Source organism: Ornithodoros turicata, chromosome 3, assembly GCF_037126465.1.
Source record: "Ornithodoros turicata isolate Travis chromosome 3, ASM3712646v1, whole genome shotgun sequence".
Taxonomy (NCBI): Eukaryota; Metazoa; Arthropoda; class Arachnida; order Ixodida; family Argasidae; genus Ornithodoros; species Ornithodoros turicata.
In genome coordinates this window covers 74784521-74856609 of record NC_088203.1, presented here as the reverse complement: position 1 = coordinate 74856609, position 72089 = coordinate 74784521, and the positions used below count along the sequence as shown (strand labels likewise).

General features: G+C 45.8%; 2 protein-coding genes and 1 long non-coding RNA gene across 3 annotated transcripts; 1 reads left to right on the top strand and 2 right to left on the bottom strand.

The window, feature by feature from the left end:
* The first annotated feature begins 13263 nt into the window (after nucleotides 1–13263).
* Nucleotides 13264–15486, top strand: LOC135387344 (uncharacterized). Its single transcript, XR_010421060.1, has 2 exons — nucleotides 13264–13856; nucleotides 13977–15486. It is a non-coding gene; the product is annotated as an uncharacterized LOC135387344 (long non-coding RNA).
* A 3177-nt stretch (nucleotides 15487–18663) lies between these two features.
* On the bottom strand, nucleotides 18664–19439 carry LOC135389673 (uncharacterized). Its single transcript, XM_064619706.1, has 2 exons — nucleotides 18831–19439; nucleotides 18664–18714 (listed from the first exon to the last, which is right to left on the bottom strand). The coding sequence occupies exons 1-2, from the start codon at nucleotides 19437–19439 to the stop codon at nucleotides 18664–18666; spliced, it is 660 nt and encodes a 219-aa protein (XP_064475776.1).
* Nucleotides 19440–36317: 16878 nt separating this feature from the next.
* Nucleotides 36318–37358, bottom strand: LOC135389672 (uncharacterized). Its single transcript, XM_064619705.1, has one exon. It carries the CDS (start codon nucleotides 37356–37358, stop codon nucleotides 36318–36320), a length of 1041 nt encoding a protein of 346 aa, XP_064475775.1.
* Nucleotides 37359–72089: the final 34731 nt, after the last annotated feature.

Below are 72089 nucleotides of genomic sequence, written 5' to 3'. Positions count from 1 at the left end.
GGAGAATGGAGGGACCACAGAGGGCTTGTTAATAAACAGCTGTTTAAAGCGTGTGTGCTTGACGCAAGTCGAGGCTGGATTTTGGGGTTGACTATGTATTCTAAGTGCGTACGACGTACCGAGGTAAGAACGCCGTCTTTTCAAGGAGCATTCCTTTGATTCAACGTATAGACTCTGTACTGGAGACGTTCGGAAGGCGCCAAGCACGAGCCTGAGCCCCTGGTGATGGACAGGGTCCAGGGCTTTCAACACCGACTCGCGAGCAGAGCCGTAGACAAAGGACCCATAATCAAGTTTCGAGCGAATACATGCAGTATACACTTTGTGCAGTGTCTCCTGGTCTGCACCCCAAGATCTGTGAGAAATTATTTTTAGAATGTTTAATGATTTGACACACTTTATCTTTAGGTTTTGGACATGAGCCTTGAAGGTCAGCTTCGAGTCGAAAGTGATGCCAAGAAATTTGGCTTCTGGTTGAACAAGGATATCTCGTCGGTTAAGCTGCAGTGTAGGTGGTGAAAAGAGTCCTCTAATCCTAGAGAAATGGACACACACAGTTTTCTCAGCTGAAAATTTAAATCCATTTGATGAAGACCACTTGGCCATATTATTGATGGCTACCTGCATCTGTCGTTCGCATATTGACAGGTTCGCGGAGCAACAAGATATTTGAATGTCATCCACGTACAAGGAGAAAGATATGGAGCGTGGGATGACATTGGTCACAGAGTTGATTTTCACAATAAATAAGACAACACTGAGAACGGATCCCTGCGGGACACCATTCTCTTGTACGAAGGGGCGGGATAGAGTGGTTCCCAATCGCACTCTAAAGGATCTGTGCTGGAGGAAGTTTGAAATGCATCTAAGGAGTCTGCCCTCCACGCCAAAGGAGTAAAGATCCTGCAGAATACCGTGTCGCCACGCAGTGTCATACGCTTTCTCTAAATCAAAGAAAACGGATAGGCTATGTTGTCTTCTGACGAAGGCTTCACGGATTGTGGTTTCTAGCCGAACAAGGTGATCCATAGTGGAGCACCCCGTTCGAAAACCACATTGAAATTCAGAAAGGCAATTATTTTCTTCCAAATGATGAACCAGCCGGTTATTGACCATTCGCTCAAATGTCTTCCCAATACAACTCGTAAGGGCGATAGGTCTGTAACTGACTGGATTCGATGCTTCCTTTCTTGGCTTGAGAAGGGGAATGACAGTCGCAGTCTTCCATAATAATGGTAATGTTCCCTCTGCCCAAACGCGGTTAAAGAAAAGGAGCAACAATTTTTTTGAGTCATCGGACAAGTGCCACAGCATAAAGTAGGTTACTCTGTCTGAGCCCGGGGCAGTGGCTTTAGCAGCGAATAGGGATCGCTGAAGCTCCACCATCGTGAACCGCTGATTGTACACGTACTCATCACCACCACTCATTGGAATTTTTCGTTTCTCAGTGTTTCTTTTTACTCTAAGAAATTCGGGACTGTAATGGGATGAATCAGAGATGCGTTCAAAATGTTGTCCGAGCGCATCCGCCTGTTCTTGTAGGCTTCCGCACACCTGCCCGTTGACTTCTAAAAGAGGGATTGTATAACTGCGGTGTTCTCCTCTGATTTTGCGAAGTCTGTCCCACACTACTTTGGAGGGGGTACTGTGAGATAGAGAAGACACGAAGTTGTGCCAAGATGACCGCTTTGCTTGTTTCCGCGTCCATCTGGCCTTGGCTCTCGCCTTTTTAAACAAAAGAAGATTTTGTGATGTGGGGTACCTCCGAAATGTACCCCACGCACGATTTTGAAGTTTACGAGTTTCCTTGCACTCGCTGTTCCACCATGGCTTCGGTCGTTTCGGTAGACGACCGGAAGTCTGGGGAATGGATTGTGTTGCTGCATCGAGGATGACGTTGGTAATTACATTGTTGACCTCTTCAATCGTCATCCTCTCCACAGGGATTAACGACAGGTCACATTTTTTAGAGAAAGCATTCCAGTCAGCATGTTGGAGCTTCCTTCTAGGGCGGCATGCTGTCAGACTATTGACTGCACACATATACTTCAGGACCACTGGAAAGTGATCACTCCCAAGTGGGTTTTCTTCCACACTCCATTCTATATTTTGATATAGAGATGGACTGCAAAGCGATAAATCTAAGACCGAAAAAGACTGACTTGAACAGTGGACGTACGTAGGTGCTCCTGTATTTAAAAGACAGATGGAGGTTGATAACAAGACCCTTTCCAACATTTTCCCTCGGCCGTCGGTTCTTGCACTGCCCCAAAGCGGATTGTGGGCGTTAAAGTCGCCTAAGAGTATAAATGGAGTTGGAAGTTGGCTGATTAAGTGTTCTATATCCCTCTGTGCAAAACTTCCTGATGGTGGCAAATAGACCGAGCAGATAGTGACAATTCTGTCCAGACACATCTGCACGGCTACGGCTTCCAAGTCTGTAACTAAGTGGACTTCTTTGGACGGAACAGTTCCTCGTGTGACGACAGCCACGCCACCAGATGCGCGAGTGGCGTCTGTTCGATCTCTTCGAAATACATTGTGTCTACGAATTGGATTTGGTGTGTGTGTGTTTAAGTATGTTTCTTGGAGGCAGAAACATGCTGCATTGTACTTGTCGAAGAGATCGTTAATGTCGTCTAAGTTAGAAAGTAAACCACGGCAGTTCCACTGGAGGAAGTGGTTCATAACGGTCACACTAAAAAGGAGGAAAAGAAAGCGCAGCACTTGGTGACAACGACTAGAAAGGACTTGTACCATTTAGGGGGGTTGGACCCTTCGCGGGGGTTGTTTCTGTTGCTCATTCCCTTTGAAACCCCTTCCTCGTCCTTTTTCTCGTTTTTCCTTCCGTTGTGAAGGAATGCTGGGGAGGCTCGACGATGACTTCTGCGACATGCAGTCATCATCATCGACCTCCATACTTTGGGTGCCTCTTTGGGAAGGGGTTTTTACGACCCCGTCCCAAACTGATTGTGTGCCATCGACCTTAGAGGAGGCCATGGCTGTTTCTTTGTGGCCAGTTGAACGGCTGGCCTCCGTAACTGCAGGAGTCACCTGAGTGTCTCCAGCCTCCTGTTGGGGAGTGTAGGGTGGGAACTCAGAGACCTGCGAGCAGGTTTGAGTTTCCACAGATTTCCTTGGTGGTGCCACTCCCCTGCGCACCACTTCGGAGAAAGATCCTTTCATTTGAAATTCGTATTGTGTCTTTGCAGCTCTGTAAGGAATGTTTTGTACGGTTTTGATCTTTATGATTTCTTTTTCTTCTTTCCAACGTGGACACGATCGAGAGTACACCGGGTGGTTGCCCTGGCAGTTGGCACAACGGTACTCATTGCTGCAAGTCTCTGGCGAATGGTCTTTGCCAGAGCACTTTGGGCAGGTGGAGTGTCCGCGGCAGACAAGCGAACTGTGCCCAAAATGCTGGCACTTGAAACAACGTCTTGGGTTTGGAATGTATGGTCTGACATTGCAACTGAGGTAACCAGCCTTTATATTAGAAGGTAACGCATGTAGTTGAAAAGAAAGAATAATGTGCTTGGTTGGGATTTCCTTACCATCCCTCCTCATAATGATCCGTTTTGCAGAGACCACGCCCTGCTAACTCAGTCCATCTTCAATCTCAGATTCTGTGCATTCGATGAGTTCATCTTCTGATATTACACCTTTGGTTATGTTCAGTGTGCGGTGTACGTTAACATTTACAGGTATGTTCCCGATGTTTGACAGTGTCTGTAGTGCCGTGCTTTGATGTTTGTTCTGTACTTCGACCTGGATATCCCCTGCATTCAGTTTTCTTGCGTTGTAAGATTTACCGATTACTTTTTCGAGTTCCTTCGCCACAACAAAAGGAGAAATTTTAGCAAGTGGCTTTCCCTCTTCCTTAGACTGAATTATTAGGAACTTCGGAAACCAAGGGTCTGGAGACAGATCAAGCAGATTCGGTTCAGGTCTCTCGGTGCGGCTCCGTTTTAGGCGCCGATCAGTTTTTTTAGAGTGGTGGTTATCCATGTCAGAAGATATTATTGTTCAGTGCAGCAGGCGTGTCGCCCACCAGTAGTAGGTACTGGACTCTCACAGTGCACAACGCTCAACTGGCCTGAACACGATTTAATTAGCAATTAGAGCTAATTGGGACCCCCCGCATTAATCAGCACCCTCCAGGGAGCCACCACACTAATTGGGGAAAGTCTAACTCGTGTCCAGACCAGCTGAGCGTTGTGCACTATGAGAGTCCATAAAAAAGAAAAAAAATAGATAGAGAGATAGTGGAGAGAAGGAGTTTAGTTGAAGATCAACGACGCCATCTTGAAGAAAGCGGCCCGGAAAGGCCGCTGACCGTCGCTGGGCGATGGAGCACAGAAGCAGGTTGCAAAGCATCGCAGCTATGACCACCAGTTCCGGACATCCTGTGACGTCATCACGGCATGTCTGGGCAAGTTAGGACAGCTCTGGGCATGCAAGGAGAAAAACACTCGTAATACAGAGGCTGGAAAAGCAAGAGTACGCAAACCATCAATAGCTAACAACAAAAAAAAATTAGTTACACAACAAATGAGCCCACCAGAACAGGAGCGCAGAACCATGCGACTGCTCCATCCGAGAGGCAGGCAGAAACTGACTCGTAATGGTTTTTGTCCTGTATAAACCCCGCAGCTGCACCCCCTAGCGGTTACTTTCTCAACTAATCTCACAACAAAATTATTAAGAATCACGCCAACGCTACTCCCGGTCCCAAGGCAGAAGATGATAGAAAATGGCGGGAATGCCCGGACAACAGCAACCAGCACCCGACGTGCACGGGCACGAAAATCGCAAACAAAGCGGGAACAAAGTTGGCGAAAGCATTAGTTACACAACAAATCACCTCACCACAGTAGGAGCGCAGACCGATGCGACTGCTCTCGTCGACAGCCAGGGATCAAGTGACGACGGAGCGAACGACCGCACGTCTTCTCCCAACGAGAGCCAGAGGTGGACTGACGTAAGCGCCACTCTACGGGTGCTACGCATGCGCGCGCTCGTAGCGCCCTCTGCGCGCTCCTACCGCCACCTGCGAGAGGCTAAGAGAGAAGAGCATTCCTGCGCCCCCTGCTGGCCGTTCTCATTGGTCGTGAGGCTAAGTGAGAAGAGCATTCCTGCGCCCCCTGCTGGCAGTTCTCATTGGTCCAGACATCATCCTATTGTCTCAGGGCTACACTGTTTTTTTCCACTAATGCTCCTTTGGTCAATCTGCAGTGAAGCCACGGTATGACGTCATCATGCACCTGCGTGGCTCAAGGACGCGTGCGCTCTAGACAGGGGACCTATTATTTATTGAATCACTATCCCAAGATTATTTCCTTTATTCTTCTATAACGATTGCATAGGACCTTCCATAGGATCCTAACATGTAACTCCATCAACGGCTAATAAGAGGACTAGGCACTCAACAAATCAACGCGCGCAGAACTCAGGGCAGCACTATCGTCAAGACGACAATGTTCCTTGTCAAAAAAGAAAAAAATACAAAGCGTTAACACAGGAAAGCATGCATATCGGGGCATGTCAGGACACGTCAGGACAAATTCGCAGGACTGTTGGGCAACAGAGGAAAACGAACACTTGAACAGAGTGAAAAGACGCTCACCATCATTTTTCCCGTTCACAGCATTCCCTCATTGTAAATCCGCTCGTCACAAAATCCACCTGCATCGTCGAACACCATTCACCAGTGACGAACCACAGATCCGCACCCCATCAGAGGCAGACAGAACCCCACCTAAGCTACGCTCTTCCACTGACGGCCAACGCCAGGATCATAATTACCGTGTCTACACCCGCCAGTGTCCAAGAGAGAAGTGAATCCTTGCGCCCCCTGCAGGCCAGTCTCATTGGTCGTGACGGCATCCTATTGTCTCAGGGCTAACCTGTTTTTTTCCACTAATGCTCCTCTAGACAAGGTCAACCTGCAGTGAAGCCACGGTATGACGTCATCTTGCAGGTGCGTGGCTCAAGAACGCGCACGCTCTAGACATGGGACCTGTTATTTATTGAATCACTATCCCAAGATTATTTCCTTTATTCTTCTATAACGATTGCATAGGGAACTATTGCAGAAGAGCACCATAGAAAAGAGGAGATTATAGCATTTCATTCCCAAAGTCTTACTGTACAGGGAAAAAATGGTGCAGCAAGACATGTTCATCCCACCCGAGAGCCAGGTAGATAATTGAATAATGATGCTTTGTTCCTCCTGAATAAAGTCACACACCTGTCCCCCTCGCGGTTACTCTCTGAACTAAATGAATCGCAAAAGTATTAAGAATAGCACTATTCCCATTCAAGGCAGCACTATCGTCAAGAATATGCCTTGTACAAAAGGAAAAAAACTACATGCAGAAGGAAAGCATGTCAGAACAAGCCCAGGCATGTTAGCACATGTTTGTCAGACAAGGGGGGAAAAAGCGAAAAGAAACAAAGATGGAAACCAGCATCAAACTATTTCTTCTTATTCAAAAACAGTGCTCATCATAAATCTGCCCAGGACAATACACACTATTTTTCTATTGCCACACTTTTTTCCAGTAACGGTCAATGCATTGCTACAGACTGCGTGACGTCATCACATCCTGTCTGAAGAAGAAGACACCGGCAAAGACTCCTATTATTTTTTTAATCGCAAGATTATTTCCTTTGTCCTACTCTTAATGACATTGATTCTCTCATTAAAATTCAACAAAAAAGCACCCCGCATATTATCGATTTTCACCCCAAAGGCTCATCATGGTCATTAGAATTACAGTAAACTGCCACTGCTCTTTTAAAATAATAAGTGAGACCACTCAACATCACCTCCAGGCTTATGTAATACATGACCCTTTCTATGCTCATACATTCGTTGTCTGAGGCTACACCTGCGAGCAAAAAGGCGCGAAAGCACAAGACAGAACGCCTTTACGGGAACACGATAGCATTCCTATACTATATTAATGATTATTGCATTGCAGTTTAGAAAAACTACAACTAAACTATAATTTTAGGAGCCCAACTTTCTATGGAAACTATAATTGCCCTATTACTTGGATCGCTACTAATGAAGCGCTCCAATTTTTTCTCTCTTCCCATTTCAGCCTTGTCATGCAGGGAAGCAGACTCATATCCAAAATAATTAATTTACACTGAGGGTGCCGTGCTTCAGGAATTCCTATCCTGCGCTCAGATGCAAGCATTTCTTCACGGATACCTTTAACAGCTGACTTCCTCAACATATCGAACACCCAACAAAATCAAACAAACAATCAGAGAAACCCTCTTCTCAGCTGCACCATGCGACTTTCTTCTGCGTAAAATCGGTGATTTGAAGAAGAGAGCAGCGAAAAATTGCGCGCGCTTGTGCTCGACCTGAAGCGTATGCCAATAAACCAAGAAAAAGGCACTCATGTCTGGTATCTGATAGTGCCACATACACAGACGCATTGTCGCAAAGAAAGCACAGGACACGGATACACAAATTTCCTTAGGTGAGCAGGGAAATGGCTTAAGACCACAGGTCACGACACATCGCCACGCGGCTAGCACAACATGACACCAACAAGATACTAGCAGCGGGAAGAACTGCAACACTGCTAAACAAGTCCAGACATGCCACGATGGCGTCACAAATCAGGAAAAAAAAAAAGCACACGCACGCACGCACAGAGGACAACGCATTAAACACACGGAGCGCTCAGGAATAATCGTAGCGTCACCGCACATGGCTACGAAGCTAAACGTCTGACACAAGACGACGACAACAAGATATTAGCGAAGGGTAAAAATTGCAACACTACCGAACAAGTCCAGACATGCGACATCGCATACAAAACACTGCTCATCGGGGAAAAGGCCTAAGCCTGCGGCGGATCATCATAGAGCGTACACAACTTCATTTTTTCTATTTTGCGTAAACTAAACCCGGTCTGCTTGGAAAACGACGTACAAATTTTCTTAAGGAGCAGAGAAATATTTCTACTCCGTGCTCAGATACCAGCATTTCTGCTCAAAAACCTGCAAAATTAAACACTGCTTACTTCGTCAAGATATCGAACAAAATCAAACAAACAACCCCACTTCCACTGGTAGAACACTATTCAGCTTTTACGCAGGAGGCTTTCTTCTACATAAAAAGTAGAGAAAATAAGAAAAGAGCAGCGAAATATTACACGCACTTTTGCTCGCATAGCTATAAGAGAAAAAAATAAATAAAATAACGACGCACACGCTAATAAACTGTGACAAAGACACCCATTTCTGCTATCAGGTAATTATTGCATAATGCTAAATACTCATTTGCATTGGCCCTGCGTGAAGAAACCACAGGACAGGGATACACAATCTATCTTAAGCGAGCACGGAAAGTCACTTCTACTCGAACAGCTTAATACCATAAAGTCTGAATTTTTGCAAAGAAAATAAAGCCTGAACAGCGCTACGAAGGTGACAGACACATACTAACAAACAAACAAACACTTCTTCGAGTCTGTATTATCTTTTAAAAAATAACGAAAGCACACATAAAAAAAATCAAATCCGCTAGGTAGCCTACCAGACGTTGTGCCTTAAAGTTGGCTGCACGTAATGTGCGGAAGCATGCTGTGAAGCCAACTTGCGGTTTTGCTGGATGCACATGAAGTCCGATTCCAATTGGAAATCGCGCTAAGGACGTGCCAAACGTGGAATTTTCGCAAGATTAATCCCAATACCTGGAATCCTGTTCATTTTAGCGGGAATGCTGGCGCTTGTGCTCCATTATTCGAAATTTTCGAATATTCGAATTTCTCGATTATCAAATTTTCGAATACGAATAGGGTTCGAATATCAACAATATTCGAACAATATTCGAAATTTCGAATATTCGCACACCTCTAGTGAATACTGACACTCAACGATATATAACAAAAAACAAACAAATTCCATTCTCATGAACTCTCCTCTGCCGAGCGGCTTTCTCCTGCTCTACCTGGATGCTGACTTTTTCCCCCCTCACCTACATTCTGAGTAAAAACAGTGACAGAAGAAAAGAACCGCGAAAAATTACACGCATTTGTGTCACAGGACAGGGATACACAAATTTCCTTAAGTGAGCAGGGAAAAGGCTTAAGTCGGTACCGCTCAGGAATAATCGGAGAATCACCGCGTATCGCTACGCGGCTAGCGCTTGAACAGCGCTACGAACGTGACAGATACATACTAACAAACAAACAAACAACAGCAGGACCGGCGTCGGGCACTCATAAAATACCCTGGCCAAAACAAAGACTTCGCCAGGTTCGCGAGGCAATTCCATTAAAAACGCTCGTCCTATCCTACAGATAGCAATGCAAACGCGACTGCCCTTATTTTTAAACCACTATTTCACGCAATAGTACATAAATGTATCACTCGTGCCACACGAAAAGGCAAACACTTACTTGTCAAGTGGGGTCCCAGCGCGTGCGCGCGCGCACACACACAGGCACACACTAACATTTTCACACTCACAAACACAAAGTCTATTTTCACAACCACATAAATCCATATTATTCCTCAGGTCAATAATTATCCTGCCATCGTCAAAAGACGGCACAGACATGTATGCTTACGCAAGACAATCGGTCCTCGTTCCGGATGTAATAGGATATCGTCACTCGGCCGGCGCGAACCAATAAAGAAAGAAAGGAATGCATGTTCGCTATACGAAGAAAACGGTGCCGTGCTTCTACGCAGCGATCATTATACAGACGCGTAAATGTGAACATCATTCGCTACACACTGTAGCTCTCATCATTTTTAAACCAAACCGTGTTCATAGGTCTTCACTAAATAGGTGAGCCGATAATGACTCCAAATAAAATAAAATAAAATAATCATTCCAGCATCGCTGGCTGCAAGCTTGGGTACCCAACAGAGCAGCGCGCTCCTATCAACACGCCTTGGGCTGACCTTACACACCCGAAGCCTTTTCTGAATGCATTCTGCCGGCGCTGGAATAAAAGATTTATCGCGAGGGTACTACGATGTCAGCTCTGTTGCTGTTTAAGTGATAAAACAGTGCGCTTACTCGGGCAATCGCGCGCGTCCAAACCGCGAGAACGGGTCCGCGTTGCGCTCGCGCCGCGGGGAATCGCACGCGTCGCGAGTCCAAACCGCGAGACCGGGCCCGCGCGCGCGCTTCGCGGTTCGGGCGCACTGTTTTATCACTTAAACAGCAACACAGCTGACATCGTAGTACCCTCGCGATAAATCTTTTATAGATCTACCTAGCCGATTTGATTTTTTTTTATGTGTGCTTTCGTTATTTTTTAAAAGATAATACAGACTCGAAGAAGTGTTTGTTTGTTTGTTAGTATGTGTCTGTCACCTTCGTAGCGCTGTTCAGGCTTTATTTTCTTTGCAAAAATTCAGACTTTATGGTATTAAGCTGTTCGAGTAGAAGTGACTTTCCGTGCTCGCTTAAGATAGATTGTGTATCCCTGTCCTGTGGTTTCTTCACGCAGGGCCAATGCAAATGAGTATTTAGCATTATGCAATAATTATCTGATAGCAGAAATGGGTGTCTTTGTCACAGTTTATTAGCGTGTGCGTCGTTATTTTATTAATTTTTTTCTCTTATAGCTATGCGAGCAAAAGTGCGTGTAATATTTCGCTGCTCTTTTCTAATTTTCTCTACTTTTTATGTAGAAGAAAGCCTCCTGCGTAAAAGCTGAATAGTGTTCTACCAGTGGAAGTGGGGTTGTTTGTTTGATTTTGTTGGGTGTTCGATATCTTAACGAAGTAAGCAGAGCTTAATTTTGCAGGTTTTTGAGCAGAAATGCTGGTGTCTGAGCACGGAGTACAAATTTCTATATTTCTCTGCTCCCTAAGAAAATTTGTACGTCGTTTTCCAAGCAGACCGCGTTTAGTTTACGCAAAATAGAAAAATGAAGTTGTGTATGCTCTATGATGATCCGCCGCAGGCTTAGGCCTTTTCCCCGATGAGCAGTGTTTTGTATGCGATGTCGGCATGTCTGGACTTGTTCAGTGTTGCAATTTTTACCCTTCGTTAATATCTTGTTGTTGTCGTCGTCTTGTGTTAGACGTTGAGCTTCGTAGCGATGTGCGGTAACGCTACGATTATTCCAGAGCGCTCCGTGTGTTTAATGCGTTGTCCTCTGTGCGTGCATGCGTGTGCTTTTTTTTCTCCTGATTTGTGACGTCATCGTGGCATGTCTGGACTTGTTTAGCAGTGTTGCAGTTCTTCCCGCTGCTAGTATCTTGTTGTCGTCGTCTTGTGCTAGCCGCGTGGCGATGTGTGGTGACCTGAGGTCTTCAGCCTTTTCCCTGCTCACCTAAGGAAATTTGTGTATCCCTGTCGTGTGCTTTCTTTACGCAAGGGCAATGCGTCTGTGTATGTGGCACTATCAGATACCAGACATGAGTGTCTTTTTCTTGGTTTATTGGCATATGCTTCAGGTTTTTTAAGTCAAGCAAATGTGCGTGTAATATTTCGCTGCTCTTTTCTTATTTTCTCTACTTTTTATGTAGAAGAAAGCCTCCTGCGTAAAAGCTGAATAGTGTTCTACCAGTGGAAGTGGGGTTGTTTGTTTGATTTTGTTCGATATCTTGACGAAGTAAGCAGTGTTTAATTTTGCAGGTTTTTGAGCAGAAATGCTGGTATCTGAGCACGGAGTAGAAATATTTCTCTGCTCCTTAAGAAAATTTGTACGTCGTTTTCCAAGCAGACCGCGTTTAGTTTACGCAAAATAAAAAAAATGAAGTTGTGTACGCTCTATGATGATCCGCCGCAGGCTTAGGCCTTTTCCCCGATGAGCAGTGTTTTGTATGCGATGTCGCATGTCTGGACTTGTTCGGTAGTGTTGCAATTTTTACCCTTCGCTAATATCTTGTTGTCGTCGTCTTGTGTTAGACGTTTAGCTTCGTAGCCATGTGCGGTGACGCTACGATTATTCCTGAGCGCTCCGTGTGTTTAATGCGTTGTCCTCTGTGCGTGCGTGTGTGTGCTTTTTTTTTCTTCCTGATTTGTGACGCCATCGTGGCATGTCTGGACTTGTTTAGCAGTGTTGCAGTTCTTCCCGCTGCTAGTATCTTGTTGGTCTCATGTTGTGCTAGCCGCGTGGCGATGTGTCGTGACCTGTGGTCTTAAGCCTTTTCCCTGCTCACCTAAGGAAATTTGTGTATCCGTGTCCTGTGCTTTCTTAACGCAAGGGCAATGCGTCTGTGTATGTGACACTATCAGATACCAGACATGAGTGCCTTTTTCTTGGTTTATTGGCATATGCTTCAGGTCGAGCACAAGCGCGCGCAATTTTTCGCTGCTCTCTTCTTCGAATCACCGATTTTACGCAGAAGAAAGTCGCATGGTGCAGCTGAGAAGAGGGTTTCTCTGATTGTTGGTTTGATTTTGTTGGGTGTTCGATATGTTGAGGAAGTCAGCTGTTAAAGGTATCCGTGAAGAAATGCTTGCATCTGAGCGCAGGATAGGAATTCCTGAAGCACGGCACCCTCAGTGTAAATTAATTATTTTGGATATGAGTCTGCTTCCCTGCATGACAAGGCTGAAATGGGAAGAGAGAAAAAATTGGAGCGCTTCATTAGTAGCGATCCAAGTAATAGGGCAATTATAGTTTCCATAGAAAGTTGGGCTCCTAAAATTATAGTTTAGTTGTAGTTTTTCTAAACTGCAATGCAATAATCATTAATATAGTATAGGAATGCTATCGTGTTCCCGTAAAGGCGTTCTGTCTTGTGCTTTCGCGCCTTTTTGCTCGCAATGCGTGAATGGAACTTTGCCCACCCGGCTTCCGCGCCTTTTTTGCTCGCAGGTGTAGCCTCAGACAACGAATGTATGAGCATAGAAAGGGTCATGTATTACATAAGCCTGGAGGTGATGTTGAGTGGTCTCACTTATTATTTTAAAAGAGCAGTGGCAGTTTACTGTAATTCTAATGACCATGATGAGCCTTTGGGGTGAAAATCGATAATATGCGGGGTGCTTTTTTGTTGAATTTTAATGAGAGAATCAATGTCATTAAGAGTAGGACAAAGGAAATAATCTTGCGATTCAATAAATAATAGGAGTCTTTGCCGGTGTCTTCTTCTTCAGACAGGATGTGATGACGTCACGCAGTCTGTAGCAATGCATTGACCGTTACTGGAAAAAAGTGTGGCAATAGAAAAATAGTGTGTATTGTCCTGGGCAGATTTATGATGAGCACTGTTTTCGCATAAGAAGAAATAGTTTGATGCTGGTTTCCTTCTTTGTTTCTTTTCGCTTTTTCCCCCCTTGTCTGACAAACATGTGCTGACATGCCTGGGCTTGTTCTGACATGCTTTCCTTCTGCATGTAGTTTTTTTTCCTTTTGTACAAGGCATATTCTTGACGATAGTGCTGCCTTGAATGGGAGTAGAGCAATTCTTAATAATTTTGCGATTCATTTAGTTCAGAGAGTAACCGCGAGGGGGACAGGTGTGTGACTTTATGTCTTGCTGAACCTTTTTTTTTTTTTCCTGTACAGTAAGACTTTGGGAATGAAATGCTACAATCTCCTCTTGTCTATGGTGTTTTTCTGCAATAGTTCCCTACGCAATCATTATAGTAGAATAAAGGAAATAATCTAGGGATAGTGATTCAATAAATAACAGGTGCCCTGTCTAGAGCGTACGCGTCCTTGAGCCACGCACCTGCATGATGACCGCATACCGAGAGACTATTGTTTCAGGTTGACCTTGTCTAGAGGAGCATTAGTGGAAAAAAAACTGTGTAGCCCTGAGACAATAGGATGCCGTCACGACCAATGAGACTGGCCTGCAGGGGGCGCAAGGATTCACTTCTCTCTTGGACACTGGCGGGTGTAGACACGGTAATTATGATCCTGGCGTTGGCCGTCAGTGGAAGAGCGTAGCTTAGGTGGGGTTCTGTCTGCCTCTGATGGGGTGTGGATGTATGGTTCGTCACTGGTGAATGGTGTTCGACGATGCAGGTGGATTTTGTGACGAGCGGATTTACAATGAGGGAATGCTGTGAACGGGAAAAATGATGGTGAGTGCCTTTTTCACTCTGTTCAAGTGTTCGTTTTCCTCTGTTGCCCAACAGTCGTGCGAATTTGTCCTGACGTGTCCTGACATGCCCCGATATGCATGCTTTCCTTTGTTAACGCTTTGTATTTTGTCTTTTTTTGACAAGGAACATTGTCGTCTTGACGATAGTGCTGCCCTGAGTTCTGCGCGCGTTGATTTGTTGAGTGCCTAGTCCTCTTATTAGCCGTTGATGGAGTTACATGTTAGTATGTTTTGTTCTTTTGCAAGTCTCATTTAGTAAGACTTTGGAATTCCTACGATCAGTTTTCATGCATGGTGCTCTTCTGCAATAGTTTCCTATGCAATCGTTATAGAAGAATAAAGGAAATAATCTTGGGATAGTGATTCAATAAATAATAGGTCCCCTGTCTAGAGCGCACGCGTCCTTGAGCCACGCGGGTGCATGATGACGTCATACCGTGGCTTCACTGCAGATTGACCAAAGGAGCATTAGTGGAAAAAAACAGTGTAGCCCTGAGACAATAGGATGATGTCTGGACCAATGAGAACTGCCAGCAGGGGGCGCAGGAATGCTCTTCTCACTTAGCCTCACGACCAATGAGAACGGCCAGCAGGGGGCGCAGGAATGCTCTTCTCTCTTAGCCTCTCGCAGGTGGCGGTAGGAGCGCGCAGAGGGCGCTACGAGCGCGCGCATGCGTAGCACCCGTAGAGTGGCGCTTACGTCAGTCCACCTCTGGCTCTCGTTGGGAGAAGACGTGCGGTCGTTCGCTCCGTCGTCACTTGATCCCTGGCTGTCGACGAGAGCAGTCGCATCGGTCTGCGCTCCTACTGTGGTGAGGTGATTTGTTGTGTAACTAATGCTTTCGCCAACTTTGTTCCCGCTTTGTTTGCGATTTTCGTGCCCGTGCACGTCGGGTGCTGGTTGCTGTTGTCCGGGCATTCCCGCCATTTTCTATCATCTTCTGCCTTGGGACCGGGAGTAGCGTTGGCGTGATTCTTAATAATTTTGTTGTGAGATTAGTTGAGAAAGTAACCGCTAGGGGGTGCAGCTGCGGGGTTTATACAGGACAAAAACCATTACGAGTCAGTTTCTGCCTGCCTCTCGGATGGAGCAGTCGCATGGTTCTGCGCTCCTGTTCTGGTGGGCTCATTTGTTGTGTAACTAATTTTTTTTGTTGTTAGCTATTGATGGTTTGCATACTCTTGCTTTTCCAGCCTCTGTATTACGAGTGTTTTTCTCCTTGCATGCCCAGAGCTGTCCTAACTTGCCCAGACATGCCGTGATGACGTCACAGCTGACGTCACAGGATGTCCGGAACTGGTGGTCATAGCTGCGATGCTTTGCAACCTGCCTCTGTGCTCCGTCGCCCAGCGACGGTCAGCGGCCTTTCCGGACCGCTTTCTTCAAGATGGCGCCGTTGATCTTCAATTAAACTCCTTCTCTCCACTCTATTTCTATCTTTTTTTTTATTTTTTATGGACTCTCATAGTGCACAACGCTCAGCTGGTCTGAACACGAGTTAGACTTTCCCCAATTAGTGTGGTGGCTCCCTGGAGGGTGCTGATTAATGTGGGGGGTCCCAATTAGCTCTAATTGCTAATTAAATCGTGTTCAGGCCAGTTGGGCGTTGTGCACTATGAGAGTCCAGTACCTACTACTCCCACCATGGAGCCCAACTTGGGGAACGTGCCCCGCACGCTAACACCTACCTCTGCACTATACCCTAGTGCAGCTTCTGGAGAGTGAAAAGACTGCCCAAGGTTGACCCTTGCCGCCAAAGAAGGTGAAGGGAGGAAAAGGAAGACAGTGAAGGAGTGGAGAAAGAAAAAGTAATGAAAAGGGAGATGGCGACTAGCTGAATAATCCTGGCCGGGCCTTCCAGGACTACCCGACTATGGGAAGCAGGGGCCAAAGCGGTGTGTTGCTTTCCCGGAGGGGCCCCGAAGGGTCCAAAACAACCTCCGGGTCCACTCAACCGCCAGGATCCCCCTTTCCCCAGACACGGGAAAGCCACGCACAGCTATACGTGGGGGTCTCCCTCCTGCGGCGACCCAACCGTGAATGCAGGAGGGGGCTACTGCGGCTGCTGCCGGGCGATGGGGGCGCCAATTTCCCGACGCCGGGACGGAACCCTGTGGCACACCGTTCTCCTGAATAAAAGAACGTGAGAGTGATGTGCCCAACTGGACCCTAAAAGTTCTGTCCTGTAGAAAATTTGCGATGCAGCGGAGCATACGACCGCGTACACAGAAATTGTGCAAGTCGCGAACGATACCATATCGCCATGCTGTATCGTACGCTTTTTGAAGATCGAAAAATATGGAAATACAATGCTGTTTTCTGACAAACGCTTCCCTGATGACAGTTTCCAGCCGCAGCAGATGATCAGTGGTTGAGTGGGCGGCTCTAAATCCGCACTGATACCTGTCGAGACATCCATTTTCTTCGAGGAAGTACATCAGGCGGTAGTTAACCATGCGCTCGAAGGTTTTGCCTAAACAGCTTGTAAGGGCTATAGGCCTGTAGCTACATACGTTGGAAGGATCTTTCCCAGGCTTCAAAAGTGGAACGACTGTCGCCACTTTCCAACGAGATGGGAGTTCACCCTGATTCCAAACTGAATTGAAAAAAATGCAGAAGACCTTCTAGTGATGTTTTTGATAAGTGCTGCAACATGCTGTACGTGATTCGATCTGGCCCTGGTGCTGTTTGTTTTGGAGACGACAGAGCACGCAGCAGCTCCATCAAACAAAATGGTTTATTAAAAGCATGTCTGTCATTGGTGCCATATGTAATTTTGAATTTCTCAGCATCATCTTTGACTTTTAAGAAATCCCTAGTGTAGTGAGAGGAGGAAGAAACGCTCTGGAAGTGTTCTCCCAACACATCTGCTTGTTCTTCTAAAGTTTGGCACACCGTACCATTCCTCTCCAAGAGAGGAATAGAGAAGCTTGTGTAACTGCCCTTTATTTTCTTTAATCGATCCCACACAACCTTAGTTGGGGTATTGCTATTCAAGGAGGAGACAAAACCCTTCCACGATTCACTCTTTGCTTGTCGGCGTGTCCACCTCGCTTTTGCTCGAGCTCTCTTAAACGCCAGTAGATTTGCTGGGGTTGGATACCGCCGGAACTTGCCCCAAGCACGGTTCTGCTCTTTTCGTGTATTTCCACAGTCCTCTGACCACCAAGGCTTGCAACGCCTGGGCAGTTGACCTGATGACTGTGGAATGGACTTGGTTGCTGCTTTTACAAGAGTGTCTGTTACATAGTTATTTGCGTCATTAATGTTCAGCCCAAGGAGGGACTCTATAGAAAGTGTGGCTTCTTGTTTAAAGAGGTTCCAGTCTGCTAACTGTATCTTCCAACGAGGTGGGCGGGTTCTAATAGCAGCTGATGGTCGATTGATCTCTAAAACTACAGGGAAGTGATCGCTACCATAGGGGTTTTCGTCCACTGTCCATGAAATGTCCTGAAATACAGATGGACTGCACAGCGAAATATCTATGGCTGAAAAGGACTGCGAAGCAGCATTAACATGAGTAGCGTTTCCTGCATTGAGCAGGCAGATTGGCAAGGATGCTAATAATGTCTCAAACATTTTGCCTCGGGTGTCAACTCTGGAACAACCCCAGAGCAAATGATGCGCATTGAAATCTCCCAGTAGTAGAAAAGGCGATGGGAGCTGATTAATAAGGTCTTCAAGCGGTCTCTGTTCGACCCTGACTGATGGCGGTAGGTATAAAGAGCATACCGTCACTACACGGTCAGTGCAGATCTGTACAGCAATGGCCTCAAGATTTGTGGAAAGTGGAACGTCTCTCGTGGGAAGTGTTCTGGCCGTGGGAAGTGTTCTGGCCGTGAGAATGGCCACACCTCCGGAAGCACGTGCCGTGTCTGTTCGGTCCTTACGGTAAACGTTCCACCGTCGGAGGTGGAAAGGGGTGTCTGGAATCAAATTTGTTTCTTGGAGACAGAAACAGACAGCATGATGTTTGTCTGCCAAATCATGGACATCATCAAGATTTTTCAGCAAACCCCGGCAGTTCCACTGAATAATGCTCTGGGAACCCATAAGAAATGCACAGAAGAGGAAAAAGAATATGGACTGAACGACTACTCTAAGGCGTAAAGACCTTGTGGAACAACTGTCCATGAATGCGGAGGGATTAAGGAGCTTGTATTCTCGGTGGAGGAACCCTTTGTTGTTGTTCCTTGGCTTTTCCTCCTCGTCCTCGGTCAGCTTTTTTCCCTCTCTGTTCCTTGCCCATGGAAAGACTTGGTAGACTCGAAGACGACTTCTGAGAGCAGCAGTTGTCGTCATCGAGATCCATGCTCTGACTCGTGTTTTGGGACAGGCCCATGGCAATCCCGTCCCAAACGGAAGGGGATGCAACAACCTCCTCTGAGGTTAACATCGCATCTCCCTGGCTGTTCGTCTGAGAGGCCACTGGAGGAGAACCCTCAGTGTCCCTCTCTTTGTGTTGGGGAGTATGGAGGGGAGCCCCAGAGGTCTGGGTCTCCACCGATACTCTGAGTGGTGCCACTCCCCTGCGCACCACATCAGAGAAGGTTCCTTTCTTCTGGAACGCCAATTGTGCCTTTGCCGCACTGTATGTAATATTTTGCTCAGTTTTCAGCTTGAGGATCTGTTTCTCCTCCTTCCAACAAGGACATGATCTGGAGTAAACAGGGTGGTTACCCTTGCAATTGGCACACTGAAAATCATTGCTGCAAGACTCTGACGAATGGTCTTTGCCGGAGCACTTAGCACAGACGGGCTGCCCACGGCATACCTGAGAACCGTGGCCAAACCGCTGGCACTTGTAACAGCGACTCGGATTGGGGATGTAAGCCCTCACATTGCAACTGAGGTAACCGGCCTTGATTGTGTCTGGCAGCTTGTGGAGCTTGAAAGAAAGGATTATGTGCTTTGTTGGGATTTCTTTCCCATCCCTACGTATGACTATTCGCTTTACAGCTACCACACCGTGCTGTTGTAAGCCTTCTTGAAGTTCCGATTCCGAACAGTCAAGAAGGTCGCTCTCAGAAATTACTCCTTTAACAATGTTGAGACTCCGGTGTGAACTTACTGTGACAGATATCCCATTGATGCTTGTCAGTGAAAGAAGTGCAATGCTTTGCTCTCGCTTTTCAACGTGGACTTGGATATCTCCAGAGCCCAGTTTCTTGGCATTGTATTCTTTACCTATCAGCTGTTCAAGTGCTTTCGCTATTACAAAAGGAGATACCTTTGACAGTGGTCTTGTGTCGTCATTCGAGTGGACAACGAGAAACTTTGCAAACCATGGTTCGGGTGTTGAGGTATTTAAATCAATTTGCTGGTACTCGGTGCGGAACCGTTTCCGATTCCGATCTCGGGGTTTTAAGGAAGAGGAAGCCATAAAGGTGACAATACAATTCGATGCAAGGGTCCTGCCGCCCACCACGGAGCCCAACCAGGGGACCGCGTTTCACGCAGTAGCAGGTACGCCTACACTATACCCAAGCGCAGCTTCTGGAGAGTGAAAGACTGCCCAAGGTTGACCCTTGCCGCCAAAGAAGGCGAAAGGAGGAAAGGAGAGAAGAAGGAGACCAAGGAAGAGAAAGTAATGAAAAGGGAGATGGCGACTAGCTGAATAATCCCGGCCCGGTGTTCCAGGACCACCCGACTATGGGAAGCAGGGGCCAAAGCGGTGTGTTGCTTTCCCGGAGGGGCCCCGAAGGGTCCTAAACAACCTCCGGGTCCACTCAACCGCCAGGATCCCCCTTTCCCCAGACACGGGAAAGCCACGCACAGCTATACGTGGGGGTCTCCCTCCTGCGGCGACCCAACCGTGAGTGCAGGAGGGGGCTACTGCGGCTGCTTCCGGGCGATGGGGGCGCCAAGTTCCCGACGCCGGGGTGTGTGCTGATGATGATTCGTGTTTTAATGGCGCAGCGGTAACTACGACCATAACCTGTGTGTGCTCAAGGTCAAGATTTGCCTTCGATGTACCCAGACAGAACGCAAATAAATGTATTCATCGAAAAATAAAAGTAGCGGCACCACATTGCTGTTGGTGGTACAAGAGAGCTTGCAGAAGGGTAAACTCCGACATGGAAAAAGTGGCATGTGTTCAAAAAAATATTTCTCAAAATTAACAAAAGTGTAGCCTGCTGGTTCTTTGCTGTGCCGAAGAAGGCAGCCCATAGTCCATTTTAGCTTTGACTATGTATTGAGGATGATGATTAGGATTTTAATGGCGCAAAGACAACTTAGGCCGTTGACTATGTGTTCCTAACTCAATGTCAACATTGACTTTTTCCGCCCGCAATATTGCAAATTTTGAAAAATTTGCATCTTTGCATAATCATTTAGTAGAGGTGTTCGTATAGTGAAATTCTCGAATACAAGTAGTAGACGACTACCTGAAAAACCGTCCTCCGAATATCAAATCGAATATCTCGGCCCTGCAAAAATACCTACTGCAGCCTTGACACTGAATTGTCAGGTCCAGCAACCTTGCATAAACACTACAAATATAGTACTGTTGCTTGTCAAAGGAGCAGTCACATAAGAATGAGAAATAAATAAGGCCCTCAGCTTCCTGGGCGTAATTTTATGCAAATGGAGGGTCAAAATCAATGTATTTTAAAACCAACTACAGTAGTAAAAAATAGGCAAATGAACTTGAGTTTGCATTATCCTTAAAAAAATAACAAAAAACGAAATCAGCTAGGTAGCCTACCAGACGGTGTTGTACTGTACCAGTCATGTTGCCATTTTAAGTTAATTGCTCTACGCAAGGCAGACCTCAGATCCTGTGCTGGTACGTCAAAGGGGGTTATGTCACCTGAGAGTGCGTTGGTAGCCGCTGTGTCCGCGAGCTCGTTATCGGGTATCCCAACGTGACTGGGCACCTAGCAAAGTGTCAAGGAAAGACCTCTGTTTATTATTCGGCTAGACAGGTGTTTTGCTCGCAGAACGAGCAGGTTTTTTGGTGGCTGCAGGCTACATATAGCCTGCAGGCAACTAAGTGAATCAGTGTACACAACTGATGACCTGATGGAAAGTCGTAGTATATGGTTAAGTGCCAATATTATGCAATAGACTTCTGCGGTGAAAATGCAAGCTGTGTTTGGCAATCGATGCGATCTACAAGATATGTCTGTCACCACTGCACATGAGACACCGCTGTCCGTTCTGGAACCATCTGTGTAAAATGCGACGCGGTCCCCAAAACCTTCTTTTATAGACAGAAACTCTTGCAGGAGTACGGCTGTGGGGTTTCGTGTTTCTTGTACTGCAATAAAGATGCATTGTGCTCTTGCGGTGGTTGCCACGGAGCAATGCTCCCACTAGTTCCTACAGGCGTAGAATCGTACTCTGAAAAACTGTTTGTTTCAATTTCCTGCAGGATTCGCAAGTTGAAAGGAGGTGTACATGACGGTTTGTTAAGAAATAACTGTTTGCAGCGTGTCTGATTAACACAAGAGAAAGCTGGGTGCTGTGGATAACTTCGTACTTTTAGTGCATATGTGGAGGCAAGGTAAAATCTCCGTCTTTCTAATGACCACTCGTTGCACTCCACATAGAAACTCTCGACTGGCGATGTGCGAAACGCTCCCAAGACAAGTCGCAGTCCCTGGTGGTGGACAGGGTCTAGAGCTTTCAAGACGGACTTTCGTGCAGAGCCGTACACGACAGATCCATAGTCAAGCTGGGAACGGATGCAAGATGTGTAGATGCGGCGTAGAACCTCACGGTCTGCACCCCAGGATCTATGTGACAAGATTTTGAGAACGTTCAGAGATTTCCCACATTTACTTTTTATAGTGACGTGTATATATATATGTTTGTAACTCAAACGTCGCCATGCCAGTACTGGACAGCTGTTTCGGCCTTGTTGGGCCTCATCAACAGTACGTAGGCAGGCAACGTTTGAGTGGATGGCGTCAGAAGGTCACGTAACACGTGATTCCTCCCGTCAGGGTGAGATAACTCACTCACTGAAAGCCCAGTGCAAAGCCAGTGAAGTATAAAATGAAAAAAAAAATAGCCGGAGCTCTTTGGCTGCACGTATAGCATATGTTTGTAACTCAAACGTCGCCATGCCAGTACTGGACAGCTGTTTCGGCCTTGTTGGGCCTCATCAACAGTACGTAGGCAGGCAACGTTTGAGTGGATGGCGTCAGAAGGTCACGTAACACGTGATTCCTCCCGTCAGGGTGAGATAACTCACTCACTGAAAGCCCAGTGCAAAGACAGTGAAGTATAAAATGAAAAAAAAAAAAATAGCCGGAGCTCTTTGGCTGCACGTATAGCATATGTTTGTAACTCAAACGTCGCCATGCCAGTACTGGACAGCTGTTTCGGCTTTGTTGGGCCTCATCAACAGTACGTATAGGCAGGCAACGTTTGAGTGGATGGCGTCAGAAGGTCACGTAACACGTGATTCCTCCCGTCAGGGTGAGATAACTCACTCACTGAAAGCCCAGTGCAAAGCCAGTGAAGTATAAAATGAAAAAAAAAAATAGCCGGAGCTCTTTGGCTGCACGTATAGCATATGTTTGTAACTCAAACGTCGCCATGCCAGTACTGGACAGCTGTTTCGGCCTTGTTGGGCCTCATCAACAGTACGTAGGCAGGCAATGTTTGAGTGGATGGCGTCAGAAGGTCACGTAACACGTGATTCCTCCCGTCAGGGTGAGATAACTCACTCACTGAAAGCCCAGTGCAAAGCCAGTGAAGTATAAAATGAAAAAAAAAATAGCCGGAGCTCTTTGGCTGCACGTATAGCATATGTTTGTAACTCAAACCTCGCCATGCCAGTACTGGACAGCTGTTTCGGCCTTGTTGGGCGTCATCAACCAGGTCACAGGAGCTCATCCAAAACTGCCGTCAAACTACGGAAGCCGCCATTAGGCGTCCCCGTGTTGCCAGGCCAGAACTGGCGGAGCCCGCTAGTTTTGGCGGAGGAAATCTGAACAATGGTTTTGGTCCATGTTTGTCGTTTTGTCACTGTGTGTACCAAACAAAGACGTGTGAAACGTGATAAAAAGCGATTAAACCTAGAGTGGGGTCATATCTTGTGTGTTTTATTGTTCCGATGTATTGTTTTAGACTGGCCTCCACCTCTGAGCTTTCTAACTCGAGCCTACTTAGATTTCCGTTTCTATTCCGTGGTTGTCAAACCTGTCGAGCCATAAAACGCGTGAACGTGTCTTTAATTAGTGAGTTTATTGGCGATGTCAAAGATATCGTGGTTACCGATGCCTTTAAATGGAGCCGAAATCCGAGAGCTTCGACTTCGAGAGCAACTTCGGAAGTCCGCAACATAAACATGAAACTCCCCATTGGCCTCTGGGGATCGAACTCCCCATTCATAATCTTAAAATAAAGTTGTTATTGTTGTTGCCCAATAAATGCATAAAAGAGAACTGCACTCAGTGCCGAGAGGGTGGATCAGGAGCATCTTTCCTAAAGTAAGTAGCCTGCTTTTCCTACTTTCATGTGTGTGAAATTCTTCCACTATGTTTTTGAGTGAATTAAGTTTGTCTTTCCCTGGCCGTGCAGCTTTGTACATCAGAGTGCCAATATGCACAAACATAGCTTTATATTTGTAACAATCACCTAAACCTATAAATTCCAACATCAGAAATATTATACTAACACAGCATTGACTAGAGGGCACATGCCGCAAGGTAGCATGCCGTTTAGCAACCACCTTATCCCAGTTACTTATATTTGTTTGATCCCATCTGCCATGTCTTTGTTTCACCATCTGAGAAAAGGTACCGAAAGAAGCAGTGCAAGTTACTAAGAAAATAATTGCATTTCAGATACAAGTACACACAAGTATTGGAGCACCTTATATATTCCTCAAGATAATACAAGCACTCAGATATTTTCACTCTGGGAATACGGCAAGCAGATGCTGCACCATCCCATTAACAGCTCCACGAAGGCTCTGGGGATGCATGCACCTGCAGCTGGAGATCCTATAGCTTTTTCCGACACATTTGAAGGTGTATTATGCGTGTGCTACATAAAGATAAAGAGGGCACTACTTCTGTCGTTTCTGTAACATTGTTAATGAAAACTTGTCACCTTCACAGGCTCCCACAACAACATACGGAACGATATTCGAAATGGTTCAGCGACTTGAGGAAGTGAATGTGAAATCCTACACTGACTGCAAACACGACCTCATGTGCTCCACTCATTTTCAGCAATGCTCCTTTTATGGTGGACACAGTCGATCTGTACTGAAGCCTGGTGCATGCCCTAGCGTTTCGGCACCAGGTCAACAAAGTATACATGTTCAGGTGATGGAGCTTACACTGTTTCATTCCTTTTAGTGTCAGTGTGCCTCTGTACTTCCCTGTGAATTTTCTTAATTTTATCCTGCTTGTGCTTGTGTGCAGGTCATGCAACAGTAAACCAACAGCAAAGTGTGTCTCAGATGCAAACCTCTTCAAGCATTTGCCATGACACAGGAACGGCTTCACTTGGGCCATTCAGTTGAAAGTTTGCTTGCAGCGTACTTTTTGCTAATTAAAAGTACATGATTGCTGCATAAACGTAATTTTTAAAAGCCAAAAAAGGGTGGCCAGATAGTTTGTGTGAGGCATATTCATCTAGCACATGTTACATGACTAAAATTCATGTACTAACCACAAAACTATTGCTTAAATTTTTGTGGAATTATACCAAAACCAAGAAAGAATCTCCAGCAAAGTGCGCGGGCACTACGACTGTCTACATCAAGCAGCTGTGTGCTACAACATGTTCTACATCGTGTCTGCTCAGTCGATCATCTCTTTTATATGGGGAGTACCGACACTGACAGTGCAGCGTGGCGTGGTGAATGCCCCTGTGTAATACGGTCACAGCTTGTTACAGAGAAAGTCAATGCGATTGTATTTTCACTGAAACAAAATAGAATCATCTCTTGATTGATGAAATTCACGAATTCCTTTATTTTATTAACAGTGCCCTCTCAAACAAAACCCATTTCCTTATTTATTCTAAAATTATAAGACTTTATGACGCTTTATGAATCTCAATTAATTATAATATTTTGCAAGAATATTGACCATTCACAAATTGTGTGTTAAATGTATTCGATATAATAAAGTAGACCACTCATGATCACCATCCATTCTTTTAATATAGAGGTGTACCTGTGTCGAACAGCCTGTGTACCTACAACATTATATTTACGGTCTGAGATTTTCAAGTTAAACTCCTCTCCTACTGATTATTACCCCTAATCAGTTGAGCTCCAATTTTGGTTGAACATGATCTCTGTCTGAACTCCAATCATGTATCATATCTACTAATTATTGGCAATATGAATGCATATGTATGATGTAAAATTATTTTAGTGCAAAAATAAACTATGCAAGGCACGTTTGATATCACAACATTCAGCATTTGTGACCATTAATTGTGAGAACTGCATATTTGACTTCCTTTACCTGAGGTCAAGTTGCACAGAGAAAAGAGAAAAATTACGAAGCTTATAATACCCAAATGCATCAGCAGCACCTGATGTCACCCTGATTTACAGATGTGAAACTGAAAGACTGTACCTCCTCATTTTTCTTCCCTTTTCTAGAGAGCATACTTAAAAAAAAAAGACACGCAAGTACAGTTTGCTCAGACGTAGCGCTGTAGAACAGCATCTCATCCACAACTACGTTTTTACATGATCCTTGGCAGCAGCAGATACATGTCTGTTGACTACCCCGTGAAATAGCTTAATTTTACTGTACTGTTCTCTAATGAAATCGTGACTCGCATTAATTAACAGATTTTCTTTGTTGCAAAAAGTTGTGTGTTGCTCTCTCATTCACCTACACGTTTCCCTCTACTTCGTGCATTCGAATAGCTATTCTGCCTGAATCACGGCAGATTGTGATATCGCACATCGACCTACAGAGCTCTGTGCCAAGTACCGTCAACATGCGCAGTTCATTCGATGCAAACAACTTGATGCATCTGTTAATAGTTCAATTGCATGATGCAGCTACCACGATGATCCATATGCTGCGTACTTCACTTCGCTAAACTTGAAACGAATTCACAAAAACGAACGCAGGTCATCGTTCATGGTAGGAGTGGTAAATGGCACGCAAATGTAAAGGCCACAGCACCGACAACACTACTCCAATAAACGCGACGACGTAAACAAGGCTTGAAGCCCGGAAGCCACAAATCACCAATTTCACAAAACTGTGCAGCATATTGTAGATCATGAACTTCGAAAAATACGTTTCCTCAATTCACAAACTGACGATTTCGCATTATCTTCGCCTTCGCAGTGCTTCCTCTTGACATTGGGAGCATTTAGGCTTGGCTTGGACAAGTTGCCAGTTGGATGGCTTGGATTGAGTCTCTAATCCACTTGGATCCAAACAATCATCCAACTTTAGGCACAGTGTGCCCAGACACTTTATACTTTGCGCCAAGTATGGGGAGAGATATTTCTGTGCTAATAACTGTGGGACGTCTGATGGCTGCCGCCGCCGTTTGACGCGCTGAATAGGGAGAAATGCATGGGAAGATGACGACTTACTCCCACCTGTCATCAACAGTACGTAGGCAGGCAACGTTTGAGTGGACGGCGTCAGAAGGTCACGTAACACGTGATTCCTCCTGTCAGGGTGAGATAACTCACTCACTGAAAGCCCAGTGCAAAGCCAGTGAAGTATAAAATGAAAAAAAAAATAGCCGGAGCTCTTTGGCTGCACGTATAGCATATGTTTGTAACTCAAACGTCGCCATGTCAGTACTGGACAGCTGTTTCGGCCTCGTTGGGCCTCATCAACAGTGCGTAGGCAGGCAACGTTTGAGTGGATGGCGTCAGAAAGTCACGTAACACGTGATTTCTCCCGTCAGGGTGAGATAACTCACTCACTGAAAGCCCAGTGCAAAGCCAGTGAAGTATAAAATGAAAAAAAAATAGCCGGAGCTCTTTGGCTGCACGTATAGCATATGTTTGTAACTCAAACGTCGCCATGCCAGTACTGGACAGCTGTTTCGGCCTCGTTGGGCCTCATCAACAGTACGTAGGCAGGCAACGTTTGAGTGGATGGCGTCAGAAGGTCACGTAACACGTGATTCCTCCCGTCAGGGTGAGATAACTCACTCACTGAAAGCCCAGTGCAAAGCCAGTGAAGTATAAAATGAAAAAAATAGCCGGAGCTCTTTGGCTGCACGTATAGCATATGTTTGTAAGTCAAACGTCGCCATGCCAGTACTGGACAGCTGTTGACAGCTGGACAGCTAATGTGACATATGTGTATATTTATATATATGTGACAAGATTTTGAGAATGTTCAGATTTCCCACATTTACTTTTTAGGTTCCTTATGTGAGGGTTGAAAGTGAGCTTGCGGTCAAAAGGTATACCCAAGAATTTATGCTCAGATTTGACCGTCATATCTTGGCCATTCATTTTAAGTTCTAGCTCAGGAAACATACCCCCTTACTCTTGAGAAGGGTACGCAAACCGTTTTCTCAGGTGAGAAATTAAACCCATTCTCAGATGACCATTTTGCTAATTTGTTCACACAGAGCTGGAGTTGTCTCTCACATCTTGAAATGCTTGTAGACGAACAAGATATCTGAACATCGTCAACGTATAGTGAGTACATGACGGATGGCGGAATAGCGTGAACAATAGAGTTCATTTTGACTATGAAGAGTGTGACACTCAGAACGGAAACCTGTGGTACACCGTTCTCCTGAATAAAAGAACGTGAGAGTGATGTGCCCAACTGGACTCTAAAAGTTCTGTCCTGTAGAAAATTTGTGATGCAGCGGAGCATACGACCGCGTACACCGAAATTGTAGAAGTCACGAACGATATCATATCGCCATGCCGTATCGTATGCTTTTTGTAGATCGAAAAATATGGATATACAATGCTGTTTTCTGACAAACGCCTCCCTGATGACAGTTTCCAGCCGCAACACATGATCAGTGATTGAGTGGGCGGCTCTAAATCTGCACTGATACCTGTCGAGACATCCATTTTCTTCGAGGAAGTACATCAGGCGGCAGTTAAGGCGGAATCACCCCAATGTAATCTCTATGGGTATCACGGTGCCCAGTTCATCTCGCAAACCACTGCTTTTAGGTAGCCAAACTCTGGGCACAAAATAATGGAAGATTCCATGTAGGTATTGACACCTTTTTAATTCATCTTCTGCACACGGTTGAATTCATACATTTTTTTGCTTCCTTGGAAACAAATACATTGAGCCCTATGGAACTAGCATGAAAACGGTCGGTATAACGTCGGTGAAGAAAATTTTCCTTTTCAGAATGGTGTCCAGCTGTGCAAATGTTGATTCTGATCACCTTTCAATTGAAGTTTCGTATCAAGGTACTCAAGTTTCCGCGGTGAAGTGGACATAAATTTTGCTGTTTGTCGTCTGCTCGCCGGGGCTGCACTGTGCTGCCACCACATCCAGCTTCCGCTTTGGGAGAGGGACCTCGGCTTTCGCACCTAGCTGGGAGAGGGGACGGGAGAAGGTGCGCGAGCAAGCGCGTGCAGGTAATCAAATGTCTGATAATCAAATTACATTACAAATTCCGACTTCGTTTTTCTTTGCAAACATATCCTCTATGTCACTCAAGGGCTCGTGACTGAAACAGTTAGTTGAACCTTTGGCTCACGAAACGTATTAGGGATCGTATAGTGTCTCAACTAAATAAAAAAGCTGCCGTTGTTGGTGCTAGCAAGTTTTACTCTTAAGAAAGTTCCCCAGTTGCGTACGATCCGCCTATCCACAAATGACTAGATCAAGAAAACGTCCATCAAAAGCAAGTAAGCGAACGGAAAGAGCAAGGAGCATTGCCACAGCTCGCAAGAGGATGTGGCTTGTTGCCACATCATTGGCGGAAAACTCTGACAGGTAGGCGTCGCATGACATAATTTATAGCTGTCCAATCCCTAAAGTGGAAATATCCCCAAAGGAGTGCAAAACTTGTTCGCAAGTAAAGCACGAGATGCACCGCAAAAAAAAGAAAAAAAAAGAAAAAGAAAACTATAAAATAAAAGTTCACTTCGTGTTTCCTTTTTAGCTTGGAAAGTGAGTAATGACCAGATGCAGCATTTGCGCTTGCAGCGCGTTGTTGCTGACCCACGTTGGGTATACTATTCCTTACTTTATTAGAGGAAACGCGTGAGCGTCACCTACTCTCACATACGCTTACAGGTCTCTGTTTGTAATTTCACCTCTAGGGATCAGTCCTGTGCATTTGATGCGGACGTGATGGACACTGAAGCACAATGGGTGTCTACCCCAAAACGTCCAAACACGGGAAAGCCACAGGAATGTACTTTCATGCCACGTCACGTCTGCGATAACAACGACGCAGGCAGTGATAACCGGTAGCAGTCGCAGAGAAGTGATCTGGAACTACCAGCATCCGCGTCGAGTGTTCACGGCAGATCGGGAAACGACGACAACCGGCACCCGCCTCGTACGGCATCGTTGTCCGCAACCTCTGTGTGCGACTTTCCAGAAACCCCTGTCAACACAAGCCAGTCGATGGTGTCAGAAACCGCAGATGGTGAACGAGCCACCCTAGTCATCAACTTTCAACAAGTGATTGAGGAATACGGAAAAGCTGCTGTTACACAGTAAATCATTTTACACCTTTATTTGCTCAAACAAGGTGTATTCTTAAAAAAAACACCCTTTTCTATTCCACAAAGAGTGCAAAAAGTGCATTAGTAAGGGTGTAATATCGACATACACCACGTTTTATCCAATGTGGATCATTAAGGGTGTAAAGTGGGGTGTTGAAACAGGTGTTTTCCGTCGAATGCACCTTTTTTACACTCATTTGAATTGGGAGTATGGTGTTAAAAATGGTGTTTTATTTCGTGAGAGAAAAATTATGCTGGTTTCACAGCTCCGCTCAGCAAGTAATCACATTATAGACGATAACCTGAGTTAAAAACACAGTATTTGACAGGGAGGGATGTTAGAAATTTAGCTTATATCTTTGACTCGTTGCATGCGTGAGTGTTAATTGCAAAAACACATTCCCGCCACCGCTACGAACGTTTCCCGCCCCACCACATGTAACGAACGTGCCCCAACAAATTGTACTCCAGTATATGATCCATCCGACACGCCAATATAGGCTACTGAGGGTGCCCTAGGTCTCTTTATGCTTCTGCACTCAGGTTGTTCCCACAGTGTTACCAAGCTACCGAGGCGTGCCTGCGACGCATTGCGCTCCGGTTTAGGTTCTCCGATGGAACCACGGCTAGAAATCTGCCGTGTTCGCGGTGCTGCTTGCCATAGAAGCAAGACCGTCGAACTGCATGTCTCGGCCAGTGGTGTCGGTATGCTGCCGCGGAAGCTCCTATTACACTATTGGCGAGGGAATATTTGCGAACAAATAATTCCATCATAAAAGGTGTTTTCAATAGAATACTCCCATTTTAAGGGTGTTTTTGTTTTTATACACCCATTATAACAGTGTTTTACTAGGAATACACTTAACTAAAGGGTGTATTAGAAAACACCCATCATTTGAGTGTAAAGGCAACACCAAAAAGGTGTGCGCCATGGGACAAGCCATTTACACCAAAAAACTGTAAAAACGTTTACTGTGTACTCATTCACAAGAATACGTGTTTTGTGGCCAGCTTCGGTTCTACAAAGAAGTTAGAGTGGAGCTGAGTGTCACATTGGAATATCGCTGCACCAAATCACCTCTCTGCACCTTTAGCCATTTTGTGCGCACACAACCTCCACTGGATTCGAAAAACAGCATCAATGCTGATATTGTTCGAGGATGTCTCGCGGTCGGAATTGGGTTCACTCAAGCCCGAGAACTTACAGCATCAGTTGGCCTTCCCTTCCTTTCTTACAAATTGTATCAGAAGTGCGAGGACAAAGTTGGCGAGAGTTTGCACGCTGCAACGTTGGACTCTATGAAGGCTGCCGCTCAAGAGGAAATCGAATTGGCGAAGCAATGTAAAGAATGTCCTGATCCCTGACGGCTTTTGGGAGATTCCGGTCATAGTGGAGGAAGGATGGAGTAAGAGGTCTTTTGGGCACAGCTACAATGCAAACAGCGGTGTCGCGGTTATCGTCGGCAAATATTCACGAAAGATACTGTACATTGGCGTCAGGAACAAGTATTGCACTCTTTGTCAACGTGCGGACGCTGAAGGGAAAGATCCTTTTCCACACACCTGTGCACGCAACTGGGCTTCATCTTCGACCTCAATGGAGCGCGACATTATCGTCTAGGGTTTCCAAGAAAGTGAACGAATGTACGGAATCAGATATACGACACTAACTGGCGATGGAGATAGCAGCGTTTTCGTTGCTGTTCAAACACAAGTTTCATACGGTCGATTGGTAAGAAAGTTGAATGCGTGAATCACCTGGTCAAAAATTACACTAAAAGACTGTACATCGCTGCAAAAGACACCAAAGCATTCACATCACCAGATGGAAGGGAAGCCAGGAAGATTTTGTCGTCAGCGAATATCCGAATCCTAGAGGGTCTCGCGAGGTCCACGGTTAGACGACATGCCCAAAACACCCACGCTGTGACGCCTGAAGCGATACAGAGGCTACGTCACCAACTGAAAAACGGCCCGTATCATGTTTTCGGCATCCACAGCGGTTGTCCCTCTGAGCATTGTCCCATCAAGAGAGGTGATGCGGTTGAACACGAACGACGGACCGAAAAGGGCAGGCTTCTAATACGATCCGGCATGATGGTAGAAATTCAAAAGGCCATTGATATACTCGCTGACAGGAGTGACATACTCCTTCTGGACGCAACAAGCAATGCGGCTGAGACATACATGAGCATGGTTGCTCGTACAGTAGGCGGAAAGCGCGTGGACTTTGCGAAAGGCAGGGGGTATGGAAATAGGTGTCGCCTTGCAGCCATTGCACACAACATGAGAGGCGCAAAGTAGCACGTATTCTACCTGCAGAAGTCATCCGGGAAGAGGCCGACGTCTTCGTTGATCAAGATAATAGAAGAAAGAAAGAGACGAGACGAACGCAAGGCACGCAGAAAAGCGGTGCGTCGTGACAATCCCTGCGGGATGCCAAAATTTTCAAGCGTCGCCGGAGACAAGGACTATAGGCCAGATTCACAAAGGCCGGACCTCGAGAACAACATCTTTCTGCAGAAAGCTAAAGAGCTAGCTGACAAAATAAGACTTACAGCCCACGAAGCGAACACCCTCCAGGAATCTACGCTGGAACAAAGTCAGTGCTCACTTTGGCGTGCAGAAAGAAAGCAGAGGATACCTTCCACCTCGATTTACAGCATATGTCGGCCGCATCGAGCGACTTTCATGATGATGATGATGATGATGATGATTGGAGTTTTAATGGCGCATTAACTACATAGGTCATAATGCCCCAACACTGTGATTAAAATAAGACTAGTAAGAAGTAGGTGCAGTACTTAAAAAGGGGGAAATAACATCTAAAATACAAGACTAAAACTACACAAGACTTACAATTCCAATGTCTCTTAAAAAATTAAAAATTCTATTGAAAGGGATAATAGCCTCATCACCAAGCAAGAGCGCTGGATGAAGAGGCAAAAAATACGTATAAAACTCTGTGAAATGATGTTGACGATGGGTTTCGTGGTCTGGGCAGGTGATAAGAATGTGGATGACAGAGAGGAGTTCACCACAGTTTTCACACAGTGGCGGCTCTTCTCCACAGAGTAAATATTTGTGCGTGAGGAAGGTGTGACCTATCCGCAACCTCGTTCGCAGAACACTCAAGAGACGATTTTCCTGGCGGTCTCCATAACTTTGGATGTGTTGTTTAATCAAGTGTAGCTTGTTTTGTGTCTGAGTGTTCCAGAAGCTCTGCCATTTTGTGTACAGTGATTTCCTAAGTGCTGCCCTAATATCTTGCATGGGTATCTCGAAAGAACTGACGTCTTTCGAAGCTGCAGCAGCAGCAGCCCGGTCGACAAACTCATTTCCTTGTATGCCTGTGTGGCTAGGCATCCAGCATAAAATGACCGAATATCTCCTCTTCTGTGCCATACTGATTAAGGACTGTGCACGCTGTATCAAAAAATTCTTTGGTTTGCGTGTGCTACAAATAGCATTAACAGAACTTAAAGAATCTGTATATATTACTGCTGACGAGATGCAACCTTGAAGAATGTGGTTAAGTGCAAGGATGATGGCATAGATTTCTGCAGTTAAGAGGATGCTATACTGTTTAGACGATGTGACCTCACGCATGTGCCACAAGTCATGGCACAGGTCACTCCTGCGCTAGACTTTGATCTGTCCGTGTAAATTTCTGTGTGAGTCCCACAACTTTCCCTCACGTGTTCAAATTGTTGCTGTAGTACTTGTGTAGAGGTGTTGTGTTTGCTGTACTTAGTCAATGTAGTATAATGTAGTATCATACCTTGGCAGTGGTTGCCAAGGTGGGACTATTTTACCATGTTCTACAACTTGACAATCATAGGAAGAAAAATTGTGATCCTCAATATCTCGTTCAATCCCCATTGAAAGAGGGGGAACTACTGAAGGTCTGTTAATAAACAGCTGTTTGAAGCGTGTACTTTTAACACAAGTGAGTGCAGGGTGTTGTGGATAACTCCTTATTCTTAGTGCATATGACACCCCAATCGTCTTCTCTTCAACGAATATTCACGTGATTCTACATACAGACTTTCAACTGGAGAGGTGCGGAACGCACCAAGGATAAGCCTGAGCCCTTGGTGATGTACAGTGTCCAGGAGCTTCAATACGGATTGGCGGCCCGAGCCGTAGACGATAGAGCCATAATCTATCTTGGAGCGAATGCAGGCAGTGTATACACGGCGAAGTGTCTCCTGGTCTGCACCCCAAGATCTGTGAGAGGATTTTCAGTAGATTGAATGACTTAATACATTTTGCCTTCAGGTTCTGAATATGGGGCTTGAAAGTAAGCTTTGAATCGAACGTGATGCCAAGAAACTTACATTCGGATTTTACAAGAATATCTTGTTTATTAAGTTCCAGCTTAGGAGACAGAAACATTCCTCTGATTCTCGAGAAATTAACGCAGATTGTTTTTTCAGTAGATAATTTAAACCCATTATGTGAGGACCATTTTGCCATTTTATTTATACAGAGTTGCATCTGTCGTTCACATCTGGGTGAGTTCGCAGAACAACAAGATATCTGGATGTCATCCACATACAAAGAAAAAGATATGGAGGGTGGGATGACACTGGCTATAGAGTTGATTTTGATAAGGAATAACGTGACCTTGAGAACAGATCCCTGCGGGACACCATTCTCCTGCTCAAACAAATGTGATAAGGTTGTTCCCAGCTGAACTCTAAATGTTCTGTGTTGAAGGAAATCAGCAATACATTTCAAAAGATGACCCCGTATACCGAACGAATGGAGATCCTGTAGTATGCCATATCGCCACGCAGTGTCGTATGCTTTTTCGAAGTCGAAGAAAACTGACAAGCAGTGTTGCCTCCTGACAAAAGCTTCACGAATGGTTGTTTCTAGACGAACGAGGTGATCCATTGTGGAGCACCCCGTTCGAAAACCACACTGAAACTCTGATAGGCACTTATTCATTTCGAGAAAATGAACCAATCGGTTATTCACCATTCGCTCAAAGGTTTTGCCTATACAGCTTGTGAGAGCGATGGGACGATAACTGGCAGGACAAGAGGCTTCCTTCCCTGGTTTCAGGAGGGGGATTATGGTGGCAATTTTCCACGCAGACGGTAGTGTCCCCTGTATCCAAACATGGTTGAAGAACTGAAGTAAACATTTTTTTGATATGTCAGACAGGTTTTCAAGCATTGAATATGTAATACGGTCTGGGCCTGGAGCAGTCGCTTTTGCTGACAACAAGGAGCGTGACAATTCTACCATGGTGAAGGGCTGGTTATATCCAAAACCGTCTCCACCATTTACTGGAATCTTCTGTTTTTCTGATCCTTGTTTTTAGAAATTCACTGCTATAATGGGAAGAACTTGAAATGCTTTAGAAGTGTTCCCCAAGTGCATTAGCCTGTTCTTCCAAATTTTCGCATACATGACCGTTAACTTCTAAAAGAGGGACTGAATGACTGATATGCTCTCCTCTGATTTTACGAAGTCAGTCCAATACGATTTTGGACGGGGTATTACAAGATAGAGAAGATACAAAAGTTCGCCAAGAGGATCGTTTAGCCTGTTTTCGTGTCCACCTGGCCTTTGCTCTTGCCTCTTTGAAAAGTAAAAGATTTTCTGAGGTGGGGTATCTCCGGAATGTACCCCTTGCACGATTTTGAAGTTTGCGAGTTTCCTCGCATTCATTATTCCACCAGGGTTTAGGTCGCTTTGGGAGGCGACCAGATGTCTGGGGGAATGGATACTGTTGCTGCATCAAGTATGATGTTGCTGATAAGACAATTAGCTTCTTCTATTGTTACACTATCAATTGGAATTAAAGATAGGTCACTTCTTTCTGAAAACTGCCTCCAGTCGGCCAGTTGGAGTTTCCATCTAGGAGGGCGTGTTGTCAGAGTGTTCACTGGCGTAAGATATTTTAACACCACTGGGAAGTGATCACTCCCAAGTTGATTTTGTTTTACGGTCCATTCTATCTCCCGAAACAAGGATGGACTGCACAATGACAGGTCTAAGGTTGAGAGAGACTGACTTGAAGAATGTATGTATGTAGGTGCCCCTGTGTTTAAAAGGCAGGTGGATGTTGATAATAAGAACTTCTCTAACAATTTCCCTCGAGTGTCAGTTCTCGTACTGCCCCAAAGTGGATTGTGAGCATTAAAGTCACCTGGAAGTATAAAAGGACTTGGAAGTTGGCTGCATAAATCTTCTAATTCTTTTTGTGTAGTAGTGTCTGACGGTGGCAGATAGATTGAGCAGATGGTAACAATTCTGTCTAGACACATCTGCACGGCTACAGCTTCCAAGTCTGTAACTAGGTGTACTGCTTTGGTTGGGAGAGATCCTCGTGTGGCGATCGCAACACCACCAGATGCTCGGGTGGCGTCAGTTCGATGTTTTCGAAAGATATTGTGTCTTCGCAGTGGATTTTGTGTTTGTGTATTCAGATATGGCCGTTTCTTGAAGACAAAAGCATGATGCGTTATACTTCTCGAAAAGATCGTTGATGCCATCTAGATTAGAGAGTAACCCTCGGCAATTCCACTGGAGGATCGTGTGTTGCATAATGATTGCAGTAAGAAGAAAGACGCCTGTCAATAACTTTTGCCGACTAGGAAGAGCTTCCATTACCTATTTTTTTGTTGGCGGTGTGACCCGCGGCCTTGTGGTTTTCTTTCGTGCAGCCACAAGCTCCTTGTCAGATATGTCAGGGAGTGACCCGCTCCCCGACAGACTAGATATATTCTTTTTGGGGGCTTGGGAGCTCGTGCTCGCAAAGGAGCGCTCAGAGCTCGTCTCGTCCTCGCAATCCATGGATGTCACCTCCGTGGACTGTGAGGACAGGTGTGGCGTCGGTGTTAGTGACGCCACTGGAGTTTCGGGGACTGGAAGTGGATGTGCACCTTGTTGAACTTCATTTGTGGTTGTCTCTGTCAGTAGTGATTGCTCGGTCTGTGTGTACTGTGTTACTACTTTCACTTTCTGTTTCACGGCTGTGGCAAAAGATTTTTCGAAAAAGATGGGAGCTACTTTTTCCCTTGCTTCTGGGTAACTGATGTTCTGTGGGACTTCTTTTTCATATTTCGACTTTGTACAGGACCTCGAGTACGATGGGTGGTTGGAAGAACAGTTGACACAGCAGTCTGGCCCTTTGCATTCTTTAGTCTCATGGTCAGACTTTCCACATCGTGCACAACAGGCAGAGCCACGGCACCCGTCTGCAGCATGTCCAAACCTGTTGCACCGAAAACAGCGCAACGGGTTCGGAATGTAAGGTCGGACATCTGCTGACAAGTAGCCTACTTTTAGTTTTGTTGGAAGTGTGGGCCTGTCAAAAGTCAGTACTATATTTCGTGTGGTGATGTACTCCCCATTTTTACGGATTTTGATTTTACGTACATCAGTGACATCCTGGTCTTTTAAGTTTTCTAGGATTTCTTCCACAGGCACGTCAATCAGTTCTGATACTGCGATGACGCCCCTGCAAGTGTTCAGTGTTTTGTGCAAGGAAGCTGAAATCTTTTTACCCATCATCTCATGTGTGTTTAGAATGCGTTCACAGTCTATTTCATTGGAGCATTTTACGAGAAGGTCGCCAGATCTGATGCGTTTGATTTCAGTAATGTACTTAGACAGTGATGCCACCGCTTTCTCAATGAAAAAGGGTGACATCTTTCCCAGTGGTGCGCTTTTCTCTTTCTCTGTATCTGCAGAAGAAAGTACGATGTATTTTGAAGTGAACTGTTTTGTTACAGTCCTTAAGGCTTCGGTCCGTGGACGCTTTGCGGCCGCGATCTCATTAGAAGAAGAATATTTACCCATGTAGGTTTGATCAATGAGTATTCCAAAAAGGTCACCCGTATTTCATACTCATACATACGGGAAGGTCCCGGAGTTTGACAACCCATCAGCCGGGGCTTGACCAAGTCCCCGACTGCCACCGTTCAAGGTTTCTACCCTTCACCTTAAATCCCCTCGGCACGGTACGGATAACACCTTAGGACTGGGGGCTGGGGTCCGTGGTGGCGCCACTCACCAAACACCAGCCGAAGCCGGTGCCCCCTGCGGGGCGAGCGACTTTCAACTACTCGTCAATTGTGAAGCAGATATTGTATCCCAGGTCATTCCAGAGCAGGGATTGCCAATACGGTATGGACCACGAGAATGAGGCAGCTTCGGTATTCCAAGCCAGAAATCCAGCCTGTGTGGTGAAGCGCTGTGGTCTTTTTGTGAATCCTGACACGCCGTACGTGGCCACGAGCCCCGATCGCCTTATTGATGACGATGGCATCCTTGAGATCAAATGCCCTGCAAGTGCTCAAAACTACCCGTCCATCGTGGAAACTGCTAAAAGACATGCCATTGGTGTCAAAGTTTCTAAAGAAGGTTCACTGTACCTGCCGCGATCACATAAATACTTTTATCGGATCCAAGCGCAATTAAATATAACTAAGAGAAGATATTGCAAGCTTGGGATCTGGTCACCCACGGACATGCAGGTACTTACAATAAGAAAATACCCATCGTTGTGGGAATGCCTGTTGCCCCAGCTCAAAAAGTTCTACCTACATTACCTGATGCCAGAAATAATCGATCCCCGTGTAACAAGGCATATGAAATTGAGAGAAGATGCTGTGCACATGAGTGACCTTCAGGACGTGCTGTAGCTGTTGTCCACGTTTGTCCTTACTACTCCGTCGCAGGTCGTAAGGTGATGGCATACCGAACTACGGAATGTACGAAGCAGGATTTCATTATTTGAAGAATGCACTGCAAGAGTGACAGCCTTGACTCTGCTTGGCTTGGATGTAACATGTGTTTAGCAAGACACAGCGGATCCACGTCAAAGTCAGCGTGTCGAGAACAATTTCTTTGCAATATTTCTTGCATGGCAGTAGACAATGATAACTGTGTGACATTTTATAGGCAATCTACCACTAAGCTGTGTTTCTTTGGCTTTTTTTAATGATCATTTTGGTTGCCGGAGCATGACAGGTATTGTGTATGTGTGTACGCAGATAATTTCGAAACAGTTCACAAAACAGAAGAAATAAAGTGTTAGAAAATGTTGGCTACTTAGTTGATCGTTAGAAGCCTTGGCTGCCTTGGCCTTGTCTGATGCCGACTAATCAGAAAAGAAAAAAGAGAAAATGGGGCGCTCTTTACTGCAATCCGCTTCACTTATCGGTGGTGGTGGGCAAGAGGATCGCTTAGACATTGTAGCGTGGTGAGAAATCATGCGCAGTAAACAGTGGGACTCGCGAATATGTCATCTCCACAATTTGATAAAGGAAAATAATCAGGTGTAGTCACTCGCCCTTTAATTTGAGGAAAGAAAAACAGGTTACGATAAATACACTTATATTTCGACAGCTTTTATTTTCGGCATCATACACAAGTGCATTACGCCACACATTTCGAAGCAGTGGGTAGGGTTTCTTAAAAGCCATCATGGCTGCCGCCTGTCGCGCAATTAGTATGTTCGAACGAAAGAAAAATAACTCATCGGAAGGACAGGTATGGTGAACTATAGTTCACCATAGTACAGGTCATGGTAAGCTAGTACAGCCATTGTGTCGTAACGACGGAAGAAAAAGACGGTGTGGGTTTCGTCAACCTGTAGAATGCAACCTCTCTGAATCCCTCTTCCAAAGCAATTTTCTGATATAAACAGGTAAATGGCGCACATTCCAAAGAGTAATATATGCCTTTTCGTGTACACAATTTCCTTTACAAGGTGTTTACTATTGATCTCTTTCTTCTCTACACCCTGAAAAGAAGAAGCGGCAGCCAGCGGGCTCCTCGTACCGTCAGTACCCAAAGTCAGACAACGTATAGGCACGCAAACGTGCGTGCATTCGTCATTTCCGATTTTGCAACGTCAGTCGTGACGTTGCCCACATACGTGAGGCCGACAACGGTCAGCTCTTTCACCACCACCACCACCACCACCGATTTTGGTCCAGAAATATCACGTGGCTCAACAGTGCGTGGCGCCATCCATCGCGAGGAGATGACATGTGCGGGTTGGGTGATTCGGCCTTAACCATGCGCTCGAAGGTTTTGCCTAAACAACTTGTAAGAGCTATAGGCCTGTAACTACATGCATTGGAAGGATCAATCCCTGGCTTCAAAAGTGGAACGACTGTAGCCACCTTCCAACGAGATGGGAGTTCACCCTGATTCCAAACTGAATTGAAGAAGTGCAGGAGAACTTCTTGTGATGTTTTTGATAAATGCTGCAACATGCTGTACGTGATTCGATCTGGCCCGGTGCTGTATGTTGATGATGATGATTGGGATTTTTTTGGCGCAGCGACAACGAAGGTCATAATGCGCCAAGCTTGGTGATGTAAGATAACTTGAGTTAAAACTGTAATGATGTACTTAAAACCACAAGGTAGCATAGACAAAATAACGGAATTAGAATCAGAACAAGCGGGATTAAAAATTTACAACTTGTCGAGAATACCTACGTCTCTAAAAAACTTAAAAACGTTCTCAAATTGAACAAGAGGTTCATCACCCAGTAAAAGAGCTGCGTGAAAAGGAATAAAGTTCTTATGTACCGTGTTGAAAGTACCGTTGGCGATGAATGTTGTACAATGGGCATTCTATGAGAATGTGTATGATGGAAAGTTGTGTGTCGCAATTCATACAATGTGGTGGCTCCTCTCCCCATGTGTAATATGTGTGTGTCCTATCCTTAGCCGGCAGCGTGTTCTCTCTTGAAGCCGGTTTTCAAGAGGATAAGTACACCTCCCAATTTTACCTTTTATGAGACGGAGTTTATTATTGGCTTCAGTTCCCCAAAATTGCTGCCACTTTGCCTTCATTTTTGTATTTTAGCACGCAAACTAAATCCTCAAACGGCACATCAAAAGGAGTAACACCCTCGGACTGCAGGATGGCAGCTGCAGCCCGGTGAGCACATTCATTTCCTGCAATGCCCACATGGCTGGGTACCCAGCAAATGGTTAGCTTGTACCCTTTGCTAGTGATCAATGATGCTAAGTGTCTCGCACGTTGAATAAGGAAGTTTTTTTGTTTTGTGGAAGCTACATATCGCTTGCAAGGCACTAAGTGAGTCAGTGTAGATGACTGATGATGTGATATGGTTCTGCAAGATAAAGTTAAGCGCCAAAATAATAGCATAAACTTCAGCGCTGAATATTGACATCACCAGATTTAGACGATGTGCCCTTGTCGATGTCGTCGTTACCATTGCGCACGATACGCCTGTGCTTGTCTTTGATCCGTCAGTGTAAAAGTCCACATGATCACCAAAACTGTTCCTGAGGTGTTGAAATTCTTGTTGCAGCACAACTGAGGAAGTATTGGTTTTCCTGTACTTGGTTAATGAGCAGTTGGACTGTGTTGGTGCTGACCATGGAGGAAGATCTTTGCCAGATTCGGATACCAAGGAATTGTATTCAGTGAAGTCATAACATTGAACCTGGTGTACAATACGCATGGACAAGGGACATGTAGCACAGGATCTGTTAAGAAACAGCTGTCTAAGACGTGTACTTTTGACACATGGAAGCGCCGCATGTTGAGGGTAACTTTTCGTCCTCAACGCATAACGGATGGCGAGATAAGTACGTCGCCTCTCGAGGGACATCTCATCACATTCAACATATAGGCTTTGTACTGGTGAGGTCCGGAAGGCCCCGAGGACTAGTCGTAGCCCTTGGTGGTGTATGGGGTCCAGACGTTTCAATGTGGAGGGCCGTGCCGATCCGTAGATGATGCTTCCATAATCTAGCCTTGATCGGACAACAGAGGTGAAAATACGGTGAAGAGTGTGTTGATCTGCTCCCCAAGATCTGTGTGAGAAGACTTTTAACAGAGCCAAAGATTTTGTACATTTCACTTTCAGGCCACTTATATGTGGCAAGAACGTGAGTTTCCTATCAAAAATCAGGCCCAAGAATTTGTGTTCCGGCCTGATGGCAAGAGATATCCCGTTCATATAGAGAGATGGGTCTGGAAGCACCCCTCTCCGCCTTGAAAAAGGCACACACACAGTTTTGTCTGCTGAAAACTTGAAGCCGTTCTCAGTGGACGATTTACTCAGTTTGTTAATGGCAAGTTGCAACTGTCTTTCGCATGTGGCCAAGTTCGTGGATGAACATGAAATCTGTAAATCGTCGACATAGAGTGAGTACGTGATAGTCGCGGGTATCGCTTTGGCAACAGAGTTCATTTTGAGAAGAAACAGGGTGACACTCAGCACACATCCCTGCGGAACGCCATTCTCTTGTACAAACGTCCGGGAAAGGGTTGTACCGAGTCGCACCCTAAACATTTTTCCACTGAGGAAGTCTGAAATGCACTGGGAGAGGCGGCCGCGTATTCCGCACGATTTGAGATCAAGCAATATACCGTATCGCCAAGTTGTGTCATATGCCTTTTCTAGGTCAAAAAAGATTGATACACAGAGTTGTTTTTTAACGAAGGCTTCGCGAATAGTGGTTTCCAGACGAACAAGATGATCAGTGGTAGAACAGCCAGCCCGGAATCCACACTGGTATCTGTCAAGCAGGTTATGTTGTTCTACGTAATAAACAAGGCGGCTGTTGACCATTCGTTCGAATGTCTTTCCTAAGCAACTCGTGAGTGCGACAGGCCTGTAGCTTGTTGGGTTTGAAGCTTCTTTCCCTGGCTTCAAAAGCGGTATGATTGTTGCAATTTTCCAATTGGGAGGAAGGTGCCCTTCTTGCCAAATCAAATTGAAGAAATATAGTAGTGCTTCTTGGGAAGTTTTAGACAAATGCTGGAGCATGGAATATGTTATGCGATCTGGTCCAGGTGATGCTTGCTTTGTTATTGACACAGCTTTCAAGAGTTCAATCATTGTGAAAGGCATGTTGTAGAGGCACCTATTACCTGCACTGCTTTGAATTGTGGCTTTTTCAGCACTTTGCTTAATTTTTATGAAGTCTCTATTGTTATGTGACGAACTGCAGACGTTTTGGAAGTGCTCGCCAAGGACATCGGCCTGTTCACTCATGTTTTTGCAAGGTACTCCGTTAACTTCTAAGAGTGGTATATGTGAATCTTGTGTAGACGCCCTTAATTTTTATAACTCTGTCCCAAACAACTTTAGAAGAAGTGTTGCTGTTTAAAGATGACAAGAAGCTCTTCCACGATGCACGTTTAGCTTCTTTTCTTGTCCACTTAGCTTTCGCTCGAACTCTCTTAAATTGGATCAGGTTGTCTGGAGTCGGGTACCTCCGAAAGATACCCCACGCTCGATTTTGATCTTTCCGCGTTTTCCTGCATTCATCTGTCCACCAAGGTTTGGGACGCTTGGGGAGACGGCCAGATGTCTGCGGGATAGATCGCTCAGCAGCATTTATAATTATCCCGGTGACAAAACGGTTTGCATCTTCAACAGACTTACCAGCTAAGGATGATGCCACAAGACTAGCTTCCTTTTGAAAGAAGTTCCAGCCAGCCTTGGAAAGTTTCCATCGTGGTGGTCGTGTAAGAAACGTGTTTTTGGAACCACGAATTGTCAGGACTGCGGGGAAGTGGTCACTCCCACGAGGGTTCTGTTCAACGGTCCAGTCAATACAATTATAAATGGAAGGACTACTAAGAGATATGTCAAAGGATGATAAACTTTGTGTTGAGGAGTTTATATATGTGTGTAATCCTGTGTTTAGTAGACAAACTGGTCGTGAAAGGAATAACCTTTCTACCATTTTTCTCCGGCTATCTACCTTTGAACTCCCCCACAAGGGGTTGTGGGCATTCAGGTCACCTAGAATTAGGTATGGCTGAGGAAGTTGGTCACAGAACTCTTCCAAATCTCTCTGTTGTATTACCACTGAAGGGGGCAGGTACACTGAACATATTGTAAGGACCCTGTCCAGGCATACCTGGACAGCTACTGCTTCCATATGTGTAACCAGTGGGATCTGTTTTGCAGGTGTGGATAGTGGAAGGACCACAGCCACACCTCCAGATGTACGGGTGTTAATACGATCCTTTCTGAAAACATTGTGTCTGCGAAATGGGTTTACACTTTGTTCATTCAGATATGTCTCTTGTATGCAAAAACAGACTGCATTGTATTTTTCAAAAAGGTCGTGAATGTCATTTATATTTGAAAAGAGGCCTCGACAATTCCACTGAAGGATTACCTGTCCCATAATGAATGTGGTGGTGAATAAAAGCAAAAGGATCAAAGACATTTTGTGTTGTATTTATGGGGGTTGTACCCTAGGTAGGGGATGCTTACGCTTTCCCCTGCCTCGGCTTTCTGTACTTCGTTGTTCCTTCCCCTGGGAAGGAGTGCACGGAAGGTTCGACGATGACTTCTGCGACGCGCAGTCGTCATCGCAGGATGAGATGGGTTTTTTGTGCACCCATCCCATATTGAAGGTGTGCCATCGGCCTCAGTGGAGGCCGTGGCCACCTCTTCCTGACCAGTTGGCACGTTGGTCAGGGAGGAGGAACGCGACACTTGCGCATCCTCATGTTTTTTTGGGGAGTGTGGGGTTGAGGCCCCAGAGTCTGGGTACCCACGGAAACACTGCGCGGTGCCACTCCCCTTTGCACCGACTCAGCGAAACTTTTTACTTTTTTGCGGAAGTCCAACTGTGCCCTAGCTGCCTTATAGCTGACATTTTGTTCTGTCTTAATTTTCAAGATTTCCTTTTCATCCTGGAATTTTGGGCAACTTCTTGAGTAGGCAGGGTGATTGCCGTGGCAGTTAGAACAACAAAAACTATTTTTGCAAGATTCTGGTGTGTGTTCCTTCCCGTCGCCGGCACACTTTGGGTAGACTAGGTGCCCACGACACACTTGCGAATGGTGACCAAAACGCTGGCACTTGAAACATCTGCGCGGGTTGGGTATGTAGTGGCGTACAGGACAGTTTACATAGCCTGCTTTCAACTCAGAGGGAAGACTGTGAAGTTGGAATGAAAGAACAAGATGTCTGGTGGGGATCCCTTTGTTGTCCCTACGAATAACAATCCGCTCTGCGCTCACGACAACCTGATCTCTCAATCCCTCTTCGATCTCTGATTCGGAGCACAAAAGTAGCTCATCACAGGAGATTACCCCCCTTTACCGTATTCAAAGTGCGGTGTGCTGTCACTGAGATCGGGATCTCACCAACCAGCCTAATCGACAACAAACCCGAACTCTGCTGACTGGTCTCAACCTCGATCTGGATCTCTCCACTTCTCAACTTTTTGGCCTTGTATGTTTTTCCAACCACGTTTTCAAGGGATTTAGCGACGATGAAGGGGGATACCTTATCAAGTGACTTTGTTTCATCATCAGACTTCATTATCAGTATTTTCGGATACCATGGTTCTTTGTTTTTCTCAAAGAGATGCATGGCTTGAACCTCGTTGCGGCCCCTCTTTGGAGGCCGATCATGTCTTAAGGGGGGAAATTGATTAGAATCCATGAAAGATGGTTGTACATTCAGTGCAGATGGTGTGCCAGCCACCATCGACCCCAACAAGGGAACATGCTACGCATGCTAGCACTTGCCACTGCACGATACCCAAGTGCAGTTTCTAGGAGATAGAAAGAACTGCCCAAGGTTGACCCTAGCCGCCAAAGAAGATGAAGGGAGGAAATGGAGAGCGTGAAGGAGAGAAAGGGAAGGTGATGAAAAGAGAAATGGCGACTAGTTGAATAATCCTGGCCGGGCCTTCCAGGACCACCCGACTATGGGAAGCAGGGGCCAAAGCGGTGTGTTGCTTTCCCGGAGGGGCCCCGAAGGGTCCTAAACAACCTCCGGGTCCACTCAACCGCCAGGATCCCCCTTTCCCCAGACACGGGACAGCCACGCACAGCTATACGTGGGGGTCTACCTCCTGCGGCGCCCCAACCGTGAGTGCAGGGGGGGGGGGGCTACTGCGGCTGCTGCCGGGCGATGGGGGCGCCAAGTTCCCGACGCCGGGAGGTGCTGTTTGTCTTGGAGACGACAGAGCACGCAGCAGCTCCATCATACAAAATGGTTTATTAAAAGCATGGCTGTCACTGGTGCCATATGTGATTTTGAATTTCTCAGCATCATCTTTGACTTTTAAGAAATCCGTGGTGTAGTGAGAGGAGGAAGAAACACTCTGGAAGTATTCTTCCAACACATCTGCCTGTTCTTCTAAAGTTTGGCACACCGCACCATTCCTCTCCAAGAGGGGAATAGAGAAGCTTGTGTAATTGCCCTTTATTTTTTTAGTCGATCCCACACAACCTTAGTTGGGGTGCTGCTAATCAAGGAAGAGACAAAACCCTTCCATGATTCACTCTTTGCTTGTCGGCGTGTCCACCTAGCTTTTGCTCGAGCTCTCCTAAACGCCAGTAGATTTGCTGGGGTTGGATACCGCCGGAACCTGCCCCAAGCACGGTTCTGCTCTTTTCATGTATTTCCACAGCCCTCCGACCACCAAGGCTTGCAACGCCTGGGCAGTTGACCTGATGACTGTAGAATGGACTTGGTTGCTGCTTTTACAAGAATGTCTGTGACACAGTTATTTGCATCATTCAGCCCAAGGAGGGACTCCATAGAAAGTGTGGCTTCTTGTTTAAAGAGGTTCCAGTCTGCTAACTGTGTCTTCCAACGAGGGGGGCGGGTTTTAATTGCACCTGATGGTCGATTGATCTCTAAAACGACAGGGAAGTGATCGCTACCATAGTGGTTTTCGTCCACTGTCCATGAAATGTCCTGAAATACAGATGGACTGCACAGCGAAATATCAATGGCTGAAAAGGACTGCGAAGCAGCATTAACACGAGTAGCGTTTCCTGCACTGAGCAGGCAGATTGGCAAGGATGCTAATAATTTCTCAAACATTTTACCTCGGGTGTCAACTTTGGAACAACCCGAGAGCAAATGATGCGCATTGAAATCTCCCAGTACTAGAAAAGGCGATGGGAGTTGATTAATAAGATCCTCAAGCTGTCTCTGTTCGACCCTGACTGATGGCGGTAGGTATAAAGAGCATACCGTCACTGCACGGTCAGTGCAGATCTGTACAGCAATGACCTCAAGATTTGTGGAAAGTGGAACGTCTCTCTTGGGAAGTGTTCTGGCCGTGAGAATGGCCACACCTCCGGAAGCACGTGCCGTGTTCGTTCGGTCCTTACGATAAACGTTCTACCGTCGGAGGTGGAAAGGTGTGTCTGGAATCAAATTTGTTTCTTGGAGACAGAAACAGGCAGCATGATGTTTGTCTGCCAAATCATGGACGTCATCAAGATTTTTCAGCAAACCCCGGCAGTTCCACTGAATAATGCTCTGGGAACTCATAAGAAATGTACAGAAGAGGAAAAAGAATATGGACTGAACCACTACTCTAAGGTGTAAAGACCTTGTGGAACAACTGTCAATGAATGCGGAGGGATTAAGGAGCTTGTATTCTCGGTGGAGGAACCCTTTGTTGTTGTTCCTTAGCTTATCCTCCTCGTCCTCGGCCAGCTTTTTTCCCTCTCTGTTCCTTGCCCATGGAAAGACTTGGTAGACTCGAAGACGACTTCTGAGACCAGCAGTCGTCGTCATCGAGATCCATGCTCTGACTCGTGTTTTGAGACAGGCCCATGGCAATCCCGTCCCAAACGGAGGGGGATGCAACAACCTCCTCTGAGGTTAACATTGCATCTCCCTAGCTGTTCGTCTGAGAGGCCACCGGGGGAGAACCTTCAGTGTCCCTCTCTGTGCATTGGGGAGTGTGGAGGGGAGCCCCAGAGGTCTGGATCTCCACCTCTACTCTGAGTGGTGCCACTCCCCTGCGCACCACATCAGAGAAGGTTCCTTCCTTCTGGAACGCCAATTGTGCCTTTGCTGCACTGTACGTGATATGTTGCTCAGTTTTCAGTTTGAGGATTTGTTTCTCTTCCTTCCAACAAGGACATGATCTGGAGTAAACAGGGTGGTTACCCTTGCAATTGGCACATTGAAAGTCATTGTTGCACGACTCTGACGAATGGTCTTTGCCTGCGCACTTAGCACAGACGGGCTGCCCACGGCATACCTGAGAACCGTGGCCAAACCGCTGGGACTTGTAACAGCGACTCGGATTTGGGATGTAAGCCCTCACATTGCAACTGAGGTAACCGGCTTTGATTGTTTCTGGCAGCTGTGGAGCTTGAAAGAAAGGATGACGTGCTTTGTTGGGATTTCTTTCCCATCCCTACGCCTGACTATTCGCTTTACGGCAACCACACCGTGCTGTTGTAGGCCTTCTTGGAGTTCCGATTCCGAACAGTCAACAAGATCGCTCTCAGAAATTACTCCTTTAACAATGTTGAGACTCCGGTGTGAACTTACTGTGACAGATATCCCATTGATGCTTGTCAGTGAAAGAAGAGCACTGCTTTGCTCTCGCTTTTCAACGTGGACTTGGATATCTCCAGAGCACAGTTTCTTGGCATTGTATTCTTTACCTAGCGCTTTCGCTATTACAAAAGGAGATATCTTTGATTTTGATTTTTGATTTGATTGTAAGTTTAATGGCGCAGCGACAACTGAGATCATAGTGCGCCAAATACGATGATGATACATGAATGGGTTATGTTAAGAGCATAGTGATTTAATTAAAAGGACAGTTGTGTAACTACACTTCTGTGTAAATTGGAAGGTAAAACTGGTAAACTAAAACTTCACAACTGGTTGATTACATTCACCTCTCTAAAAAAATTTAAAACATTTTCAAAGGGAACGAGAGCGTCATCACCCAGCAAAAGTGATGGGTGAAGAGGCAAATAGTGGTCATAAAAGAAAGGGAAACACTGCTTACGATGTTTCTCAAACAAAGGGCAAGTGATGAGCAGGTGTAAAACGGAAAGGTCAGCTCCGCACCTTGTGCACACGGGTGCTTCCTCTCCCCGTAAAAGATGTGCATGAGTGAGAAAGGTGTGCCCTAGCCTCAGTCGACTCCATAGGACCTCATGATGTCGCTTTGGAAAAAGTTGAACACATGCGCCAACATGAGGTTTGACTGTATGAAGTTTGTTGTGTGTTTGTGTTGCCCAGAAACCCTGCCATTTCTTGTTGATGTCTTTCTTGAGTTGTAGCATCAGGTCACTAGACGGAATTTCAAAAGGTGTGATATCATTTCCTTGGGCAGCTGCAGCTGCACGATCAGCTTTCTCATTTCCGCGAATGCCGACGTGGCTTGGCACCCAGCATAGCCTCAAGCTGTACCCTTTTCCTTGTATGAGACTCATTAGGTACCGTGCCCGCCTGACCAGTAGGTTCTTGTGTGTTGCAAGACTACTGATTGCACGCAGAGAGCTGAGGGAGTCTGAGTATATCACTGACGTCACAACGTGTTCCTGAAGAATGTGATTGAGTGCTACAATAATAGCGTACATCTCACCACTAAAGATCGATAAAACAGTACTTAAATTGTGTGACTTTGTGCATGTGCCAGATATCATGGCGCATGACACCCCAACGCTGGATTTCGATGCATCCGTGTAAATCTCAACATGATCACCAAAGCTTTCTTTCAGGTCTTCAAATTCATGCATGATTTCTGCTGCAGGGGTTTCCTGTTTGTTGTACTTTAGAAGAGTTACATCACACGCAACGGGTTGTTGCCAAGGGGGAACCATCTTGCTACAGTCTACTGAAGGTAAGGTAAAACAGGTGAAAGCATAGTTCTCAACATCATGTTGGAGTCGCATGCTGAATGGGGCTACCGCATGGGGCTTGTTCTCAAAAAGCTGCTTAAAGCGAGTTCCTTTTATGCAGGCCAAAGCAGGATGTTGAGAGTGCCCCCTAATTCTCACGCTATATGAAGCTCCAAGATAAAAACGGCGTGTTTCCAGAGACCACTCGTTTGACTGTACGTAAAGAGACTGGACTGGAGTGGTTCTGAAAGCCCCAAGCACTAGCCTTAACCCGAGGTGGTGCACAGCGTCTAGAGCCTTCAAGACGGATGGGCGTGCCGATCCGTAAACGAAACACCCGTAATCTAACTTGGCACGAACAGTGCTGCTATATATACGGTGAAGGGTTTGACGGTCTGCACCCCATGATCTGTGGGATACAATTTTAAGTATGTTCAGAGACTTTAAGCATTTTGCTTTCAAGTTCTTCACGTGGGAAGAGAAGGTTAGCTTTTTATCAAAGTTAACGCCAAGAAATTTATGCTCGTCCTGAACAGTGATATCCTGACCATTCATTTTAAGTTCTGGCTCAGCAAAGAGGCCCCTGCGTCGTGAAAAAGGTACACAAACAGTCTTGCTGGGTGAAAATCTAAATCCATTTTCGCATGCCCATTTGCACAGCTTGTTAACGGCAAGTTGTAGCTGACGCTCACAGACAGAAAGACTGGAAGAAGAGCAAGATATCTGCAAGTCATCTACATAAAGTGAATATGAAATGGATGGAGGTAGGACACGGACAAGAGAGTTCACTTTGATTATGAATAGGGTGACACTGAGAACAGCTCCTTGGGGAACACCATTCTCTTGTGTGAATGCTTGAGAGATTGTAGTGCCTAACTGAACCCTGAATGTCCGTCCTTCAAGAAAATTGGCGATACAGCGAAACAGACGACCACGAATTCCTAGAACATGCAAGTCTCTAAGTATGCCATACCGCCACGCTGTGTCGTAAGCCTTTTCTAGATCGAAAAACAATGACACACAGTGTTGTCTCCTGATAAAGGCTTCTCTTATTGTGGTTTCCAGCCTCAACAGGTGATCTGATGTTGATCGTGCAGCCCTAAAGCCACACTGATACCTGTCTAAGCACTGATTTTCTTCGAGGAAGTACATAAGACGACCATTTACCATCCGCTCAAATGTTTTACCCAGGCAACTGGTCAGTGCGATTGGCCTGTAACTCGATGGATCCGATTCATCTTTTCCTGGCTTTAGGAGAGGGATGATGGTTGCCATTTTCCACTGGGAAGGAAGCTGACCTTCTCGCCAGACTAGATTAAAGAAGTCAAGAAGACTGGATAGAGAGTCGCGTGGCAAGTGCACTAGCATTGAATAGGTGATTCTGTCTGGTCCTGGTGCTGTGTTTTTTCGAGCAGACAAGGCCCTCAACAGTTCTGTCATTGTAAATGGCTTGTTATAAGCACACTTGTCGCCTGATCTACAAGGGATGTGCTGCTTCTCAGCACGTTCTTTAAGCTTTAAGAAGTCACTACTGTAGTGGGACGAGCTCGACACGTTGCAAAAATGCTCGCCAATGACATTAGCTTGCTCGTCCGCACTCTGACAGACTGCCCCATTCACTTGAAGCAAAGGGATAGAAAAACTAGTATAGTCACCTTTAATTTTCTTAAGCCTGTCCCATACTACTTTAGATGGGGTGTTTGTGTTTAAAGATGACACAAAAGTGCTCCAAGACTGTTTTTTGGCTTGTCGCCGTGTCCAACGTGCCCTAGCACGAGCTCTTTTGAAAAGAAGGAGGTTTGTCCCAGTGGGGTACCTCCTAAAGATACCCCACGCTCTGTTCTGTGCTTTGCGTGCCTTTGCGCATTCATCTGTCCACCAGGGTTTGGGACGCCTGGGAAGACGGCCAGATGTCTGAGGAATGGACTGCTCAGCAGCGTGTACGATTATGTTGGTAATAGTGTTATTTGCCTCTTCAACAGACATGCGTTCAAAGGACGAAGGCGTAAGACTGGCCTCAGTTTGGAACAAGTTCCAGTCTGCCTCGGAATGTTTCCATCGTGGTGGTCGTGTCATCAGCGAGTTTGTGTGACCACGGAATTTTATAACCACGGGGAAGTGATCACTTCCATGCGGGTTTTGTTCAACTGTCCAGTCAAGAGAATGAAAGAGAGAGGGACTGCACAGTGAAATATCTAAGCAAGAAAAACTTTGAGTCGAAGAATGTACATATGTGGGTAAGCCTGTGTTCAGTAGACAAATAGGCCTTGAAAAGAGCACCCTCTCCAACATTTTTCCTCGCCTATCCACTCTTGCACTACCCCACAAGGGGTTGTGTGCATTCAGGTCACCAAGGATCATAAATGGCTGAGGAAGTTGATCAATTAAGTTCTCCAAAGCTCTCTGTTCTAGTACAACTGATGGTGACAGGTAGAGCGAACATATTGTGAGGACCCTGTCGAGGCATACTTGAACTGCTACTGCCTCGAGGTCCGTAACAAGTGGAACATGTTTTGTGGGTATTGAATGTGGTAAAACCACAGCCACACCTCCAGATGCACGTGTACTGTCTGCACGATCCTTCCTGACAATGGTGTGTCTGCGAAAAGGATTTAGGTTGTGTTCATGTAGGTATGTTTCCTGTAAACAAATACACACTGCCCTGTATTTCTCTAAAAGATCGTGCACGTCATCAATGTTTGGGAAAAGGCCCCGGCAGTTCCACTGAAGGATAACTTGTCCCATATTTAAGATGCTGAGCAACAGAAGAAGAGAGTGTATCTGCATTGTCTGTGTGTATGTTCAGGGGGGCTGTACTCTTGGGGGTGGTTGCTTTGCCTTTTCCTTCGAGTTACATCCCCTTCCTCTGCCAGTTCTACGTTGTCTTTGTTCTTTCATTTCAGAAGAACTGTTGGGGAGGCTCGACGTTGACTTCTGCGACGAGCAGTCATCGTCGTCAACCTCCATACTCAGATTCGTAGTTTGAGATGAGTCCCTTGGGACACCGTCCCAAACTGAGGGGGCACCGACAACCTCCTTCGAGGCCGTCGCGGCCTGTTGGTGACTGGCTACAGAAGCAGCCGGAGCCACTGGAGAAGAACTCTCCACTGGCTTCTCTTTTGTTTGGGGAGTGTGGGGTAGAGGCTCAGAAGTCTGAGTCTCTACGGATTTTGTCAGTGGCACCACTCCCCTGCGCGCCACTGCGGCATAACCGCCCTTGTTTGCAAATTCATACTGTGTCTTCGCGTCTTTGTACGAAATGTCTTGTGTTACTTTTATTCTAAGTATGTCCTTTTCTTCCTTCCATCGAGGGCAGGATCGAGAGTAGGCGGGGTGGTTGCCCTTGCAGTTTGCACAGTAGAGCTCCTTTTGACAGGCTTCAACAACATGGTCTTGCTCGGTACCGGCGCACTTTGGGCAAGTGGTCTTCCCACGGCAAGCCTGTGATCCGTGCCCAAAACGCTGGCATTTGAAGCAGCGTCGTGGGTTTGGAACAAACGGTTGGACGTGGCAGTTGATATATCCTGCCTTTACGGTGGAAGGAAGTCTGTGTAGCTGAAAGGAAAGGACTACATGCTTGGTTGGGATTTCCCTACCATCACGACGCATGACAATTCGCCTGGCTGCTGTTACACCCTCATCTTTAAGCCCTTCTTGGATCTCAGTGTCAGAACAGTCAAGGAGTTGTTCCTCAGATATTACCCCTTTCAAAACATTCAGGGTCCGGTGTTTCGTAACACTGACTCCCACGTCTCCAATTCTGCTGAGAGAAAGGAGTGCCAAGCTTTGCTGTCTATTGCTGACTTCGATTTGTAAGTCTCCTGTTGGCAACTTTTTAACATTGTATGTTTTCCCAATGATCTTTTCTAGTTCCTTTGCTATTAGGAAAGGAGATATCTTAGACAGTGGCTTTGTTCCATCCTCTGCATGCAGAACAAGGAACTTTGCATACCACGGTTCAGAGGAGAAAAATTGAAGTGAGTGCTGTTGATGTGCCTCGGTGCGGTGCCTCTTGGGGCCCCGATCATGTTTTTTGGGTTGTGTTGAGTCCATAAAAAAAAGTGGGTGCTTCAGTGCAGGTGGCGTGTCGGCCACCACCGACCCCAACAACGGGAACGTGCTCTGCACGTTAACACTTCCCCTGCACTATACCCTAGTGCAGCTTCTGGAGAGGGAAAGACTGCCCAAGGTTGACCCTTGCCGCCAAAGAAGGTGAAAAGAGGAAAAGGAGAGAAGGGAAGGAGACCAAGGAAGAGAAAGTAATGAAAACGAAGATGGCGACTAGCTGAATAATCCTGGCCGGGTCTTCCAGGACCACCCGACTATGGGAAGCAGGGGCCAAAGCGGTGTGTTGCTTTCCCGGAGGGGCCCCGAAGGGTCCTAAACCACCTCCGGGTCCACTCAACCGCCAGGATCCCCCTTTCCCCAGACACGGGAAAGCCACGCACAGCTATACGTGGGGGTCTCCCTCCTGCGGTGACCCAACCGTGAGTGCAGGAGGGGGCTACTGCGGCTGCTGCCGGGCGATGGGGGCGCCAAGTTCCCGACGCCGGGAGATATCTTTGACTGTGGTCTTGTGTCATCATTAGAGTGGACAACGAGAAACTTTGCAAACCATGGTTCGGGTGTTGAGGTATTTATATCAATTTGCTGGAACTCGTTGCGGAACCGTTTCCGATTCCGATCTCGGTGTTTTACAGAAGAGGAAGCCATAAAGGGGACAAAACTATTCGATGCAAGGGTCCTGCCGCCCACCACGGAGCCTAACCAGGAGACCGCGTTTGACGCAGTAGCAGGTACGCCTACACTATACCCAAGTGCAGCTTCTGGAGAGTGAAAGACTGTCCAAGGTTGACCCTTGTCACCAAGGAAGGTGAAAGGGAGGAAGGATAGAAGGAGAGGAGAAGAAAGAAAAGTGATGAAAAGCGAGATGGCGACTAGCTGAATAGTCCTGGCCGGGCCTTCCAGGACCACCCGTCTATGGGAAGCAGGGGCCAAAGCAGTGTTGTTTTCCCGGAGGGGCCCCGAAGGGTGAAACCAACTTGCAGTATTGCGGAATGCACACGAAGACGAAGTGCGATTTCAATTGGAAATCGCACTAGGACGCGTCAGACGAGGAATTTCCGCAAAATTGATTACAAAACCTGGAATTCTGCTCATTTTAGCGGGAATGCTGGCGCTCGTGACCCACTAGTCAAGAATTTCGAATATTCGAATTTCTCGAATATGAAATTTTCGAATACGAATAGGGTCTGAAGGTCCACAATATTCGAAAAATATTCCAAATTTCAAATATTCGCACAGATCTATTATTTAGCAGCCTTCATTTGTACCTAGAAAAAAGAAAACCTTGCCACGGAATAGGTATGCACATAGCTCTGCTAGCATATCATAAGCATGCGCATAGCTTGCTGAATTTCAAAGCCGTACGTGCACACCATGAATAGGCAACAAATGCCGAACATGTGACAAAGACGTGCGCTTTCGAGCCGACGACGCGTAAACAAGTATGGATCCGTGCAGGATATTTTTCACACAGAACTAAATAGACATGCTTTCTGAACGCTTGGGCAGCGATAGGCAGCTGTTTTTCACAAAGTAGCCGTTGAAGGTGCGACACTTCTTGGGCAATTTGTGACCTTCAGTACCACATCGTTGGAGAACGCCACGGAATCCAGCAAAACTATTTATTTCATATTGATATTTCAGTGATGGGGGCTCGTGAGAAAAAAAAATTGTAAAGTCTGCGATGGGCGAGCCATACGATTGGATCGCTTCATAGGGAATGACCCAGGAGTCTTCATACGTTGAGCACTACAGTGATATACAGTGTATTTTGCCTTCTGCTAGCATTTGACATTTCAATTTAACACTGAAGTTTGCAAAATGTCAGGGCATGAAAGAAGCTGGAACGTCACTGTAGGCTTGCTTTATGCAAGTGATGGTCACAAAAAGCTGTCTTACAACTATTGGCTAATAGTTTGTCTTCGGTTCAAAACCTACTGAATTTGTGTTGAAGTTGGATGCCATTTATTGCTATTCAACAAAAATGATTATTGGCAAATGCCTCACGCTAATAACCAGACCAGTGTGTGTCTGTTGCTTAATTCATGCTTGCATTACTGCCTTTTGTTTCTCACACAGGGCTAATAAGGTTTTGTGTAACACAGTGTATTTATTTTGAATGCAGTAATGGTAACTGAATTACATTTGTATTGCAGGAAAAGAAAATTCCATCCACACCGTGTGTGCTCTACACAGGGGAGACTCTCGAGGAGGCCCAACATCTACACCTGTACGTAGAAAGACAGGCGATCTTCCGGGTTATCGATGCAGAGGGAGGCATTGCCGCCATATTTGCTGCCTATTGGGTCTTCCAAGTAAGATACTTCAAAAACGTCACTAACACTTTGACCTTCATCGACAACCACTGGTACAGCTTGGGACAAAAGTTTACGGGACACGGTACTGCCGTATTTCTTTATTGGAGCAGCCTCCTGCTAGATATAAGGGAGAGATCGAATAAGAAACAGGTGACTGGCTATTCTATCCATCTGTCAGTATGTGTGTCCGCTCCTGCTTTCTGGAATGGTGTCGCTCCCATGAAGAAATGTGACACCCCGGTGTTCCGTAAACTTTTGTCTGAAGCCGTACAAGCTCAACGCCACCACACCCAAAGCGTCGGTGATCAGACTGCTCAACAAGATAGCAAGTGCTCCGACGTATCCCACACACGCCGAGTGACGGCTCTGAGGCGGCATGCAGATGTCCCAAGTGCTGTGCTAGCAAACTGTGGTCACTGAGTGTAATGACCTTTTGCTTTTTAAGGCATCTTTCATCATTAGTGGCAAACAACCTTGCCAGCTCTTTGTGGATACCTTTTTAGATTTCCATAAGGTTTAAAGGAACTGTAAAGTCCATTTCAACCCAGGGTTATCTTATGATTTTATGAAAGCCTTGGAAGAGTACATGTCAGTGACGACATATTTCTTTTTGAGTCCCCTTTTGCTTTGAGTAATCGAATTTCAAAGATTGCATTCGAGCGCAAAGCTCAGTACTCCCTCAGCAACAACACTGGGTTGGCTCGTGTCGGCTACGGCTATCTTCATTTACCAAAGTTGAAATCCTTAGAGCCATTCCCGAAACAACGATATACTTGATAACGAAAAGTCAGGAGCACCGAGAAAGTGGTGGTGTATGCAGAGGAGTCACAGTAAGCGAGTTTCGCCGCCGCGATAATAGTGTCGCCGCCGTCGCCGCTGAAATTTCCCGCCAAATTCCGGCTATTTGATTTTCATTGGCTCCGGTCCCCCACGTGACCTTTCTCGATCATGATTGGCTGAGGTTCATTTAAGCGGTGGATTCGCTCGCGTCCGTTTCTTCGCGCAGACGACCACCACAACCGACTATGTGACCGGTGAGCGGGCGGGCGTCAACCCAGAGGGAACAATGCTCTCCTGTGGATTTCCCGTGGAAAACCTGAGGTGGAGATCCGCACGTCCAGAGGATATGACCATTTTGGGGAATTGACGTGTCCAGGATGTCCTGTGGAGCTCCGCGTGGCCGCAGTTTTGATATCCTGTGGAAGTCCTGCTATGATCCTCAGAGGTCATAGCAGGGACATGTATGGGACCCTTACAGGTCATGCACCCACAGCTGTCTTAGCAGGATTATCAGTCTTAACAGAGACGTATTCAAAAAGCATAGTGTTTTTATTGTAATTTATTGTAACAGGATGTAACATATACAAAAACACATTAGGAATTAAGAACAATATACTTTTAAACGCTCCAAATGCAGGTAGCATGGGAATGCAGTGTTAATTTTCAACGTTCACCAGGCGCACAAATTCTGCACAGCGAACTTGTGTAATTAAAACGCGAAACCCCGCAAAAAAAAAAAAGAAGTAGTACAGGCACTCGTCATGTATGACAGTCAGGACCAGTGCACATTGCTGCATTAAAAAAGAAGAAAAGAACACACAAAACAAAGAAAAAAACAGTAACAAGAGATTTGGGCCACTCAGCCGAAAAGCTGTGGAAATTAAGTCGTATTCATTTCCAAACAGAAAACAGACACTGCACATTGGTGTTTTCGCGAGCTTCTACAAGTACGAAAGCCCTGTTCGCCTGTAGGTCGAAATGAAGGGTGAGATGTGCAAGTTTAATTCGATTACGTGCACAAACAACAGTGAAATGAGAAATTGCTTGGCTTATTAAGTCACTGTGGAGGTAATGTCTCTGTTTCTTACTCATCCGGTTTGAGAAACTGAGTTGGTTTGTGGCAAGCCGAATTTGTGCTGTGTTACATCATCCTGCGTTTCTCTTTCTCTTGCAATACATGATCCATGCACCATCCCATCACGGAGACGATTTGGACAATCCGTGAAACAACCACAACAGGACCTCCTGCGGATATACGGCTACGAATATACCTCTCAGGGAAGTCCCACGGAGATCCATTTTCGGATATGGACATTGGGATCTATTTCGGACGTCCGTGGGAGATGGTGTTCTCTCTGGGAATGTGCGCCGGCAGTTTCGTTTCGTGAATTTCGAAGGCGATTGTGCCTTTATGCCATGGCGGGCCTTCGCAGTGACACAACGAAGAAACACAGCCGTCCACGGACGTACTGTGCTGCGGAAGGATGCAGAAATAATTCGGATAGTAGTGCTCGTTCCTTCTTCCGATTCCCCCTGGATGAAAGGTAAGGAAACTCACATCTGATGCATGTCACTGACCCAGTGCTTCGATCTTTAAGCATTAGCATAAACTTCCGAGACGTCTGATACCACCACATCACATTGTGCAGCTGATATACGCGTCTTGGAACACATTCGATCACTCTTTGCCTATCGTAACGTGGTTCATGTTCATATACTTTACCCGAATCGTGCTATAAGTGGTGTTGTGTTGTATTGTTTTGTGTTCGGATGCGTCTGATGCACTGTCATGCACAAATAGGAAAGCTGCATGGATCTCCTACGCCCAGCATCCGGAATTTCATCATTTGCCGGCCTCGTCACTGCGTAGCAAACGTCTTTGTGATGCCCACTTTGCACCTGAGTGCTTTACTTCTCGTGCCAGGACCTGGTTAAAGAAAACTGCCTGCCCGACAATCCCTCTGCCTTACGAGCAAGGTATGATTTTCCCGAGATTTCGAGTCTAAAAGAAGGAGCCTGATGTACAAACTAGTCACTAAATAGGCTATAATGTCAGTCAATTAATCCCAGTAACGTATACAATCTAGTCAGGAAATGTCCATCAGTTGAATCCGGTAGAAATTGCGGGGGAGGACCGTGGGAATATTGTCGCTGGAACCTTGCCCCTGCCGTCCTTCAAGGTCGTCTTAATTTAAGTGTACCTCCATCGGTAATAAATAGTGAAGGACGCGCGACATCAGGGCGCGCCTGTCAGGGTCAGTGTGATTTCCTGGTTCCTGTATGACTTTTGGTGTATAGACGCACAATGCTGGCGTGCGTAATAATGGAAAGACTTTACACATATTGCTGAGTTTTCCTTTTTTATAACTTCACAGTAGTCGTGCAAAGACCACCAGCTGCACTACATGCTCCAGTTGAAGGTATGTTGAATCATTCAGGTTCCTTCCTTGTGCTCTGAATGCATTATTTTTAGAGTAGCTGTAATGACTTGGAACCACTTACTCTTTATAATGGGTTTTTGAAATTGGCACACATATTTGAAATTACAAAGAAATGTCAGTTTGAGCCCACATGGATATATACCAGGTATTATTATGATTTGTTACCACAATCATGTGCATACACATCATCTTGGTGCTCTGAAAAAAACGAAAAGCGGTTCTGACCTAACATACAAGATTTAGCAGATGCATGACTTAACTTTTACTCAGATAAATTTTTTTTCTGATATCATGACTTTTAATTGAGATCACTTCACTCTTTGTAGTTGCAGTTTTCATTGCCATTACATTTTTACCTTTAACTTTGGCGTAATAGTTCACCGTAATTGGCCGGTATTCCACTTTTGTACATTTTCCTAAGAGAAGGCTTTTCAAATCAGGTCAAGAGAGCAGTGCACCTGGACATGATCCTGCGCGCTCTATGCATACACTATCCCCACCACCTCTGAGTAAGCTTCCTTTTCGACACTTTTTGTGGCAGTTTTTGAAGTTATTACTATCTTGTAGTGTCTTTTTAGCACTGTGGCCTTTCAGCTTAGCATGATATGTACCCTAAGATTTAATTTTGTTAAAAATATTTTTCAATACAGGCTCCGACAGCAGTCTACCTGATACTGATCCCCTGGTCTCGGCACATCTCGAACATCTGTCACACCAGAGTAAGCATGCTTTTCTGTACTTTTGTATGTTGTCTTTCTGCTTATCATAATATATGTAGCTTATTATCTGCTTCTGGCACGTTCCTAACAACACAATTTTTAATTCAGGCATCCACAGCAGCGCCCCTGGTGCAGCTGCCGCTACAGGCACCAGGCCGCCACCTCTTCCAGGTAAGCACTCGTTCTTGCACTTTTGTACGCAGATTTCCTTGTTTTCGTGATTATTATTGCCCTCCACATTCAAGATTCGCTGCTGAATATGCCTCGGGCACATTCCTAACAACACAATTTTTAATTCAAGCATCCACAGCAGCGCCCCTGGTGCAGCTGCCGCTACAGGCACCACGCCGCCACCTCTTCCAGGTAAGCACTCGTTCTTGCACTTTTGTACGCAGATTTCCTTGTTTTCGTGATTATTATTGCCCTCCACATTCAAGATTAGCTGCTGAATATGCCTCGGGCACATTCCTAACAACACAATTTTTAATTCAGGCATCCACAGCAGCGCCCCTGGTGCAGCTGCCGCTACAGGCACCACGCCGCCACCTCTTCCGGGTAAGCACTCGTTCTTGCACTTTTGTACGCAGATTTCCTTGTTTTCGTGATTATTATTGCCCTCCACATTCAAGATTCGCTGCTGAATATGCCTCGGGCACATTCCTAACAAGACAATTTTTAATTCAGGCATCCACAGCAGCGCCCCTGGTGCAGCTGCCGCTACAGGCACCACGCCGCCACCTCTTCCAGGTAAGCACTCGTTCTTGCACTTTTGTACGCAGATTTCCTTGTTTTCGTGATTATTATTGCCCTCCACATTCAAGATTCGCTGCTGAATATGCCTCGGGCACATTCCTAACAAGACAATTTTTAATTCAGGCATCCACAGCAGCGCCCCTGGTGCAGCTGCCGCTACAGGCACCACGCCGCCACCTCTTCCAGGTAAGCACTCGTTCTTGCACTTTTGTACGCAGATTTCCTTGTTTTCGTGATTATTATTGCCCTCCACATTCAAGATTAGCTGCTGAATATGCCTCGGGCACATTCCTAACAACAAAATTTTTAATTCAGGCATCCACAGCAGCGCCCCTGGTGCAGCTGCCGCTACAGGCACCACGCCGCCACCTCTTCCAGGTAAGCACTCGTTCTTGCACTTTTGTACGCAGATTTCCTTGTTTTCGTGATTATTATTGCCCTCCACATTCAAGATTAGCTGCTGAATATGTCTCGGGCACATTCCTAACAACACAATTTTTAATTCAGGCATCCACAGCAGCGCCCCTGGTGCAGCTGCCGCTACAGGCACCACGCCGCCACCTCTTCCAGGTAAGCACTCGTTCTTGCACTTTTGTACGCAGATTTCCTTGTTTTCGTGATTATTATTGCCATCCACATTCAAGATTAGGTGCTGAATATGCCTCGGGCACATTCCTAACAACACAATTTTTAATTCAGGCATCCACAGCAGCGCCCCTGGTGCAGCTGCCGCTACAGGCACCACGCCGCCACCTCTTCCAGGTAAGCACTCGTTCTTGCACTTTTGTACGCAGATTTCCTTGTTTTCGTGATTATTATTGCCCTCCACATTCAAGATTAGCTGCTGAATATGCCTCGGGCACATTCCTAACAACACAATTTTTAATTCAGGCATCCACAGCAGCGCCCCTGGTGCAGCTGCCGCTACAGGCACCACGCCGCCACCTCTTCCAGGTAAGCACTCGTTCTTGCACTTTTGTACGCAGATTTCCTTGTTTTCGTGATTATTATTGCCCTCCACATTCAAGATTAGTTGCTGAATATGCCTCGGGCACATTCCTAACAACACAATTTTTAATTCAGGCATCCACAGCAGCGCCCCTGGTGCAGCTGCCGCTACAGGCACCACGCCGCCACCTCTTCCAGGTAAGCACTCGTTCTTGCACTTTTGTACGCAGATTTCCTTGTTTTCGTGATTATTATTGCCCTCCACATTCAAGATTAGCTGCTGAATATGCCTCGGGCACATTCCTAGCAACACAATTTTTAATTCAGGCATCCACAGCAGCGCCCCTGGTGCAGCTGCCGCTACAGGCACCACGCCGCCACCTCTTCCAGGTAAGCACTCGTTCTTGCACTTTTGTACGCAGATTTCCTTGTTTTCGTGATTATTATTGCCCTCCACATTCACGATTAGCTGCTGAATATGCCTCGGGCACATTCCTAACAACACAATTTTTAATTCAGGCATCCACAGCAGCGCCCCTGGTGCAGCTGCCGCTACAGGCACCACGCCGCCACCTCTTCCAATTAAGCCCTCGCTCCTGCAATTTTGTACACGGATTTCGTTGTTTTTGTGATTATCTTTGCTTTCCTGCCTTCGGAATTTCCAAAAATGTCTAGCTGATGCTCTGCTAACAAGATGATTTTAATTCAGGCATTGAGAGCAGTGCAGCTGTTCCTGGTCCCAGTAGTGCTCCTGACGCAGATGCCACAGTTTCTACACATGTGGGGTTGCAACCAGGTAACTGTGATATACAGAAATTCAGTTTACTTGTGCACTGGACATGGTCCTCCCTTGGGGGGGGGGGAGGGGGTTATTGGCAGAAAAAAAAGTAAGAAAAAGGTGCAAGGTAGCCAGGCAACACACCAGTTTGCTATTTTTACCAGATTGCTGATTTTCTTGCTGATTTCATTCCCTTCCTTTTTTCCCCCGTGTTGACATTGTTTGTCAGTTCAGTGTGACATGAAGTAATGAAGTGTCTCATGTCATGTTGATTGTCATTCAGAGCTCGTTATGCTGGTGCAATAAGCTTGCAAAATTAACTTGCTCAATGACCTGTTAAGTGACACTTCCACTTTGATTACAGCTATCACACCGCAACACCACAAGGGTGGTAGACCAAAGACTGTGAGTACTCCGAGAACGACTGCACTCATTGAGGGCCTCCGGACAACTCGAGACAAGCTTAGGAAAAGGCTCTTCCATGCTAAAAAGAGAGCTATAAGACAGATAAGTACCTTGTCAAGAGCGCAGCTTGTCCAAAGTGCATCACAGTATCTGTCGAAGGAAGCACTTGAAATGTTTAGAGTGCAATTGTATCTGCGGCCTCTGCGCAAATATGGCAGGCGTTGGCCTCCGTACTTTCGGGGATTTGCACTAAAGTTGTATTCCATGGGTCCTAGAGCTTACAGACACTTGAGTAGCTTCCTGACTTTGCCAACTGTACGGTCACTGCGAGCATGGCTGAAAGATATTATTGTTGATCCTGGAGTTCAGCCTGAAGTTCTTGACAAACTTGAGCGGAAACTCTGTGACTTGCCTCTGAAGGATCGTACTTGTGTTTTAATGTTTGACGAAATGTCAATCAAGGAACACCTCCAGTACGATCGCGGTTCAGATGTTGTTTTCGGCTTTGCGGACAATGGCCTTGAGAGATCTCCACAGTTCGCAAATTCTGCCCTTCTAGTGATGCTGTCGGGTATTTCTAATTCCTGGGTACAACCACTTTCGTACGTGTTTTCGAGGGCCACCGCTTCAGCAGATACATTGCAGACCCTTCTGGTAGATCTCATCCAGAGGTTGCACTCTGCGAATATTTTTGTAAAGGTGGTAGTTTGTGATCAGGGTGCCAGCAACCAAGCATTGGCCAGGAATTTGCAAGTATCCCCTTTGCAGCCGTACTTTTGTGTAGGTGACTCGAAGGTCTACTTTATGTTTGACCCTCCACATCTGATGAAGACTACAAGGAACCTCCTTCTGAAGTATGATCTTCTCAATGGCAGTGCTGAGAACAAGGTTCAATGGTCTTTCATCAAGCAATTCTATCACAGTAACAACCCATTCAAAGTACGCTTGGCACCAAAGCTCACAGACAGCCACATCAACCCAACTGTTTTCAGCCGTATGCGGGTCAAACTTGCTACGCAAGTGCTTAGTGACAGTGTGTCAGCTGGCATTGCAATGCTCATTGCATTGGGGGAGATGCCGCCAGCTGCTGCTGCGACATCTCATTTCCTAGAGCAAATGGATGTTTTGTTCGACACACTGAACAGCTCTACAACTGTGCAGGGTGACGACAAAAAAATGAGATACGCAATGTCAGCATCCACTAGCCACAGGGAAATCCTACAATCGGCTGCTGAGCGAATTCGCAACTGGAAATTTGTAAATTGTCATAGGCCACCCCCAACGATTTTTGGGTGGCAGGTAACAATTAATGCAGTGCTTGCGTTGTGGGAGGACCTTCACCAGAATTTTGAATTTGCCTACCTCCTTACGAGACGACTCAACCAGGACCCCCTGGAAAACATGTTTGGCCAGTTTCGGCAGATGCATGGGGCCAATGAAACATCAAATGCGTTTCAGTTCCTTGCTGGGCTAAAACGTACCTAGGCAAGCAAGCTCGTACAAGTGTCAGGTAAAGGCAATTGTGAACCTGCTGAGCTGGGTCTACTCCTCAGTGAACTGAAACGCATGCCTCTTTCCTCTGGCACATCCATTCCACATGAGGAAACGGTTCAAGCGTGTGATTTGGCTCCTGAGTATGGGTCCGACACTTCCCCTCTGGGTCTTGTAGAACTAAATGCACAATTTGCATATGCAGGAAGACTAGTTGAGTCGTTTCTGAAGGCTTCAAAATGTGAGAATTGTGCAGACCACTTGAGAGCTACACAAGATGACCTTCAGGAGCCATCTGGTCTATTTTTGTACTTGCGTGGCCAGGAGCAGGCTCCCTCAAGTGCTTTCTTTAACAGTTATCAGAGCCTTGAGCGCATATTTGAGTTAAATGTTGGCAAGTTTCTTCATAAGAAAGATGTTAAGTCACAACTACTACAAACCTTCCAATCACCTGAATGTGAACCATTTTGTAGTTCAGCGTGCAAGACAAAATTTCTCTCACTATTTGCAATACTGCGTATTGAGTACCACTTAAGAGTAAAAAACGCAGAAAACAAGCAAGTACCACTTAAGAGTAAAAAACGCAGAAAACAAGCAAATTTCAGCAGAGAAGCGTTCTCACCAAAGAAAGCGTAAGAAACTGGGATAGCAAAATCGGAAGCGTATCTAGGTTCTGACTTTTTGGGTTAAATGGCTTCCCCAGATTTGAGAGGGAAAGAGTAGGTGCCACTTCAAAATCTGTAATTGTGGGTGAAATCAGGTTCTGTCGGGTTAGTTCAGCTCTTTCTGTCCAGCAGTTGGCCCGTTCCGGTGCAAGTATGGGTTGGTTTTACTCTCTTTTTGTCAAACATGTATTGCATGCAAAAGATAGTCACAAGCACCACATGTTATACATTCACCTTCTACTAAATAGTAATATGTAGTTGGGATTTGGGGAGAAATTGAGCAGTTTAGCTTGAACAGGTCCAAAATTGATTGAGGGAAAGATTGGGTTTCACCTGAAAATATCAGACCCTAGGCATGTGATTCAGTTCCCCAGGGATACTAATAGTGTCCTCTCAGATCTTTAGTATCATCTAACAACATGTACGAAAAGAATGTGGTATACAGGGGTAGCTCCTGCCCGGGGTTGAATCCTAAAGTCCTATGGACAGAGGAGGATTGGTGACTCCCTCGCCCAGGATCATCTCGGAATCCAGTTTGGTAAGGAGCAAGGTGTGCCCCCCACCTGAGACTTCCTCGAAGTCTCGCTTGAGACAGAGGAGGATTGGCGACTCCCTCGCCTGAGGTTGGCTCGAAGTACTGCCATGTTCACAGATATACTTGCAAATTCATAATTATGCCAACATTTCTGACATGTGCTCCTCTGTCATACTGTGCTCCTCATCATATGCTGCTTATACAGTTGAAAGGTTGTCCACAACAAATAGGCAAGACATGGGCACAATCAACAAGATCGAATAGATCTTAGAGCTTATGCATAGGCCACTCACATTGGCAGGAGGTATTCTAATGTTTGATATTAAATGTAGCATATACACAAGGTTCTAATTGGGCATTGGTATTCTGGTAACTGGAACCTTGGAATTTTTTACAGTCATTGATAACCCTTGATCTTGCAATTTTTTTTTCTTGTGAAGCTGCAATGCAAATTCTGCTTCTTCGTAGTTAGAACTGCAGATTCAAAACCACAGCAGTTAGCTCTCACTAAAGCTAATCCTCAATAACGGAACGCGATGGCAAGTACAGAGCAGTATATTGTTTGGGTGGACTTGTCAGAGATAAGCAAAGCAAAATTGCCATTCCTAACTGTGTTCAGCAAGTGCTTGTCTGGATGCTGCAAATACAAATTTGACAAAATGGCCATGTGGTATGGGAGTTTGAAATTTATAACATTTATTAGTGGGTATCTTATGGCAACCATGATGAAAACGATGTCTTGATATGTCTTCTTCATGTAAACGCAAAGAAATGAATAGAGGACAATACAAAACTATAAGCTTTGGTAGAGGAGTGTGTGCGCTGCGGACCCCATAATTGCCTTTTCGAAAATGTCTATGTTCCTGTTTTCTTGTGGACAGCCTTTCATTTTGCCTTTTGATTTTGTTATGGATGTATGTTAATTACTTTTGTTAAGGGTTGTTAAAGTTCCTTTTAAGAAGCAACCAAGTTACAGATACAGGTATAAACATGTCTATAAGGTTAAATTATGGATCACCTTTGCAAAATACATATACTGACACTGCTGCAAGTACTCTTGAAAAGTAATTGATTCTTATGCAGTTACATACCTGTCTCTTGCACAAAATCATTAAGCAGATTTTCTTGGTTTACCGCTGTGTAATGCGCTCCTTAGTTGTATACGCATAATTGGTTTTACTTCTACCACATAGTTCTGTTTTATCATTATACTCTTGTGCACCTCACATTTTGGAAGCTGAGTGCTGCCTACCTGACATGGCAGACACTGGCTCCGACGAAGCGTGCACATGAAAATGTATCTGATATATTCTGAAGATATGTAAATGTATCTAGCTCAGACTCAGTTACTATAGCATGCTTCTTGTGTATTAGCCAGGAAAATGTATCTCTTACTCAGTGAAGTTACTTGACAACTCTTGCTTCAGTGATTGCACGAAAAATACCATCTCTAGAGTGACTACACTGTTGTATGGTTATTGTATATTAGCCAGGAAATTTTATATATCCTACCCAATAATACAAAGTTATCCAAGATAAAATATGGGACTTGTAACACTGCTCAAATGAATAGAAACACTGTTTCAAAGTTATACAGTACGAGAAGGAAAGTTGTTATGCTAAAATATTTTTGTCTTTTCATTATTCCTTCACTTGTTCGCTGGTAAGGTGCAAAAGCGAAAAATGAAAGGAACAAGAATGTTTCCCTCTCAATGCTTCCTATTGGAGCATCTGCAGAGCCTCATGTGCCTCCAGCCTTTCCATCTGCACTGTTTGGATTATCAATTTCCTTCGTTTTAACAATTTCAAAGCACATTAGTCACTGTTGCTCCACTTCTAGCGAAATATGACTTTTACATTCCATTTCGAAGCACGTGTAGCAAATTGGTGAATTTCAGTTAAGTTTTGAAAGCTTCGGCATCTGCCGTGCTAGCGTTATTTTAAGCATCGGAAAACTGAAGCATTGTCTTGGGTAACAGTGTATACAGCTATGCATGCAAAAAAAAAACAAAAAAAAAAAACACATACTCCTGTGCACCAGGTACTACAGAAGACTCATCTCTGGAAACTTCACCATTTCTTAACACTGTTAACAGACTTAACCGTCTTATCTTTCTTGCTGCCTTTTGTTTTAAAAGGCGTCCATTCACCTAACCCAAACAAAGCATGCATGTCAGTGACATTGGCTGTTTACCTCAGTTGTAAAAGCCTTCTTGTATCCTTCCCATCCAAGCATGCTATTTATCTAGAATATCCATGTAACACTTAACACTCCACCCTTAATCCTTTAACTGCCCTACCAATGATGACAACTGTACCAAAGGATCTCCACATGAGGCTCTTCTTTTAGCACATGATTATCTGTTTGTAGTTACTTGAACTCACAAAGTGCTGCTCCACTGACCTCACGAAACCTCATTCTAGAGCGCCAAAATCAATCGAGCACTGAGAGCAAGTGAGCTTGTCACATAGCGGATGTCCAGTAACCTGTGATGCCCAGAGGCTGATGTAGGCCAAATATAAGCTATACATACATTATAAAAGTATTGTCATTGGTTGCATTAACATAAGATCAGAGACATTTAGAATGTTAGTTTTTCAGACTGAGTGCGTCTATATACAGTGTCCTATAGCGTGTCTCATCTAGCATTTAGTGTGTTGTTTTTCAAATGTGCTTTGTAGCAGAGATTTCTTGAGGTATAGGAGCTTTCCAGCCATGCCTCTATGTGGCACTAAACACATTTTTTGCTGTTTGTGCAGGTGCTGTATGGCATCAGTGACAATCCTCGCAATGCATCACTCCACACTGGATCCTGTAGACTGTCATCCGGAAGCCCTACGGTTCTGCTTCAGGATTAATAGAATAGCTCACTACGCTCATTAAGTACTATGTGCATAATAATGCCATGATTGTTCCAGTGAATAGATATATCGTTTATTTAAATGTTGTGTGCCTTACGATAGTCATGTTGTTGAAACAGCTAAAACTGCTCAGTCTTCATTTATTTATGCCAAGAGCCATTTTAACTTGATTTCGACCACACAATGTTAACTGGTGTATCCGACGTGCACATTCCAATGCACCGGGTATGTAATGACACCTACTAGTCCGCATATGTCAAGTTTTGCTTACATTTATAGTGCTCGGAAATATTTATGTTCCATGATCATTGTGTGGATTTGCTGTCTGTAATTTTCAGCCAAGTTGTTTTCCGTGCATTGTGTCTATACGCATATTTACGACAAAATAAATTTGTACATCTGTTTTCACTTCTACTTTGGAGTTTCATTTTCTCCATGACGACAATTTATGGGCGTCGGAACGGGAAGCCGGCGCAGCCAAGCGCCGAGAATAGAGAGAGGGCACGAGAGAGGGAAAGAGGGAGAGGAGAGAGGGACCACAGGGCACATGCGCAGTTCGATCAAGCCGGCGCGCGCCTTTTGGCGCCAATTTCCGGCTATTTGTGCACCATTCGCTACTCACGATCACGTGGGCGGAGGGGGCGGTGGTTTTCGTGGCGAAACTGTGGAAGCTACAGCTGCACTCCACTGGTGTATGGGCTACCCCTGAAGTATGCTGCAAGAAATGCTACTGACCCCGAACACGTCAAGCTGGCCCTTGCGTATTATCTCAACGACGACCTGGACTCTTCAGTGCAAAATCCGAGACCGCGGGACGTTATCAAATCTCGTGGCACAATCGGCGGCGACGTTGTGGCTAAGCGTTATATGACAAGTACAATTCGAGAGACGAACCACAGATTTCGGGAATCTCACCCCGAAGTGAAAATGAGCCTCACCAAGTTTTATTCTCTTCGTCCACCACATGTTTCAATGAGCCCTTACAGAGAAGAATGTGTCTGCGTTTATTGCGCGAATTACGATTTATGCCTCAATGCACTCAGTTTCGCCTCAGACAAGCTCGTCACGCTAGAAGATGTGAAATCACTGTGTTTTCCCAACGCAAACGAGGGATTGCATACTCGGAAGGTGCGCAGTGTGCCCAGGTGGTGATGCCTTGACCGCGGACAGGTTGCAGGTAAGGGCCGATGCCGCACAGATTGAGATTGTCTTGTGGGAATGCAGTGCCCTAAAAAAAACTCGTAGTCGATATTGAACAATTGGAGCCATCCTTAGAAAGTGGTTAGTTCGCTTCATAACGCATGACTACGTGCGCAACGTCCAGCGAAACGCGATACGCTGTGAGACGATGCTGGAAGGTCCCAGGAAAGTCGTCCTCCACTTCGACTATGCCGAAAATTGGACGGTCGTTTTTTCGTCTGAGGTACAAGGCTACCATTGGCGGAATAACTAGATACACCTGTTGTGGTGTTCAGTTCCATGGTTATTGGTATCAGCGCTCACGCGCTCGTGTTCGGTTTTTGATTTGGGTTTTTCTGGCGCATTAGCTACTAAGGCCATAATGCGCCAAATACCAGTGTAAGTTTTATCTGGGTAAAATTTGTGTATTTACTAAAACAGTGTTGAGTGCTGGGTTAGTAGTTAAAATCACAGATCCTTTAAAAACCCGGTATCTCTAAAAAACATATAGATCTTTTCAAAGGGTATGAAACTTTCATCGCCCAGCAAAAGCGCCGGGTGGAATGGTAAGAAGTTTCTATAGAATGAAACAAAATGACGTTCACGAAGATGCTGATATGCTGGGCATACAGTGAGGATATGGAGGATTGAGAGTTGTTCCCCACAGTGATTGCACTCGGGAGGGTCTTCTTCCCGTAAGAGATATCCATGTGTTAAGTATGTGTGTCCCAAACGGAGCGCGCTCGTGTTCGGGACATTAAAATCATCTTCGTTTTTGGGTATGCAATAACAAACAACGTTGGGCTAGTTGGTACGCATACGACATGGTAGAAAGCGCACAAAAACACGCTCTGTGTCTCATACGATATGTTCACTCTGTGTCTCATAACCTAAAGAAGGTGGGGGAACGTTTTGGGGTTAATGTGCTGTTCTCAGCTCCCTTTAAGCTGAGCAGGTTATCGGCGATTGTCAAGTCTCCTGCACGGAAGCTATATGTGGTGTCAATCATGTTAAGCCATTTGTGTCCTGTAGGCTAGGTGTGGTCTACAGTATCCCCCTCTCATGTGGTCGATTTTATATAGGCCAGACGGGTCGGTGCGTCAATATAAGGCTCAGAGAGCATGTTTCATCCTTGGGAGGCACACCCTCTGGTCATCTTGCGCTGCATTGTAGTAGATGTGGGTGCAACCCGATTTTTCAAGACACTCTAGTTGTTGCTGTGTCACCTAATGCCTTGACAAGAGAAATAGTAGAGGCCTATGCTATCAGTGAGATGGGCGTTAAGTGCGTGAGCCAGGCATCGGTAACATTATCGGAGAGAAAGATTTTCTTCCTTTATAGCAACGCATGGAGGCCACTTATCTCTGTTTGGGATGACTCTGATTGAGGCTGTTGCTGCCGTAGGTGGCGTCGCGATGTGCGCGATTGTGTCTGTTGGTCACATTAAAATATAGTTGTGAGTAGCGCTGATATTGTCGTCTTCTTCTAGTCCGTGTTTTTGTGCGCTTTCTACCATGTCGTTCTTGGGTATGGACGTGTCTGTCTGCTGCTCGGAAACAGAACATTCTGGCGACGAAGGTTGATCGACCCGCATCAGTACTAGCAGTACTAGTCAGTCATCCAGGCTTTCTGGAAATGTTGGAGGTTTGATGACAACGAGGCGTTCATCGCAACGACGCAGAAGGCACCTGAATCGCTGGTCACCCGAAATCAACGGCGGGAAAAGTAAGGAATCGGACAGAGAGGACCCGATTGGACTGACTTAATCCAAGATGTCACAATCACATCATGTCCCGGAGCTCGGCACTATGGCTGAATTCAACCCGAGGGTTGACGACGTTCGCTCGTACTTTGAGCGTTTCGACAACTACGTCGACATCAATCAAGTGCCTCAAGAAAAGAAGTTGAAGCTGCTCTTAAACGTAATCGGGGGGCAAGCTTACGAAGAGCTGAAAAAGATCGTTGTGCCTGCACTTCCAACGGAGAAGACATACGGAGGGATCAAGGTGCTCTTGGAGGGACATTACAGTCCACAGCGGTCAATCATTGCGGAACGTTGTCGAAGAGTTCAACATCCGGATGAGACCGTCAAGGACTTCATCACGGAGTTGGAACACTTAGCCAGAGATTGTGAGTTCGGTACATTTCTCAACGACGCTTTGAGGGACAGATTGGTAGCTGGGTTACGTGATGAAGAGACGCAGCGAACGTTATTTGCAACGGAGAAATTGACGTTTGAAGTGGCGTGCAAGATTGCCTTGGAAAAGGAGCTAGCGGCGAAGCAAACGAAGCAGTTACACGACGCAAGCCAAGGAGCGCGCCTTCAGTGCCAACAAGCCAACGCTATCAGTGGGAGAGCAAGGAAGAAGGCTCCAAAAGGGAAAGTAGCCGTACCGGGCGCAGACAGTAAACGGGAAGAGGACAGAGACGAGTGCAAGCACTGCGGGAAGCCTCACCGCTCGGATAGGTGTTGGTTCAGGAATCTCACGTGTCGATCCTGCCACAAAAAGGGACACCTGCAAGCGGTGTGCGGAAAAAGGAAAACGAAGCCTGTCAGATATGTCGATACGACGGACGAAGAGTCTGATGACTTCGACTGCTACACTATATGTTACTCAGAAAAGGCAGCAAGTGGATACAGCGTAGACATGAGTATCGAAGAAAAGGAAGTTCCCATGGTAATAGATACTGGAGCAGCGGTCACAATAATGCCCGAAACGATGTATCGACATTACTTCCCACACATCGAGTGCAGGACAGCAGACCTAGCTTTGTGAGCTTACACCGGGGAAAAGCTGCAGATACTGGGAAAGTCAAGCGTCAACGTGGCCCAAACAGGTGAGGAAATGCTCCTG

Excerpts from the sequence above, each read along its gene's own strand:
- LOC135389673 (XM_064619706.1), bottom strand. The coding sequence starts at position 19,439 with ATGGCTTCCTCTTCCTTAAAACCCCGAGATCGGAATCGGAAACGGTTC. Across the intron at positions 18,715-18,830 it reads GGTTTGGCCACGGTTCTCAG|ATCATGTCCTTGTTGGAAGG; the intron begins GTATGCCGTGGG and ends TGTTTACTCCAG.
- LOC135389672 (XM_064619705.1), bottom strand. The coding sequence starts at position 37,358 with ATGTCACCCTTTTTCATTGAGAAAGCGGTGGCATCACTGTCTAAGTAC.